The sequence below is a fragment of the Carcharhinus amblyrhynchos genome, chromosome 15, assembly GCF_965287045.1.
Source record: "Carcharhinus amblyrhynchos chromosome 15, sCarAmb.v2.hapA, whole genome shotgun sequence".
Classification (NCBI taxonomy): Eukaryota; Metazoa; Chordata; class Chondrichthyes; order Carcharhiniformes; family Carcharhinidae; genus Carcharhinus; species Carcharhinus amblyrhynchos.
Genome location: NC_137338.1, coordinates 61,401,648 through 61,473,736, shown reverse-complemented (window position 1 = coordinate 61,473,736; position 72,089 = coordinate 61,401,648). Strand labels below are relative to the sequence as shown.

Genomic DNA, 72,089 nt, shown 5'->3' with positions numbered 1-72,089 from the left:
TGGGCAGAAGGGAATAGGGAAACACTAAATGTTTTGCCTGTGGGCTACAGGCTTCTTCACACTGGCTGTGCATTTTTTCGACCAGTAAATGCTAAAGGAGAAGCATTGTCGCAGCTACCTTGCCAGTTGCACATTACTGGAGGTAGAAAAGACTTGCTGCCTCCATATTTGACTGACCCTGAGGCGCAGTACTCTGGTGATATGGACACGCTGTGTACTCATCACGTCCAGAGGCAAAGAAGAAAATAGCCATCTTCATTTATGAATCCTGGGGCAGGTGGCAGTGGTTGGAGGTGGGGGGGGGGGGGGGTGGGGTGTGTGTGTGTGTGTGTGTGTGTGTGTGTGTGTGTGTGTGTGTGTGTGTGTGTGTGTGTGTGTGTGTGTGTGTGTGTGTGTGTGTGTGTGTGGTGCGGGGGGGGAAGTGGGGTGAATGAGGAGGGGGAGTAAATTTAGGGTAACTCTAATCAGTGATTCCATAGTGTTCTCATTGGCGGGGAAGACTATTAACTGCAAGGAAGTAAAGGAAATACAGCATTATAATCAAAGCAATGGCTTTAATTTGCTGGGTTTGTCATATATGCATTGAAATGATGGTAAAATTAGAATGTATTGTGCAATTTAATACTGCTCCAATCCTCATGATGCCTTACTGCCTATTAATGAGCAGTAGCAGCTCAGTATTTCAAATGGAGATATGAGTAACGTTAGCCACGGACTTGATAGAAAGGAGAATGTTCCTAAACTGAAGGACATACTGTGTAGCATGTAAAGCAGGCTGAAACACTCAGAGGTTACTTTCTGCTATGCTTGAAGTTGCCCTTTGCCAAGATGCAACAAAATTATATTATCATTCAAATAAAAAGATGTAACAATTAGATCGCTGCAAGAGATCTAATGAGTAGATTCTAAACTCCAATTCCATTTAAGAAATTATCATCAACTGCAAATTAGTAGAAAAATATCACAGCTGCACTCAGTCAAAATACAATTTACCCTTATGGAGATATGGGCACTTTGAAGGTGTCTCGATTCAGGCACATATCAAATGTCGCTGTACACTGAGCTGATGTATCTAGTTACACTTAGCCTAACTTGTGAGACGTGAGCTAACTCCATTCATCAGAGGAATCTTTCACTGCAGTAAATAGTTCAAAGGCCCATTGGGTACAATGGCCAAGCAGAAAGGTGTCCTGGTATACTAGGGCTGATGTAGATTAAGATATAATTGGGCTTGCAGCATGCATTTTCCAGGCTCCCTGATGGATCTCCCTGATAGAGCTCAACCAAATATTCATAAATAAGATCATCAACAAAGGCTCTTAAACTGTGTATCAGCACTGACAATGTGAAACTGAAGGCTGTTGACAGCTTCACTTATCTCGGCTCCACAATCACCAGCAATCTGTCACTTCACCCTGAAATTAATATAAAAGCTGCAGTTTTGTGATGTGTATGGCCAAGTTAAATAAGAGAGCATGGAACAACAGCAATCTGACTAAAAGCATCAAAATGTGAGTCTACTAAGTCTTTGTCCTCAGTGCACTCCCTTACAGTGGTAAGACCTGGACAACATATACTAGGCAGGAGAAAGGGCTGAACAGTTCCACGTTAATGCTGCCTCTGATATGTCTTCGGCAATTCTTGACAGAACAAGGTCATCAAATCAGAGGTCCTGGAATGTGCTAACACTTATTGTTAAATCAATGACATCTACCCTGGCTTAGCAATGTTTATTGCATCAATAGTGGCTGTATACCCAAAGATCTTTTGTATGGTGAACACGGCACTGAACCCTAACCTCCTGGGTATCCTACCTGTACTACAAGGATAAATGCAAAAAAAAAGAAACAGGCAGACATTGGCATTGAAAGCCCTTGGGAAAATAACTATTTGGTGAGGCATTGGGATAAGCAAACAGGAGCAAACAAAAAGCAAAAGAAATGAAAAGTTGATTTTTGATCATTCTAAGTTAATAGCTCCATGACAAAGACATCTTTCATTGATCCTCTACAGCTTAGTAGCTGTATCAATGAGAGGAGATTGGACAGTCATCCTGGTGCAGAGGAAAATATTGCCAGCTTTCCTATTTGGAAAATGATCTCAGGCAAAACTACGATTTGAATTGAATGTTCTCTGTTTGAAAATTCTCGCAGATGGTGTCTTATCTGAGGGTCTGGTATAACTGCTCCAGTGGTGAACCATTGTATTTTAATTTGGGTGACAACTTGTTGCTAATATAGGTACTATTTTAGATTGACTTCTGGGACACACATTTGTGGCTGCAGTAGCTCCTTCCTATGTTGATCATGAATTGACCACTAATGTAAAATTATGCACCCAGAAGCATCCAGAAGCAGCTTATAGATATCAGTGTTCCACACTCTGAATTAAAACTGGACCAGATGGGGATGGGCTTGTTTCCTTCAAAAGTGATTTTAAACGTTAAAAAAAATTGTAGATCCAAGTGTCAAATATTTTGAACAGGTGCTGATATTTGAAAAGATATTGTTTCAACTCAGCAAGATCCATTTGCAGACTTGCTTGTTGTTTTCAGAAGTTTCATTAACATTAAATAAATGGGTTAGCGTTTAACATCACAAAGTCAGCATAATAAACTATGACCTCTAGGGCAAATATTAATGTTTTTGTTAAATCTCCTGAGGAGTTGCAAACTGACAATTTGCGCCACAATTCTGACTTGTTATTGGAGTTGATATCAAATAACTCAGAATCTGATTTTTAGAGTTGAAGTTTATAATGTTATCACAGCCAGGGTGACAGTTTGGGTGCTCTCGTTATCCTTGTTTCTCCCTGTCAGAGACAAGAATGAAGTATTATCCTCTACTGATCGAGTGGGAAGCGTGCATGTAGAGACTTTGGCTGTGGCATTGGATATAGTATCTTCAGCATCAAGTAATTTGCCCAACTCTCACTCTGAGGCTTCTAACCACATGCCTGAACCCTAAGGATGCCAAGTATCTGTTGAATGTCTCCCACAGAAGGAGGCAACATCTCCACAGGAGGAAGGGGGAGAAAATTAATAAGATAGAAGTGATTTTTAAATACTGACGCACAAGGCAGCTATTTTATGTTAACACCTATGTAAAGTTCAATTGATGATGATGTTAGAGCACTGTGAGAGAGGGATCTGGTTCACTTCCATCTTATTAATGTTCTTCTGTAAAATTTCTAGATGCATAAAGGTAAATGTTTTACTTTTCACTGCTACAAGTTCACTGGAAAAATGACAGTGAGATTGTAAGAACGAACAGTAAAGTGAGTTTACTGCACAGCTTCACATTAGAAGACAATAAAACTGCTAAAAATCAAGTTATCACCCTTAGGTCAAGGCTGGAAAGATTTCTACTGTTTAAAAAAATGCTTTGGTGACAACTAAGTGGTTGGTGGATTGCTTACTGAAATAATGATGCCTTATACACGAGGCAGGATTTTTCATTGAACCCCAAACCCTTCACCGTGGCATGTTTTCTGGTGATGAAACTGAATTGCCATTGGCCACTGGCAGGACTTCTGGAACTGCTGAGCTCTACAGTGTTTTGCATGACTCGCCCATCCTGCTGCCAGGAATCTCACTGGAGTGGGGGTTGCCTTTGGTGGGGCCAGGAGATCCTGCTAAGGAGAAGAAAATCATGGCCATAATTCCTAAATGTGGTTTAGTCAGGAAAAATGCTCCCTGAACAACCTGAGTGGATAAAGTCTCCCACTAAGAGTCCTCTGGTTTCTGCTCCTCCCTCTTCCAACAGATGACCCTGATTTGTACGGCCTCTGCTCATTCTCCCATCCACACTTTATTTAAAGAGGAAGACTACTACAGCATCCATGTCCCACAGCAATTGCTTTGTGCGGCAGCCTTGAAGTTGGACCTGAGTATGTTGGCACCTAATGCACTACTCACAGTAGGCTTGTAACTTCAAGCTGCTATGGAAAGCATAAAAATCCAAGGAATTGTAGCAGTCATCAGAAGAAATCAATCAGCACTAACCTGCAAGTGGTTGAAAATCCCTTTTAAGGTGCAGGGAGAATTTAAGTCTCTGTCTCTAGCAGGGCTTAAAGGGAGACTGAGAGAGCCAACCCCAAACTAAACAACAATCCACCAAACAAGGGAGAGGGACAGAATGAAGTTTGAAGTTCCAAGAAGACATTAAAGTCAAAGGGAATGAATAGGAATCAGGAAAAGGTCCTGTAAAGTAAAGAGGGAGAAGCAGAGGCTCCAAGTTAAAAGATAGGGTTGCAGATGCAGACGTGGAATAACATGGGCTTGAGAGAAGCCAGAGATCCAAGGAAACCAAAAGGTTGGTGACTTCTTACTGTGGGTCTGGGAAGCAATGGTGTTCAGATGGCATGTCTGGTTATCTGAAAAATTGTGTGGAAAGTGAAACTTGAATGCATGTGGTGCTACAGGGCAGAAAAACACCAGAAAGAGAGGTTGAAATCCTGGAAGTAGGTCCTTGATGAAGACATCCAAGAGAAAGCATTTGGGATCATTTCCAAGGCATTTTCTTAAAGGGCAGAGTTTGGAAACCTTTGTGTGAAAGGCAGAGTTCCAGTGAAACCAGTTGGCTCACAGTATAACAAGCATTTGGTGAGCATGGGGGAATTGATGAGAAATCCTTATAAGCTATTTTGAGTATCTAAACAGTTAAGATCTATCAAACCAGGTTCCACCCTGGGATCTGACTTGTCCAGTGGTAACACCAGTTGGGATCACAGTATGATAAATGAAACAGAATTTCTAGGACATCAGGAGGTCAATGCAGAGACAGTGAAGAAGGAGGAGATGGGGAAGTAAAGCTTTGTGTGGGACCGGATATGTGTGGCAGCATTTTGAACGAGCTAATGGGAGACTAAGAAGGAGAGTATTCAAATAATTAAACCTAGAGTGGGAACAGCATGATTTCAGGAATTGACTAAGCTTACAATGAACAAGACTAAAGTAAATAGTGACATTATTTTTAATAAAACTTTATTTCAGATAGATTAAGTAGTAAGTTGTGTTGCTTGTGAATTACCATAATTGTCCTTATTATTTTAAAGGTTAATTTTCAGTGGCTGTTTCCATCTACATCCCTGTTTTATGACAAAGCTTTCAGCATTATAACTGCTACTCTTACTTGCTAGCATTCATATTGCATGGTTAACTTCAGCAGTAAGTGCCTCACAAGACATAAACTGGTTCAGGGTAATAACACTAAATGGCCACTGTAAAGTTTTTTTTAGAAATTTGGCAGCTGAGTCATAACAGCATTTCATTGGTTACTCTTACACCTCCTTGGGCAGAGGTCATGGCCAACACTGAGAAATGCTGATGTATAATCTAACCCCAGCATGACAAATAACTCACTGGAAAATGAATGTTTGGGTTGTGCTGGGTTTTTTTTCTGAGCCTGAAGTGAATATTTGACAGTGAACTATGGGCTAAGACCATGGAACCCTGACCTCTGTTTCAGAAAATGTTTCTTCCTCATCTCTGAAAGATAATTCTGTTCCATGCTTCCAATATTAATACTGATCAATGCTACTTAAGTGGTATGCAAGTTTTGGGGCACTTTTACTGCAGTGATTATTGCATCTGTTTCTTATCTGAGCTGAGAAATTAATTGGTTTAAAATGCATAGATTAGCAATGACTGTTATAAAACAACTAACAGGGGAGTATTAGCCGAACACAATCACCCATTCATTCACCGCACCTTGCAGAGGGACCTCCATTCTCTCACTTCCAATGTACCAGTTTTATGAAAGTTTGAATTATTAGGGCAGATAGCAAAGCTGAAGTCAATAGCATTTTCTAACACACTCTGAGATTGGTAGTTAAGTCTTCAAGCAAACAGAATCATAGAATCTTACAGTGCAGAAGGAGGCCACTTGGCTTACCTAGTCTGCACCAACCATAATCCCACCCAGGGCCTATCCCCATAACCACATGCATTTACCCTAATATTCCCCCGATACCAAGGGGAAATTTAGCATCCACCTCACCTGCACCCGACTGTGGGAGGAAATCGGAGCACTCAGAGGAAACCCACGCAGATACGGGAAGAATGTGCAACTCCAAGCCGGGAATCAAACTCGGATCCCTGGCATTGTGAGGCAACTGTGCAAACCACTGTGCCACTCAGCTGCCATAAATGTTTGGGGCAAGGGATTGGAAATTTGAAACTTGTCTTCATTTCAACTTATGATGTACCTGGCTCATTGAAAGGGGAACAATAAACAATGAAAGAAACAGCGATAAAACTAATTTCGAAGCGATATGCTCTGAAACTCCATAACAGTACTGCCCTCCAATTTTATACAGCATATAAATGACTCTTCTGTTCTTTCTCATTCACATCAATTACATCTTCAGAGCATGAAAATAACCTCAGGATTGCTACTCCCCCACCTCTTGTAGTCCTCCTCTATCTCGTCTAAAACACTTATATTCAGCTGCCAGTCATGTCCTTTTAACCAAATCTCTGTCATTGCAACCACATCCAAGTTCTGCGCATGCATTAAGGCTCTAAGTTTATCTGTTTTGCCTGTTATGCTCCTTACATTGAAGCAGATGCACTCCAGACCTCCAGACCCACTGAGTTCATCCTCCCCTAGATTGCTCTTCCTTTTAGGTGGCCTTGTCTTGGCCCCAGTCACTTCGCTTGCTGACCTATTGTTCAGATCCCCACCCCCCTGCAACATTAGTTTAAACACACCCAAACCACATTAGCAAACCTCCCAGCCAGGATATTGGTTCCCCCTTCAGTGCAGGTGTAACCCATCCTTTTTGTACAGACCCCATCCTCCCTGGAAGACTTCCCGGGTTGTCTATGAATCTGAAACCCTCCCTCCCGCACCAGTTCTTTAGCCACATGTTCAGCTGCACAATCTCCCTGTTCTTAGCCTCACTAGCACATGGCAAGGGGAGCAATCCAGACAGAGCTACCCTAGAGGTCTTACGTTTTAGCCTTCTACCTAACTCCCTAAATTGCTCTTTCAGGACCTCCCTGCTCTTTCTGCCTACATCATTTGTACCAATATGGACAGTGACGTCTGTCTGATTACCCTCCCTTTTTAGGATGCTTTGTACCCGTTCAGAGACATCCAGGACTCTGGCACCAGGGAGGCAGACTACCATCCTGGAGTCTCCTTTGTGCCCACAGAACCATCTGTCATTGCCTGTAACTATTAAGTCCCCCATTACAATTGATCTCCAATTTCCTCCTTTCCCTTCTGAGCCGCAGAGCCCGACTCTGTGCCAGAGACCTGGTCACCATGGCTTACCCGGGGAAGGTCATCCCCCCCACAGTATCCAAAACGCTGTCCTTATTTTGGAGGGGAGCAACCACAGGGGATCTGTGCACTGACTGCCCCTCCCCTCCCCTCTCCTGATTGTCACCCAGCTAGCTTTGTTTTTAGGTGTTACCACTTCTCGATAACTGCTATCTATCAGCCCCTCTGCCTCCTGAATGATCTGGAGTTCATCCAGTTCCAGCTTCAATTCCCTAAGGCGGTCTGTGAGGAGCTGGAGCTGTGTGCACCTCCCACACGTAAAGTCAGCAGGGTCACTAATGGTGATCCTTACCTCCCACGTGCTGCAAGAGGAGCATTGAACTGCCCAACTGCCATCCTCCCCACCCAAACTCCCAACTGTTGCCACTCTGTGTTCCCACAATTTAAACTGTCGACGCTCTGTGTTCCCACTCTTTAAACTGTTGCCGTTCTGTGTTCCCGCTTTTTAAACTGTCGCTGCTCCGTGTTCCTGCTCATTATCTGTGTTCCTGCTCTTTAAACTGTCGCCGCTCTGTGTTCCCACTCTTTAAACTGTGTTCCTGCTCTTTAAACTGTCGCCGCTCTGTGTTCCCACTCTTTAAACTGTGTTCCTGCTCTTTAAACTGTCGCCGCTCTGTGTTCCCACTCTTTAAACTGTGTTCCTGCTCATTAAATTGTCGCCGCTCTGTGTTCCCGCTTTTTAAACTGTCGCTGTTCCGTGTTCCCGCTCTTTACCTGTCTTCCCGCTTTTTAAACTGTTGCCGTTCTGTGTTCCCACTCTTTAAACTGTGTTCCTGCTCATTAAACTGTCGACGCTCTGTGTTCCCACTCTTTCAACTGTGTTCCTGCTCATTAAACTGTCGACGCTCTGTGTTCCCACTCTTTAAACTGTCGATGCTCTGTGTTCCCGCTCTTTAAACTGTCGACGCTCTGTGTTCCCACTCTTTCAACTGTGTTCCTGCTCTTTAAACTGTCGACGCTCTGTGTTCCCACTCTTTCAACTGTGTTCCTGCTCATTAAACTGTCGACGCTCTGTGTTCCCACTCTTTCAACTGTGTTCCTGCTCATTAAACTGTCGACGCTCTGTGTTCCCACTCTTTAAACTGTCGACGCTCTGTGTTCCCACTCTTTCAACTGTGTTCCTGCTCTTTAAACTGTCGACGTTCTGTGTTCCCACTCTTTCAACTGTGTTCCTGCTCATTAAACTGTCGACGCTCTGTGTTCCCACTCTTTCAACTGTGTTCCTGCTCTTTAAACTGTTGCCGCTCTGTGTTCCCACTCTTTAAACTGTCGATGCTCTGTGTTCCCGCTCTTTAAACTGTTGACGCTCTGCGTTCCACTCTTTAAACTGTTGCTGGTCACACACACACACACACACACACACACACACACACACACACACACACACACACACACACACACACACACAGGACATTCTGTCTTCCACCTTTTACCGTTGGGAAAAAGATACAGAAGTCTGAGGTCACATACCAAGCGACTCAAGAACAGCTTCTTCCCTGCTGCTGTCAAATGTTTGAATGGACTTACCTTGCATTAAGTTGATCTTTCTCTACATCCTAGCTAATGACTGTAGCACTACAGTCTGCAATCTCTTGTTTTCTTCTCTATGAATGGTATGCTTTATCTGTATAGCATGCAAAAAACAGTACTTTTCACTGTATGTTAGTACATGACAATAATGAATCAAATCAAATCAAAAGTCCCAGTCTATCTTCTTCCTGTTATTTGAGACATTCACAAGTGCCAAATTCCAAATATTCATGGCCTCAATGGAATAGAACATATACGTGTGGCACCTTATCACCCCTCATCAAAAGGCCTCCTTAAATAGGACAGCTATTACATCCTTCCCTCTTTAAGTTCCTTCTTAAACAATATGTAAATAGTTTATACAATTTTCAAAATATTAACGCTGAGAAACACTTTTATCCCAGAGGCCAGAATTTTACGTCCCCCCACCACGGGAATCGGAGTGGGTCGGGGCAAACAATGAAATGTCTGTTGACTTCAGGCAGGATTTTCTGGTCTCGGGTTGAGCGGGGCTGTAAAATTCCACCCAGTGTATCAGACATTCAGTCTGTCAGAGACTTTCCCTTTCTTTGGGAGCAATGTAGCTCAACAGATTGAGGTTCAGCTGAATTTGTTTGACTAGGACTCACATCTGGAATCCGTGTCTCACTTTCCTCAGTTCCATTGGGAGCAGCACCAGGTCAGCCACTGTCTGATCAGCCCTTCCCAAGGACAAAGAACAACACTTTAGTGGCACAATTGGATCAGACAGTAACACTGGCTCTTTGGATGCCTCCCACCTCCGCAAATGATTTCCATGGTTCTTCATGATATCGTCCTGCACTTTCACCTCAGTGGCTCATCTGGCCACACCAACTCCTGAAACTCAACTTGATCCCCTTCCAAAATATTTCACAAACACTTGATCATCTTATCTCAAATACTCTTTCTTCTTTTGTCAAATCATGGCTCCTTTTCTGACAACTCTGCCTTGCCTCCACCACTACCGCACCCCCTCACCCCCATCAAATTCAGAACCTGCTCAACTTCGTCCGTAAACATTGACCCATTAGCAACTCATATTCCAATAGAAGGGTGAGGGGTGGTTCTATAAGCTAACGGAGGGGGGGGTTGCAGGAATGGGGAGGGGAATGGGAAGGAGAGGAAGAATAGGGAGAAGAGGGAGGATAATGGGGAGGAGGGGGAGCGGGGAGGAGAGTGGAGGAATGGGGAGGGGAGGGGGGAATGGAGAGAGGAATGAAGCTAGTGTTTGCTTCTTTATATGGCCTTGAATGTTTGCACTGTGTATTCAGCGAGCCTATTTGATGAGGGGTGATAAGGTGCTGTATGGATATGCTCTATTCCATTGAAGGCCATGAACATTCGGAATTTGGCACTTGTAAACACCATTTCATTGTCGGAGACAAACGCTTTTGCATTGTTGTGGGTGGCAAAACACTGGCGTAGTTCCTCAACAGTAGCGTATGAAGCTGTGGATTTCATTTCAAATATCTCTATCAATTTCTAGTGGGTGTTCACTAGCAAAAGGAACACCAAGCCCATAAATGTGCCAACATAATCGATATGAACTCTCACTCATGGTTGTCCTGGCCATTGCCAAGGGTGCAAGGAGGCTGTAGCAGATAACTTCTGCTATAATTGGCACTATCCACATTGTTTCACAATCCTTTTAGTATCAGCATTGATGCCAGGCCACCAAACATAGCTTCTCACTAGCGTTTTCATCTTGACACACCCAGATGGACACTATGCAGTTCTTCAAGCAGTATATGGATGACCAGGCACATTGGTTAGCACTGCTGCCTCACAGTACCAAGGGCCGGGGTTCAATTCCAGTAGTAGTATGAGGGCTTGGGTCACTGTCTGTGCGGATTCTGTATGTTCTCCTTGTGTCTGTGTAAACTTAAAAATATTGTTGTATTCTAGCTGAAGCCTAATTGCTTTGCCTTCCCTGACAAGCCTGAAAAGTGGTTTGAGATAATAGTAAAATGGTACACCTTAACGCTGTACAGCAGTTAGCACTGCTACCTCGCAGCACAGACACCCGGGTTCAATTCTGGCCTCGGGTCACTGTCTGTATGGAGTTTGCACATTCTCCCTGTGTCTGTGCAGGTTTCCTCTGCGTGCTCTAGTTTCCTCCCACATTCCAAAGGTGTGCAGGTTACGTTGATTGACCATGCTAAATTTTCCTTTTGTATCAGGGAATTAGCAGGGTAAATAAATGAGATTATGGGGATAGGACCTGGGTGGGATTGGATTGGTGCTGACTCAATGGACCGAATGGCCTCCTTCTGCACTATAGAGATCCTATGATTCTATGATAACAGCTAGGCCTTCTTTTTCTATCAGTGAGTACCCTGTTTCTGCATCTGATAGGGTTCTTGATAAATATCCGATGTGTCTCTCAGACCTGTCATCTATTGTATAGAATAACACAGCTCCAACTCCATACTGTGATGCATTGCATGTAAGTTTTTTTTAAGTTTAAGTTTATTTATTAGTTTCACAAGTAGGCTTGCATTAACACTGCAATGAGGTTACTGTGAAAATCCCCTAGTCACCACAATCAGGCACCTACCTATATGAGTCCACTGAAGGAGAATTTAGCATGGCTGGTGCACCTAACCAGCATGTCTTTCAGACTGTGGGAGGAAACCGGAGCACCCAGAGGAATCAAAATACACTAATAAACTTGAAAAATGAAGTGCCTGCTTAACTTGGCCAGAAGTCTCTTTTTGCAGTGTTTTCCAACCCCAGCTCTAGCGCTTCTATGACAGTGCCAGTAATGTTGATCGATTTGGGAGGAACAGCTTGTAATAGTTGACCATCCCATTAGTTGAGGATAGATCACATTAGATGTCATTTTTTTCATCTTGCTGCATAAAAAAATGCATGCTATTTCAAAAATGCTGTGCGTTGAACAGAATAAAAATCTATAAACCACAGAACAAATATGCTGGGAGAGTAGAGAAACTTGTCAAAACTGTTTCATGTTCTTTAGTGGATAAAAGATTTGTTGAAAAGAAAATAGGGATTTTGATGAGGAGAAAATATTTTTTTCAAGTCTGGAGAGTACTTGAATGTTTTTTCCTCAATGTGCATGCTGTGATACATTGATATTTGCAAAACACGAGTATGGCCATTCTTAAAGTATGCAAACACAGAAACATAGAAAGTAGAAGCAGCAGTAGGCCATTCAGCCCTTTGAGTTTGCTCTGCCATTCATATTGATCATGGTTGTTCGTCAAATTCAATATTCTGATCCTCCCTTCCCTCCCATTTCCCTTCATCCCTTTAACGCCAAGAGCCAGATCTAATTTCTTCCTGAAATCAGGCAATGTTTTGGCTTCAGCTCCAGTCTGTGGTTGTGAGTTCCACACATTCAACACCCCCTGAGTGAAGAAATTTCTCCTCACCTCAGTTCTAAAAGGTTTACCCCTTATCGTCAAACTATGACCCCTCATTCACCTTATTGAGTTTTTTGAGAAGGTGACCAAAGAGGTGGATGGGGGTAAGGCAGTTGACGTGGTATACATGGATTTTAGTAAGGCGTTCGATAAGGTTCACCATGGTAGGCTTCTGCAGAAAATGCAGATGTATGGGATTGTGGGTAATCTAGGAAGTTGGATCAGGAATTGGCTATCAGATAGGAGACAGAGGGTGGTGGTGGATGGTAAATATTCATCATGGAGTGCAGTTACGAGTGGTGTGCCTCAGGGATCTGTTTTGGGGCCACTGTTGTTTGTAATTTTTATTAATGATCTGGATGAGGGTATAGTTGGGTGGATTAGTAAATTTGCTGATGACACCAAAGTTGGAGGTGTGGTAGATTGTGAGGAAGGGTGTCATAGTCTGCAGGGAGACTTAGATAGGTTGCAGAGCTGGGCCGAGAGGTGGCGGATGGAATTTAATGCGGAGAAGTGTGAGGTAATTCACTTTGGTAGGAGCAACAGATGTGTCGAGTATAGGGCTAACGGGAGGACTTTGAATAGTGTGGATGAACAGAGGGATCTAGGTGTGTGTGTACATAGATCCCTGAAAGTTGGGAATCAAGTAGATAAGGTTGTCAAGAAGGCGTACGGTGTCTTGGCGTTTATTGGTAGGGGGATTGAATTTAGGAGTCGCAGTGTAATGTTGCAACTGTACACTACTCTAGTGCGGCCGCACTTGGAGTACTGTGTGCAGTTCTGGTCCCCGCATTACAAGAAGGATGTGGAGGTGTTGGAGAGGGTGCAGAGGAGGTTTACTAGGATGTTGCCTGGTATGGTGGGGAGGTCCTATGAGGAGAGACTGAGGGATCTAGGGTTGTTTTCGTTGGGAAGAAGGCGGCTAAGAGGGGATCTTATTGAAACATATAAGATGATTAGAGGTTTAGATAGGGTGGATAGTGATAGCCTTTTTCCTCGGATGGAGAAAGCTAGCACGAGGGGGCATGACTTTAAATTAAGGGGGGGTAGCTACAGGACGGATGTCAGGGGTAGGTTCTTTACCCAGCGGGTGGTGAGGGATTGGAATGCCCTGCCTGCTGCAGTTGTAGATGCGTCTAGTTTGGGGGCGTTTAAGAGATCTCTGGATAGGTTTATGGACGAAAAGGGATTGGTATAGGCTAGTGGGTCATTGTTTTTGTAACTGGTCGGCGCAACATCGTGGGCCGAAGGGCCTGTTCTGCGCTGTAATGTTCTATGTTCTATGTTCTATGTTCATTCTAGACTCCCCCACCATCGGGAACATTCTTTCTCAATTACCCTGTCTAAACCTGTTAGAATTTTATAAGTTTCTATGAGAGCCCGTCTCACTCTTCTAAACTCCAGTGAATATAATCCTAACTCAATCTCTTCTCATATGACAGACCTGCCATCCCAAGAATCAGTCTGAATTACCTTCACGGTATTCCCTCTATAGCAAGGACATCCTTCCTCAGATAAGGACATTAAAACTCCACACATACTCCAGGTATGGCCTCACCTAAGCCCTGTACAATTGCAGCAAAATATTCCCATCCCTATATCAAACCATCTTGCTATGAAGGTTAATGCACCATTTGTCTTCTTTACTGTCTGCTGTACCTCTGTGCTTACTTTCAGTGACTGATGCACAAGGACTCCAAGGTTTCGTTGTGTATCCACCTCTCTCAATTTACACCCATTCAAGTAATAATCTGTCTTATTATTACTACCAAAGTGGATGGCCTCACATTTATCCACATTATACTACATCTGCCATGCAGATGCCCACATACTCAGCCTGTCCAAATCATGGTGAAGCATCTCTGCATCCTCCTCACAACTCACCCTCCCACCCAACTCTGCATCATCTGCAAATTTGGAGATAATACATTTAGTTCTCTCTTCCAAATGAATAGTTGGGGTCCTCGCACAGATCCCTGCAGAACCCCACTAGTCACTGACTGCCAATCAGAAAAAGGCCTACTAATACCAACTCTTTGCTTCCTACCTATGAACCAGCTCTCTATCCCTCTCAAGGCAGTACCTGCAATCCCATGTGCTTTCACTTTACGTACTAGTCTGTTATGTGAGACCTTGTTGAAAGCCTTCTGAAAGTCTAAATAAATCACATCCACTGGTTCTCCTCAGTCAAATCCACTAGTTCAACCCTCAAAGAATTCCAATAGATTTGAGAAGCATGATTTTCCTGATGTAAATCTGTACTGACTTTGTTTGACTATACCAGTGCATTCCAAATGCCGAGTTACGAAATCCTTGATAATAGACTAGCAATTTCCCCAGTAGCGATGTTGGATTCACCGGCCTATAGTTTCTTGTTTTCTCTCTACCTCCCTTTTTGAATAGTGGGCTTATATTAGCGATCCTCCAATCTGTAGGAACTATTCCAGAGTCCAAAGAATTTTGGAAAATAACCACCATTGGACCTATTATTTCCAAGGCTGCTTCCTTAAGTACTCTGGGATGAAGATTATCAGGACCTGGAGATTTATCTATCTTCAATACCATCAATTTCCTCAAAACCATTTCTCTACTAATGCTGATTTCCTTTAGCTCCTCACTAAAACATGTTTCAGCATTTCTGGTACATTATTCTTGTTTTCCTTTGTGAAGATTGAAGCAAAGTATAAAATTAATTCCTCAGCCATTTCTTTATTCCCGTTATAAATTCTCCTGTTTCTGACTGTAAGGGACCTACATTCGTTTTTGTCAATCTTTTTCTCTTTACATATCTATGTTTCTATGTATCTACATATCTACGAAAAATTCTACAGTCAGTTTTTATGTTCCCTGCTAGCTTACTTTCATGCTCTATTTTTCCCTTCTTAATCAATCCCCTGGCCCTCCTTTGCTGAATTTTAAACTGCTCCCAATCTTCAGGTCTATTGCTTTTTCTTGCAAACTTATATGCTTCTTCCTTGAATCTGATACTATCTCTAATTTTCCTTATCAGCATTGGTTTGGCCAAAGTTCCCTTACCACCCATGTGCCAAACAGAAATAAACAATTTCTGGGGTCCACCTATTCATTGTTTAAATTCCTGCCATTGCCTGTCCACTGTCTTTCCGTTCAGGAATGTTTCCCAGTCCATCATGGCCAATTCATGCCTCATAGTTAGCTTTAATGAGATTCGGGACCCTGGTCTCTGAATCAACTACATCATTATCCAACCTGACAAAGAATTCTGCCAAATCCCCTTGTTCAAGAAGGGGAGTAGAGACCATCCTGGGAATTATAGACCGGTGAGCCTTACTTCTGTTGTGGGCATAGTTTTGGAAAGCATTATAAGAGATAGGATTTATAATCATCTAGAGAGAAATAAATTGATTAGGGATAGTCAACACGGTTTTGTGAAGGGTAGGTTGTGCCTCACAAACCTTATCGAGTTCTTTGAGAAGGTGACCAAAGAGGTGGATAAGGGTAAGGCAGTTGACGTGGTGTATATGGATTTTAGCAAAGCGTTTGATAAGGTTCCCCATGGTAGGCTACTGCAGAGAATGCAGATGCATGGGATTGAGGGTGATTTAGCAGTTTGGATCAGGAATTGGCTAGCTGACAGAAGACAGAGGGTGGTGGTTGATGGGAAATATTCAACCAGGAGTTCAGTTACAAGTGGTGTGCCTCAGGGATCGGTTTTAGGGGTGCTGCTGTTTGTCGTTTTTATAAATGACCTAGATGAGGGTGTAGAAGGATGGATTAGTAAATTTGCTGATGACACCAAAGTCGGAGGAATTGTAGTCAGTGAGGATGGATGTTACAGTTTGCAGAGGGACATAGATAAGCTGCAGAGCTGGGCCGAGAGGTGGCAAATGGAGTTTAATGCGGAAAAGTGTGAGGTTATTCACTTTGGTTGGAGTAACGGGAGTACAGAGTATAGGGCTAATGGAAGGACTCTTGGTAGTGTCGACGAGCAGAGAGATCTCGGGGTACATGTGCATGGATCCCTGAAAGTTGGCACCCAGGTTGATAAGGTTGTTAAGAAGGCGTACGGTGTGTTAGCTTTTATTGGTAGAGGGATTGAATTTCGGAGCCGTGAGATCATGTTGCAACTGTACAAAACTCTGGTGCGGCTGCACTTGGAATATTGCTTACAGTTCTGGTCACTGCATTATAAGAAAGATGTGGAAGCATTGGAAAAGGTGCAGAGGAGGTTTACTAGGATGTTGCCTGGTATGGTGGGAAGGTCTTATAAGAACATAAGAAATAGGAGCAGGAGTAGGCCATCTAGCCCTTCGAGCCTGCCCCGCCATTGAATAAGATCATGGCTGATCTGTCGTGGCTCAGTTCCACTTTCCCGCCCTCTCCCCATAACCCTTAATCCCCTCTCGTATCAAAAACCCATCAACCCGCGTCTTAAAAATATTTAGCGAGGCAGCCTCCACCACTTCAATGGGCAGAGAATTCCAGAGATTCACCACCCTTTGAGTGAAGAAGTTCCTCCTCAACTCCGTTCTAAACCGCCCCCCCCTTTATCTTGAGGCTGTGCCCCCTAGTCCTACTGTCTTTTTTGAGCGGGAAGAGTCTCTCCACCTCTATCCTATCCATTCCATTCATCATTATGAGGAAAGGCTGAGGGACTTGAGGTTATTTTTGTTAGAGAGAAGAAGGTTAAGAGGTGACCTAATTGAGGCATACAAGATGATCAGAGGGTTAGATAGGGTGGGCAGTGAGAGCAATTTTCCTCAGATGGTGATGGCTAACATGAGGGGACATAGCTTTAAATTGAGGTGTGGTACGTATAGGATGGATGTCAGAGGTAGGTTCTTTACTCAGAGGGTAGTAAGGGCGTGGAATGCCCTGCCTGCAGCAGTTGTGGACTCGCCAACTTTAAGGGCGTTCAAATGGTCAGTGGATCGGCATATGGATAACATTGGAATAGTTTAGGTTAGAGGGTTATTAGATTCGTTCCACTGGTTGGCGCAACATCGAGGGCCGAAGGGCCTGTACTGCACTGTAATGTTCTATGTTCTAAATCATGGTCACTTGTCCGCAAGGGTTTTCTCACAATTAGATTGCCAAATAATCCTTCATCATTGCACAACACCCAGTCAAGATGGCCTGCTGTCTTGTTTGTTCCTTAAAGTATTGCTCCAGAAAACCATTCTGTATGCACAATTTATGAGTTTATGAAGATATGAGGCAAAGTCTTTCTTTAACAAATCCATGCTGACCATCCCTATGTTTTTCCACCTAACAGTTAATCCTTTCTCTCAGGATTGATTCGACTAATCTGACCACCACTAATGTAGGATTCACTGGCTTATAATTGTTTGGCGTTTCCTTCGAATGCTTTTTAAAAATGGAACTATATTTGTATTTCCCGATTTCTCCAATACCTCCCCTGTGTCTAGAGAGGATTAGAAAATCAACCTCAGAGCATTTGCTATCTCCTCCCTGACCTCCTTTTCCTTGGAAACAATTCACCTGGCCTTGGCACTACTAAACTTCCAAGGATTCCAACCCTTTGGGTACATCTTCTGTCCTTACGATTATCCCATCCAGTATCTCACAGTGTTCTTCCTGGACTGCTATATGTGCAACATCCCTTTCCTTTGTGACCATGGAAACAAAATATTCATTTAAAACCCTTCCCACAGCCCCTGCATCGACAGACAAGTTCCCTGATAGGTTCTACTCTCTGATAGGTTCTACTTTTTCCTTAATTAACATTTTACCATTAATATATTGGTAAAACCTTTTTGGGTTTTCTTTTACTTTACTTACTGATCTTTTTGCATGCCCTCTCCTTGATTTCCTTGTCTCTTTTTTCACTTCCTCCCTGCAATTCCTATATTCCTCTAGGCTATCCACAGTGCGGCCTTCTTTGTGACCATCATACCTTTCTTTTTGTATTTGATCTTCCCCTATATTCCTCTAGACAACCAGAGGGGTCTAGGTTTGGTGGTACCACTCCTATTTTTGGAGGGGGCATGTCTATTTTGTAAATTTAAGATCTTGCATTTTAGTGTTTCCCACTGATTTTCCACTGATTTATCCTCTAGCAGAGGTGTCCAATGTGCCAATTCCCTTCTCATTCTTATAAAACTTGCCTTGCCTCTGTTCAAGACTTTTACTCCTGCTTTATCTCTGTCCTTTTCAATGATAATGTTAAATCTAACAGAATTGTGATCATTGTATCCAACATGGTCGCTAAATGTCACTTCACTCACTTGTTTCTCTTTGTTCCCCAAGAGTAGGTCTAGAATTGCATCTCTTCTCATTGGGTTTTGTCACTAATTGGTTGAAAAAAAATTTCCTGTACACACTGCATGAACTTATCTCCCTCAATACCCCTCATATTGTTTGAATCCCAGTTGATTTTGGAATAGTTAAAGTCTCCTACTATTATTGCCTTTTTGTTCTTATAGACAGAAATTTGCCTACATATTTGTTCTTCTATCTCCCTGAACTATTTGGACGTCTGTAGTATACTCCCAATAGTTGTGACTGCCCCTTTTTTTATTTTTAAGCTTAATCCATAAAGCCTCGTTTGTTGACCTGTTTAGTATATCATCCCTTCTTATAACTAGAATTGATTCTTTAACCATTAGTGCTACTTCCTCTCCTTTTTTATCTCACACTTTATCATATCTGATATTGAGCTGCCAATTTTGTCCCTCCTTTAGCCAGGTTTCCATTATAGCAATGACTTATAGCAATTTCATAGCGAGGGGGATTGATTCATAGCGAGGGGGATTGAATATAAAAGTAGGGAGGTATTGCTGTGGCTGTATAGGGCATTGGTGAGGCCGCAGCTGGAGTACTGTGTGCAGTTTTGGGCGCCGTACTTACGCAAGGATATTTTGGCCTTGGAGGGAGTGCAGAGGAGGTTTACTAGGCTGATGCCGGAGTTGAGGGGGTTGAGCTATGAGGAGAGGCTGAATAGATTAGGCTTGTACTCATTAGAGTTTAGAAGAATGAGGGGAGATCTCATTGAGACGTATAAGATGATGAATGGGATGGATAGGATAGAGGTGGAGAGACTCTTCCCGCTCAGAAAGGACAGTAGGACTAGGGGGCACAGCCTCAAGATAAAGGGGGGACGGTTTAGAACGGAGTTGAGGAAGAATTTCTTCACTCAAAGGGTGGTGAATCTCTGGAATTCTCTGCCCGTTGAAGCGGTGGAGGCTGCCTCGCTAAATATTTTTAAGACGCAGGTTGATGGGTTTTTGATAAGCGAGGGGATTAAGGGTTATGGGGAGAGGGCGGGAATGTGGAACTGAGCCACGACAGATCAGCCATGATCTTATTGAATGGTGGGGCAGGCTTGAAGGGCTAGATGGCCTACTCCTGCTCCTATTTCTTATGTTCTTATGTTCTTATCCTGCTGCCAAGTATCTACCTGTGCCCTTACCTCATCTACCTTGTTTGTAATACGCCCTGTGTTGAACACCATCAATTTCCCTTGATGAACCTTTTTTAAATTTCACCTCTCCTATAATTCCAAGCCAGTCACTACATCTTCTACATCGCTAGCTAATGTTCTACCTCCATTTTCCTGATCTGAATCTGACCTATTCCGATTCTAGTCTGGGATCCCATCATCCTCCTACACTAGGTTAACTTCTACGATGAATTCCATGGCGTCTCCTTATAGGAATTCACTCAAAAGAAGAGGTGAAAATCTTGGACTATTGAACTTTAAAGTAAGATTCATTGTATTGAGAGAAGCTTCATCACAGAATAAGATTTCATGCTATTTTGGAGCAGGTTCACTTATTGTACAGAAAGTGGACCCACTGTTATTTAATATTTATCGCCCACTCATGTTAATTCCAAGGGCATTAGAGTTTGCATCACCCTGTGCGGATTTCAAAATGCTTTTCATATAATAATAAAAAACAAAGTACATTCTATACCCCGTATTAGTGGATCATTTTACATAGCTTAAACTAGATACCTTTTAGCTGTCCTGCTGCATTTTAATTTCCTGTTCTAATGGAAGACCTCACAGAGTTTTATTACAAAAAAACTGACTGACCTCCCATTTGACTGCCTGTGTGTTAATTCACAGCCAGAAAAGGATCAACAACTTTATGGTACAATAAAGATGAGATGTTCGTCAATTGCCATTGTAACAAATTTGATGTTTATAAGATTGTTATAATTTTGGGACAGTCTCTTAGTTTAAGATATGATGGAATAATGAAGGGAGTCTTGAGACCTGCTTTGAATTTTGCCTTGCAACAAGTCTGGGTGGCTTTGTTGCTATGGGGATAGTGGAACCCAGATTGACCTACTGGCAGAAGATGCAAGATGTTCACACTTGTAGACAATGGTAAGAGCAACTGCATAGACTGTTGGTAGATTGTTCGTTCATTGAGAAATGATAGTAATGTCAAGAAAGAATGGATTTGAGGATCTAGGGGGTAGCTAATTTGCATTTCTGCCTGGATACAAGGCTGATGTGATTCATGTCGCCATGAAGATGGGCTTTCAGAGGGACAAAGCCCATATAAAACCATTGTAGTATCAAGTTACAAAGTTTCTAAGATGTCTCTGAAACTCTCAGACACATATCAGTCTACAACCATTGAAAAGATGGCAGAAACTAGCCCTGCACTCAAAGCAGAGAAAATGTTCACCATGTTGAATGTAGCAGGAGCTCACTCTTAGATTAAGGAGACCAAGTTTGTGAGGATTTTAAAGCAGTTGGAAGTTTCGCCTGGCTTGGGATAGAGGGAAGGAATCTTCAGTGTAACCCTCTCTTGAAAATCAGTCAGAGATAGCCAGCCTGGAAACAGAAAAGGAAACAAACATTGGGAATCTATGAATAACTTTGGACTAGTTCTGGAAGAATGAAGTGACCAGTTAAAGGATGGTATAAAGTATAACTGTGGCTTGGGATTTTTGATTGTGTTAAAGATAAATGGGGAATTTCTTTTCTGTGGTTCAAAGTATGATTTGCCGACTGCACAGTGTTCAAATAATGCTGTTTGTCATTTATTTACTATGGTAAAAGTCATAACACTAGAAAACTTGCAATGTGATCCTTACGGTCAGTCACTGGAGATGTAAATATCTTTAAAAATATTATTGGTCTCCATGGGAATCGTAACATCAGGATAAGTTTAAAAATTGCTTCTTGTTTATAATAGTTTGGGAAGAGAACTTGAATTGGCATATTAGTTAGCTTTCAAGTAGGTGTCTCCTTAAAATGCATTTTATTTTAAAAATACATCAAAAGAAATTAATCTTCCAATAGTTTCTGTGTAAAATACAGATGGAAATTCTGAAACGTGAGGCAAAGATTTCAGGAATTCTAACCATGTAGCCGTTCAGCAGATATTTAATAAAAGGGCAAAAGGGTTTTCAATTTGCAATGTACATAGTAGTTCTCTTAAATCATTCAATTATCATGGTCAATCTGCAACTGAGGGATAATATCAGCGAGGAAATAATCTGGAAGATTGATCTTTGATCCTAATATATGTTCTAATAATGTGGAATGTTTACATTGGCGAAATATGTTTCATTGCTAGAGAGAAAATATGTCCTTCATTGCTAGAGAGATGGAGTTTATAAGCAGCAAGGTCACATTGCAGCTGTATAAGGTGCTGGTGAGGTCACATCTGGAGTACTGTGTACAGTTTTGGTCTCCTTATTTGAGAAAGGATATACTGGCACTGGAGGGGATACAGAGGAGGTTCACTAGGTTGAATGTGAAGTTGAGAGGATTGGCTTGTGAGGAAGGACTGAGTAGACTGGGGCTATGTTCATTGGAATTCTTAAGAATGAGGGAGATCTTATAGAAATATATAACATTATTAAGGGAATAGATAAGATAGAAGCAGGGAACTTGTTTCCACTGGCAGGCGAAACTAGAACTAAGGGCATGGTCTCAAAATAAGGGGAAGCAGCTTTAGGACTGAGTTGAGGAGGAATTTGTTCACACAAAGGGTTGTGAATCTGTGGAATTCTCTGCCCAGTGTAGCAGTTGAGGCTACTTCATTTAATGTTTTTAAGGCAAGGATGGATAAATTTTTGAACAGTAAAGGAATTAAGGGTTATGGTGAGCTAGTGGGTACATGGAGCTGAGCCCATGAAAAGATCAGCCATGATTTTATTGAATGGCGCCACAGATTCGAGGGTTCAGATGGCCTACTCCTACTCCTAGTTCTTATGTTCTTATGTAACCCTACTGGCTCTATGTGACTCCCAAAGTCCAAATTTGGGCAGCAGTCAACAAATTTTGCTATTCATTCACCAAACAACATGCATTCAGCTGGCAAAGGACTCCAGCATTAATGTTACTTAAAGGATAAAACACCCAACTTGCAGATAAGGTAGTTCTGAATAAATCCTCCTTTGTAAAGTTGTTGAACATCGTCTAGAGTATTGCGGTGACTTTATCAATTTGGCGGAGAATGTTGCTGTATCCTCAATAAGAAGTCTCAAAACACCAGGTTAAAGTCCAACAGGTTTATTTGGTAACAAACGCCACTAGCTTTCGGAACACTGCTCCTTTGCCAGGTCCCCTGGCATGGCTGAACATAAGGCGTTTCACTCCAGGTATGATTCAAGTGATCCACTAAGAAGCTTTTATCAAACAAATTTTTTTAAGAAAACAATTAAAAATATAACAAAAAGAATCAGCGTAACTTTTACCAATTACAAGACTTAAACTGATGCAGTATAAATCTTAACAGCGAGCTATCTCTGTTGTTCCAAGTTAAACACCATCCCATAGTTTTACACCCTTCTTCAGACTCAGCACAAAAAGTATGCTCAGGTGATGCTGGGTTTTCAGCTTTGTAAGACTTATGGACAGAAATCCAGGCCAATTGTTTGCAGAGAAGGATATCCTCAAAACAGCAAAATGTCAGAGAGTAAACTTAAACTCAGGCATTTTCCAAAAGTAGCCACACAAAGAACAGAAACTCCAACTCCAGAGAGAGGGAAAGTGCGCTGGTACATCTCTCCACTTCAAATTACTCCTGAAAACAAAACTTAAAACTGCTTTTTTCTGTGAAGAATAGCTGTCCCTAGCCACATGACATGACCTGTCAATCAATGCCACTCAAGTTCCAATCAGCAATCCCAGAAGATTGAGGATTTGTTTGAGGACAAATGGTCTTAAGGTGTGTAAGGGGAGAAATCCTCATAGGTTAATAAAGATTTTGAAACCATTAGACATTAAGACACCGACAGAACTACCAGCATTGAGTTAAATGATTTTAAAACAGAGTTATAAGCTAACAAGAAAGAAGTTTACACACATTGAAATGCAATCAGAGATTTAAACAAACGATTATGATTTTAAACACATATGGTGATTACTTTGAATGTATTAGTGTATTTCTAAGAATCACTGTTCATTTTAGCCAAAGGCAGATTGCCACGAAGCACCATGATAAAGGGCATGAGGACAAAGCCATATTCTCAGAGAATATTGAAACCTTCGGAACATGCAAGTTTTATCAACAGAGTTTCTAATGGCAAGAACATTCAGAACACTGAATCAGACTTCATGAATAGGGATTATTAACTGTCCAGATAAGATGAATGTATGCCCAGATACGAAGTCATGTGTTAATCTGGTTTGGCAGTGACCATTAGGGGGACTTATGGGAACATTCACTTTGAACTCTGTGGCTAGCGTTTGAGGTTACGAGGCAACTCAAAAAGTGGGGTTAGCCAAGAGAGGTTGTTAGCATCCAGATTGATTTAAAGCTAATGAAAGATGGGGGTAATTGATAAGAAAATCTATAATTGATCTGTTTTGCATTGTGTACGTTAGATTTCATTGGCGAGGTCTAGCTGCTCCATCTCAGCAATTGTCCCAGCCTGTTGATGATTTCTCTTTGCAATTGCTGGTCAAAATAAAGGTTACATCTTTAAACTGAGATACTGGCTTCGTGATTCTGGTGTTGTCTGAAATTTCTGATGGTATCGGCCATCTCAAAACACCACAACATGGTCTTATGGAACACATTAAAACCACAGAACACTGCACTAATTCAAATTAAAATCAACACATCGATTATACTGCCTCAGCAACAATAAGGGACACCGGCAACAGACAACATGGTGCCGACAAATTTGCCAAACATCCTTCAGAGAAACACGATTAAAATATATTTGTTAAAGGCACAGGACCATCTCAAATGTTTTGATTTCAATATGTCTCTTCTTTCGAACTTAGTTGCTGACGGTCGTGCTGAGTTTTTCCAGCACTTTCTGTTTTTACTTCAGATCTCCGGTATTTGCAATATTTTGCTTTTCTACGCCCAATAGCTCACCACTTGTATTTGTGACCTCCAGCATGGTTTTCAGGAAACGGAGCAGCTGAAAGGAGTAGAGGACAGCTGTGGGTAAATAGAAGGCACATATCAGACTTCCCTGTTCATGTAACGCCCCTCCCCCATTATTAGGGATTAGATCTCCTCTGGCATCGCACCCCTCTGCCCAAAATTACCCAAGATTGTGGTTCAGACTTATTAGCCTTGAGGCCTGCTCTAAAGTTTTCCTGATTTAAAACCAAACCTATTAATAGAACATAGAACATAGAACATAACAGCGCAGAACAGGCCCTTCGGCCCACGATGTTGCGCTGACCAGTTACAAAACAATGACCCACTAACCTAAACCAATCCCTTTTCGTCCATAAACCTATCCACGGATCTCTTAAACGCCCCCAAACTAGGCGCATTTACAACTGCAGCAGGCAGGGCATCCCAATCCCTCACCACCCTCTGGGTAAAGAACCTACCCCTGACATCCGCCCTATAACTACCTCCCCTTAATTTAAAGCCATTCCCCCTCGTGCTAGCTTTCTCCATCAGAGGAAAAAGGCTATCACTATCCACCCTATCTAAACCTCTAATCATCTTATATGTTTCAATAAGATCCCCTCTTAGCCGCCTTCTTTCCAGCGAAAACAACCCCAAATCCCTCAGCCTCTCCTCATAGGACCTCCCCTCCATACCAGGCAACATCCTGGTAAACCTCCTCTGCACCCTCTCCAAAGCCTCCACATCCTTCCTGTAATGTGGGGACCAGAACTGCACACAATACTCCAAGTGCGGCCGCACCAGAGTTGTGTACAGTTGCAACATAACGCTGCGACACCTAAATTCAATCCCCCTACCAATAAACGCCAAGACACCGTATGCCTTCTTAACAACCTTATCTACTTGATTCCCAACTTTCAGGGATCTATGTACACATACACCTAGATCCCTCTGCTATTAATATTTTAATAATAATAATTTAACTTAAATATTAATAATAATATTAATAATAATTATTAAATATTTAAAATAATTAAATAATAATTTAATAGTTTGAGTTTCCTGCCTCTTCCCTATCTCTACCAAATCTACCCAGCTATAAAACTCTTGCCCACCTCTCTGAGCCTTGCCGGGTTCTTCGCTATCTTCAGCCTGACCCATATCCTTCCTCCCTCGCAGTAAATATTCAAGTTACAGGGTGCTGGGAAGGTGCTTGACAGTTGGCCTGGAGAAGCACAGCTGCCTCAGTCCGGGAAACATCTTTCTGGGCCTGTAGGTCTTGTGGGTTAGATAAAGCCTTCTTTAAGCAGCACTCCTTATCTACTGCTTTCCCAGTTGACGAGTGCCTCCTCCTTGTGGCAGAGCAGCCTTCTACTTTTGCTGCTACTTCCCTCTTCCTGCAACCAAATCAAAGTTGCAAAATGACACCCATGTTGAGTTCCGCTCTTATAGAGGATGGATGATATGGAATATGTGTAACAAAGCCTCCCTTGGGCAACCTGTGCTGTGGAAATCAAAAGAATGCAATGATGAACAAATCCCAATATTCTAATCAAACTGCTTGCAGCCGAGATTCCCCTTCCCCACCCAAATAATGCTTTCAAAATCCATCTGGTTTTACTCAAGGGATTTAGCACCAAGTAGGATCTCTGCTATTTATCTCAAAATTGCTTCAGAAACCAAATAGCACCACATGACCCCATATTGTGTGGGAAAGTTGCCAAGATCCCAGAGGACATAGGCAGCTCTCCTCCTTTTTGAGAGAGAGAGAGAGAGAGACTCCCCTGTAACTTCCCCCAGTCATACAATTCTCTAGGATATCTGTGCTCCTCCAATTCTGGCCTCTTAAAGTTTATTTATTAGTGACAAGTAGGCTTACATTAACACTGCAATGTAGTTACTATGAAAATCACCTAGTTGCCACACTCAGGCGCTTGTTCGGGTACACCGAGGGAGAATTTAGCATGGCCAATACACCTAACCAGCACGTCTTTCAGATTATGTGTTGAAACTGGAGCACCCGAGGAAAACCCATGCAGACACAGGGAGAACTTGGAGACTCCATATAGACAGTGACCCAAGCCAGGTATTGAACATGAGTCCCTGGCGCTATGAGGTAGCAGTGCTAACCGCAATGGCACCATACCACATCCCCAGTTTCCAGCTCCTGCATATTGTCTTTAGTTGCACGGACCCTAAGTTCTGGAATTACTTTCCCAAACTTCTTTGAATCTGCTTCTCTCTCTCTCTCTCTCTCTCTCTCCACCCTTAAGACACTCCTTAAAACCTAGCTCTTTATTGAAACTTTTATTCAGCTGTTCATGCGGTTATGGGGTTGATTTTTTGCTTGATAATGCTCCTGTGAAGCGCCTTGGAATGTTTTACTGTATTAAAGGTGTTGTACACATACAAATTGCAGTCCCATTGCCATTTTGTACTATTGTCTCCTCATCATTTTTTGCTTGGTTGGACTTTGAAGTGGCAACTAAAAGCTGCCACAAAGAAAGAACATGATTGCTACTGGGTGATTTGCACAGACTTTTACAAATTGCAGCGATTAGCTTCGAACAGGAAATAGTGCAACCAGAAAGCAAATCATTTGTTATTGTTTCCTTTGCAGCATGGGTTCTGCAATGTGGTGTTTGTCAAATCCTTTCCACAGCAATGGAAATGTTACATCTGACTGTTCCTCGCAGCATTTCGTCATGTTGGTCTTTTGGCCTTCATCAAAGGGAATTTGAAGACCTCTCGGAACCCTGGGGGTGACATTCATAAAGTGAGGGATTATATTACTGTCTCTTGGATAACCCTGACAAGGTGTCAAGATCTTAGAATAAAATGAAAATTTAAGGACTGAATAAAGTAAAAGTTAAAGAGGTTTTAGGAAAATAAAGACTTGGACAAAAAAAGGAACTGATATAAGTGTAGCTGTCTGGAGGGTTGCTGATGAACAAATTAGCTTAGCAACATGGAAACAAATGTTTACCTGAGTGACATGGGGAACAATGGAGTATAAAATTTTAGGTGCTATAATGATAGTACGGGTGCGTTCAAAGTGGTGATACAAGGATACAATTCACAATTACATACTAAAAGACTGGTCCAAAGCAAGTCATTTAGCTAGAATCATAGAATAGTGGAATCCCTACAGTCCAGAAGGAGGCCATTTGGCTCACCGTGTCTGCACTGACAACAATCCCAGCCAGGCCCTATCCCAGTAACCCCAGATATTTATCCTGTCATCTCCCTGACACTAAGGAGCAATTTGTCATGGCCAACTAGCCATCTTTGGATACAGTAAGAAGTCTCATAACACCAGGTTAAAGTCCAACAGGTTTATTTGGTAGCAAAAGCCACTTGCTTTCAGAGCACTGTTCCTTCATCAGGTAAGTGGGAATTTTCTTCACAAACAGGGCATATAAAGACACAAACTCAATTTACAAAATAATGAATGGAATGCGAGTCTTTACAAGTTATCAAGTCTTAAAGCTACAGATAATGTGAGTGGAGAGAGAGTTAAGCACAGATTAAGCACATTTGTTCCTGTGAATGACCATTCTCCCTTTGGAAAGAACATAAGAACATAAGAAATAGGAGCAGGAATAGGCCATCTAGCCCTTCGAGCCTGCCCCGCCATTCAATAAGATCATGGCTGATCTGTCGTGGCTCAGTTCCACATTCCTGCCCTCTCCCCATAACTCTTAATCCCCTCGCTTACAAAAAACCCACCAACCCGTGTCTTAAAAATATTTAGCGAGGCAGCCTCCACCACTTCAACAGGCAGAGAATTCCAGAGATTCACCACCCTTTGAGTGAAGAAGTTCTTCCTCAACTCCGTTCTAAACCGCGCCCCCCTTTATCTTGAGGCTGTGCCCCCTAGTCCTACTGTCCTTTCTGAGCGGGAAGAGTCTCTCCACCTCTATCCTATCCATCCCATTCATCATCTTATATGTCTCAATGAGATCTCCCCTCATTCTTCTAAACTCTAACGAGTACAAGCCTAGTTTATTCAGCCTCTCCTCATCGCTCAACCCCTTCAACTCCGGCATCAGCCTAGTAAACCTCCTCTGCACTCCCTGCAAGGCCAGCATGGCCTCTGGGTTTAATATTTCACCCTATCATGACCAGGTTATCGGGGCTGATCACACCTGTTCACTTCTGATCTAGTTGCTGATTTCTTTACAACTTAGAAATACAATTCATATTTATTTCAAATATATTAAATACTGGTTTATTGACAGGAACTACAATATTTAGACCAATTATCAGCTTTCATATGCCAGTAATCTATCACCACAACTGTGTTCTCATTGATTAATGGGACTGCCAGTTTTGCCATTTTGGAAGACACAGTTGAATGTCCTGTATTGTTATTTTATTAATGTATAAAAAAGCGCAGTTCACAGAGATTTAATTTATGACAAGAAAAACAAATATGTGGAAAAAGTGAAAGGTTAAATCTCTGTGACAGGGCTCAGTTGTTCATTGATATACTCTGCCTATCAGATGGGAAAGCTGAAAGTCAAGTGTTAATGAAAGTGGTGTTAAAAAGCTGCGTGATGCACTGCAATATTACCTGGTTTCCAATGCATTACTGGGACTTCCTCACAGATCATTAAAATCTGGCCTCTTCTACCATCTGTGGACCTCCATCAGGAATTTCGGCATGGCTGCTCCCAAATTTTGGTTAGGAGGGGTATGTGGGGGTGGCGGGGTGGGGGCAGGAGGTGGTCCCTGAAAAGATAACCTAACAGCCATTCACGTGATTCTGCAAGCTTTCCATCAATAGGAGCTAGGAGGAGAGCTGGGGGTAGATTTTGAGAACTCTGTTTGCCATGAAACATGATGGTAGTGTCCCAAAGGTACTGGGGGGTGATTGACATTCCATTCACGGTATTGCACTGCTGACATCTTGAGCGCCTTCACCCCGATTCGGGCAATAGGCACAATTGGAAAACAAATCAAGGCGCATCGGCCCCCCCACATTGCCTCTTTTAAGAAGATAGCTGGGCTCACGATCAAGCTAGGAACAGTTGACCTGAAGATGAACTCTCTAGTAACCCTGTGTGTACTTATGCAGAGCCAGGAGCGGACAGTCTGAGCTTATCCCACTCCCCAGTCTGCAGGAATCACCTTCGCCACTCCAACTGGACGAAATTCCAGTGGCCCAAAGAGGGAATGCTGTTCCAGAACTCTGACATCTGAAGCCAGTTGGTTCGATTCAAATGAAGCTTGAGACTGCAAAAAGAATGCAATGGTTCTTCCGCTGCTGGTTAAAACCCTACTCTCTGCTGGTTAAACCCTAATCTCCTGCTTGTTAAACCATAATTCTCTATTGCTGGTTAAACCCTTACCCTCTGCTACTGGTTAAATGCTGATCCTCTGCTGGTTAAACTCTTACCCCTGCTGCTGGTTAAACCTTTGCTCTCTGCTGGTTAAACTCTTATCTTCTGCTGGTTAAACCCTTACCCTCTGCTGCTGGTTAAACCCTTACCCTCTGCTGCTGGTTAAACCCTTACCCTCTGCTACTGGTTAAATGCTGATCCTCTGCTGGTTAAACTCTTACCCCTGCTGCTGGTTAAACCTTTGCTCTCTGCTGGTTAAACTCTTATCATCTGCTGGTTAAACCCTTACCCTCTGCTGGTTAAACCCTTACCCTCTGCTACTGGTTAAATGCTGATCCTCTGCTGGTTAAACTCTTACCCCTGCTGCTGGTTAATCCCTTACCCTCTGCTGGTTAAACCCTTACCCTCTGCTGGTTAAACCCTTACCCTCTGCTGGTTAATCCCTTACCCTCTGCTGGTTAAACCCTTACCCTCTGCTGGTTAAACCCTTCCCTCTGCTGCTGGTTAAACCCTTACCCTCTGTGCTGGTTAAACCCTTACCCTCTGCTGGTTAAACCCTTACCTCTGCTGGTGCTGTTAAAGTGACAGAAGTAATTCAAACTGAAGGCCTGTGACCAGTGGTGTGCCTCAGGGATCAGTGTTGGGTCCACTGTTATTTGTCATTTATATTAGTAATTTGGATGAGAGTATAGGAGGCATGGTTAGTTTGCAGATGATACCAAGACTGGTGGCATACTGAAGAAAGTTATCTCTGATTGCGACAGGATCTTGATCAGTTGGACCAGTGGGCTGATGAACGGCAAATGGAATTTAATTTAGATAAATGCGAGGTGATGCATTTTGGTAGATTGAACCAGAGCAGTACTTACTTAGTTAATGGTAGGGCACTGGGGGGAGTTACAGAACAAAGAGATCTAGGGATATATGTTCATAGCTCCTTGAAAGTGGAGTCACAGGTGGACAGAGTGGTGAAAAGGTATTCAGCATGCTCGGTTTCATCGGTCAGAACATTGAATACAGGAGTTGGGACGTCTTGTTGAAGTTGTACAAGACATTGGTAAGGCCACCCTCGGAATACTGTGTCCAGTTCTGATTACCCTATTATAGAAATGATATTATTAAACTAGGAAGAGTGCAGAAAAGATTTACTAGGATGCTATCTGGACTTGATGGGTTGAGTTATAAGGAGACACTGGATAGACTGGGACTTTTTTCTTTGGAACATAGAAGGCTGAGGGGTGATTTTATAGAGGTCTATAAAATAATGAGGGGCACAGATCAGTTAGATAGTCAATAACTTTTCCAAAGGTAGGGGAGTTTAAAATTAGAGGGCGAAGGTTTAAGGTGAGAGGGGAGAGATACAAAAGTGTCCAGAGGGGCAATTTTTTTACACAGAGGGTGGTGAGTGTGTGGAATAAGCTGCCAGATCTAGTGGTAGAGGCGGGTTGTAATATTTCCAATTCTGGTCTTAAAAAGCATTAAGACAGTTACATGGGTAAGATGGGTATAGAGGGATATGGACTAAATGTGGGCAATTGGGATTAAGTTAGGGGTTTAAAAAAAAGGGCGGCTTGACTCTATGACTGTTCAGAGATGATGAATCTAAGTAACCCACACATTTCTCAGCAATCAGATAACGAAAACGATAAATGTGAAAAACTTTTAATACTCTTAGTTGGCTGCGAGTTTGCTTTCATTGGTAGCAATATGTAAATTTCTTTAAATAGTGAGTGTGAATTGTATTACCTGAGGCGCAATTTGTGAGTTGTTACTGGCCTGACATTGAGGGGGTTGGCTAAGAAGAGAAATGCCATCATTTATAAATGATAAAATTAACTATTGTCAGAACAGAAACCCTCTCATGTGACTTTTAGCTTCTTGCGTCTTGAGACATCACTGGGTGGAATTTGCATAACATTTTTCCAATCTCCCACGGTAGATTGATGGGAATTGACGGGATGGCTGGAGAATCACATGATTGTTTATTTGCCATTTCTTTCGGCTTCCCCCATCCAAGCCAGAGTTTGTGAGAACCACGTTGAAATGCCTGGCGATGGCCACAGCTCAAACAATGGACTAGATTTGAAACTGCTGGAGCAAGAGGAGGTGCCTGGTAATACATCAGAAGCCAAGTCCTACTCCAGCACATCACACCTCACATCAACATACCGCGCTGGTGTACCCAAACTTCTCTGTCTACGGACTTCCTCAAGCCACCAGGTCTTGCTCTGGAAGGTTGCAAATATCTGCCTTCACCCGATTAGACCCCAGAGCATCCTAAGAAATGCTCTCAATTTCCTTCACCAGAAGCTATGCATCCTCTCACATAAATGCTGCTGTGTGTCAGCCAACACACTTAGTAAAAAGGCATGTGTGTAGTTCAGAGTGCTGCATTAAAGTTATTCACTCAGTGCTTGAGTGCAAGTCTCTGTTTAGCAAATTTAAATTATAGCAACCATAATTGCATGATAAAGTTAGACTTTCAGAAAAGTCACTCTTATTAATTCAGCACCTCTTTACACCCTTTCACCAAAAAAACCCTGTTTCGTCTCACTAATTTGATGGAATTTTTTGAACAAGGCTAGAGAAAGAAGGCACTTGAATTATTAGAAAGCATTTGGTACGATGCCTCATGATTACTTATTCCACAAATTCAGTGGCGGACTTGTACTTTGTGGGGCCCCGCATTCATGTTCATTTCTGGGTCTATGCACCCGCAGTGGGCTCATTCCCTGCCACCCCCCGGTGAGGTTACACCCTATCCCCAGTGGAGCCATGCTCCCCCCACCCCCCCATTCAACTTCCCTCCCAGGTATCTATAGAAGCAGAAGTTACACAGATTAAATAAAATTCTTTCGGCATTGTGAGGTGAAGTCAGTTGGGCTCCAGGTAGATTAGTTACCTGGTTTGGAATATAAAGCGTTCATCTGTAAAACAGGCGCCAACATTTACTGCTCCCCAAGAGCAAACTGGTTGCCAAGTTCCAGCTGAATGGAATGACTTTTAGATCAATCCTCTCCGGCTGTTTTTGTATTTCATCATCTCAAAGATCTGTTCCATTTCTTTATCTTTTCTGGTTTCTACATGCTTTGCACAAGCTTGTAAGGATGGAAAGTGTGGTTTATTGTAAATCTCTGGTGGTGCTTGTGATTGTGTTCTTCTCAGATTACCCCATCTGGTTGCAGATTTATAAATGCCAGGTAGCTTTAATTCTGGGAATTCTGGAACCACAGCGATAGGTGCTGGTGCTGGAGTTATCTTGTTCCAGGGCGCCACCTGTCCTGTCTCCTTCTCTATACAAGATTGTCTTCACCTTGATCTTCTTTAATCCTTCTCATCGTCTTCTTCCTCTCCTCCATCACTGATTTGTAAGGCATGTATTTAACTTCCGAGCAGCTCTGGCTGACTCCCAGTCCTTCCTGCTCCATCCTGTCCCTGTCAGTCACCAGGCTGGGATGGCCACGAGTGTCAGGCTCCAATCCAGTCATGACTCCATGTCTGAGCTGCTCCAGGTCAACTTCCTTTTGCTCAAGTTACCCTCATTCCATTCTTCATCCTCCTTGACCTGCTCCTGTTGGAGATCCTCACTCTCGCTCTTCGACACCCACTGTTTCTCCTTCAGTTTCTTGGGTATTCCAGGGATCGATACTGGCACAAAATCAGCAGGAGCCGCTGCTGTTAATGTGTGGGAGATGGCAATGGCAGTGGCAGCGGGCAGGGATGGGTCTGCATGAGGGTCGGGGGCCTCGGTCAACACCATCACACTGGCCAGCCGAGTGGGAAGTGCTACCTTGGGCACTTTGGTTTTGTCTTTCTTCTTCTTGACTCTTTTTTGGCCAAGAGATCATTGAGGCTATTGTCATCCCGCTTGGCATGCTGGGTTGGGAGTCGGGACTGGGCTGAAGCCAGACACTCACTGCCATCCCGGCTTAGTGACTTTGCGACAGGGCAGCGCAGGAGGAGCTGGCCAGAGCTGTCTGGAGAAGGCCGGACAGAGGCATGGAAGCCAGAGACAGCATTGGCAGTGGATGGTCGAACCCCTTTTTGCCACCTAGGTTACTGGAATTGCCTGTCTGAAATCTTGCTGGGAGGTTGCAGCATCCACAACTTCCTGTCTGTGCCATTCTTTTTAGCAAATCAAATAAACTAAATCAAATAAACTGGTAGAGACAACCCTGGTAATTATAGACCAGTGAGCTTTACTTCTGTTGTGGGCAAAGTTTTGGAAAGGATTATAAGAGATAGGGTTTATAATAATCTAGAAAGGAACAATTTGATTAGGATGGTTTTGTGAAGGGTAGGTCATGCCTCACAAACCTTATTGAGTTCTTTGAGAAGATGACCGAAGAGGTGGATGAGGGGAAGGCAGTTGATGTCGTGTACATGATGTTGTAGGTAAAGATAATACCTCGAAATCTGATAGTGAGTCAAAATACAGTGGTTTTTATTCCAAAGCTTTGGGGAGAAGCTGGCTCCAATTAAGGCTTACCCGACTTCTCATAGAACACAAACACAAGTGGGTATTTATACATTATGAGTCCAGAAGGAATCACGATTCAAAGTTCCAATTCCTGCCAGACCTCCAGTTCTTCCTTCCTGGGTGGTGATGCAGCCCCAGAGTTAATCAGAAATTACAGTCCTGCAGTCAGGATACAGGAACCTCTTCTGCGGCACTACTGGCATCCCTTCTTGTGCGATTGTGGCTGTCCCAGCAGGACCCTTCCTGTTAAAAGCTGGTATTGTAAACTACCATCTGGGTAACGATATCCCACTAATACAAACAGGTAGGATTTGCAAAGTCTACAAAGTAATAGTCACATTTAACTATCAGCTGTTATAAAAACGAGAGTTAAAGTATGTGAAACATGAACAAATGACAAATTATTGCCAGGAACAGTATAAGCAGTATAAGCTTGAGAAGATCAGTCATGGGAAAGGGTTATGTTTGTGACATATTCTAGGTACAAAATCCATTAACCCTTTCCCTTCAGGAACAAAATGCATTCAGCTTTTCCCTACTTCAATGAATTTTTGTAAAGCGTTTGATAAGGTTCCCCGTGCTAAGCTATTGCAGAAGATATGGAGGCATGGGATTGAGGGTGATTTAGCAGTTTCGATCAGAAATTGGCTAGCTGCAATAGGGCAGAGAGTGGTGTTTGATGGGAAATGTTCATCCTGGAGTTCAGTTACTTGTGGTGTGCCACAAGGATCTGTTTTGGGGCCATTGCTGTTTGTCATTTTTATAAATGACCTGGATGAGGGCGTAGAAGAATGGGTTAGTAAATTTGCAGATGACGCTAAAGTTGGTGGAGTTGTGGACAGTGTGGAAGGATGTTGCAGGTTACAGAGGGACATAGATGAGCTGCAGAGCTGGGCTGAGAGGTGGCAAATGGCATTTATTGTGGAAAAGTGTGAAGTGATTCACTTTGGAAGGAGTAACAGGAATACAGAGTACTGGGCTAATGGTAAGTTACTTGGTAATGTGGTTGAGCAGAGAAATCACGGTGTCCATATCCGTGAAAGTTGGCATCCAGGTTGAAAGGGGTGTTAAGAAGGCGTACGGTGTGTTAGCTTTTATTGGTAGAGGGATTGAGTTTAGGAGCCATGAGGTCATGTTGCAGCGGTACGAAACTCTGGCATGGCTGCACTTGGAGTCTTGCATTCCAAGTTCTGGTTGCCGCATTATAGGAAGGATGTGGAAGCATTGGAAAGGGTGCAGAGGAGATTTACCAGGCCTGGTATGGTGGGAAGGTCTTATGAGGGAAGATTGAGGGATTTGAGCTGTTTTTGTCAGAAAGAAAAAGGTTGAGAGGTGACTTAATAGAAACATATAAGATGATCAGAGGATGATAGGGTAAACAGTGGGAAGTTTTTTCCCAAGTCGGAGGTGTTGAACACAAGGGGTCACAAGTTCAAGGTGAGGGGGGCAAGGTTCAACACAGATGTCAGGGGAACGTATTTTACACAGAGGGTGGTGGGGGCCTGGAATGCACTGCCAAGCAAGGTGGTTGAGGCTGACACGCTGGGATCATTTAAAGCTTATCTAGATAGCCACATGAACAGTCTGGGAGTAGAGGGACACAAATGAATTGTCCAGTTGGGCTCATGAGCGGTGCGGACTTGGAGGACTGAAGAGCCTGTTCCTGTGCTGTATTGTTCTTTGTTTTTTTTTTGTTTTGTTGTTGATTGGATAAGGTGAACCTTTTGCCTCGGATGGAGATGGGTAGCACGAGGGGACATAGCTTTAAATTGAAGGGTGATAGATGTAGGACAGATGTCAGAGGTAGGGTCTTTACTCAGAGAGTAGTAAGGGCGTGGAATGCCCTGTTTGCAACAGAAGTGGATTCGCCAAAAGTAAGGATATTTAAATGGTCATTGAATAAACATATGGATGATTTTGGAATAGTGTAGGTTAGATGGCCTTTAGATAGGTTTCACAGGATGGCACAACATGGCGGGCCGAAGGGCCTGTACTGCGCTGTAATGTTCTATGTTCTAAACTGAGGGACAAAGTAGAAGAGGCAGCCATTAAAGGACCAGTGGGAGGATCTCCTAAAACAAAAAACAAAATGTAAAGGAAATTTAAAATATCAAACCAAAATGTGATTAAAGGAATAAATAAAACATCCCAGTCCCTGCAGGCTCCCATTTGTTGCCAATGCACACTACAACTTAAGCCCCAGGGATTGAGAAAAATGTGACTTTAATTTGAGCCCTGTGCTCTATGGGGACTCAGCCAATCAGAATCTGATGCTGCTAATACAGAGCTATTAGGCTCTGATTAGTGCTTCCACAGCCACCAGCTAGTGTGGGGCTTTTCTACTGGTTGGGTTCTGTGCCTAGTCATGGTGTGTTTTATTGCAAGTTTGCCTGTGTACAAGTTACAGTCTAATGAAATTCAGGAAAAGCTGCTACAATGGTGAATGAGTTAGGTGTAGACAATACTTTGAGGTATGAGTGTTAACCTGGGAATTTCTCTGCTAAGATTTTCTTGAGCTATAGTTTATAGAGTAATAGTCAGACTCTGTTTATGCAGAACTTTCAAGTTCTAAGACAAACAGTTTTGGCCACCACAAAGTGCTAACTTGAGAATTTTCTGCTTCTTATACCATTTTTCAGCTCCTGGTAGCTGATAATTGTTCAAAAGCATTAATTGATGGGTATAAAAGATTTTATCCCTCTCAATGGGGACAATGGTTTTAGGAAGGGTAAATATTTTGTTAAATATGTAGTTGAATTAGTGAAACTATTTAATACAAGTACAGATAACAGTTGTGATATTTTTATACCTAAAATTGAATAAGTTAATTACAATGCAGATGACACAGATGACGTATTACAGCTGTAGCATATGGGTGCTAGTGAGTAATCTGTTGTAAATACAGGAGGAGACGATAGTGTAATGGTAGTGTTTGGGCTAGTAATTCAGAGATTCAAGATAATGTTCTGGTGGCCCAGTGTTCAAATAGCAGCTGGTGGAATTTTAATTCAATTAATAAACTGGTGATGGAATTATCATCAAGCCATCTGGTTTTTGGGAAAGGGAACCTAACATTCCTTACATGTGACTCCAGGCCCATACTAATGTAACACTTAGGGGTGACACGGTGGTATAGTGGTTAGCACTGTTGCCTCAATGCCAGGGACTTGGGTACAATTCCAGCCTCTGGTGACTGTGTAACATTTGCACATTCTCCCCATGTCTGTGTGGGTTTCATCTGGGTACTCCAGTTTCCTCCCACAGTCCAAAGATGTTTGGGTTAGATTGATTGGCCATGCCAACATTGACCTTGGTGTCTGGGCAATTAGCAGGGCAAATATATGGGGTTACGGGAATAGGGCCAGGGTGGGATTGTGGCTGGTGCAGTCTCAATGGGGCCAAGTGGCCTCATTCTGCATGGCAGGGATTCTATGATTCTCTCAAGGGGCAAATAGGGCTGGGTAACAATGGCCTATCTAGCAATGCCCATATCCCATAAAGGATTAATTTAAAAATGTGTGTAGCTTGAAAAACACTTGGTTTTGATGAGTTGGAGTCTGAGTTTTGGATACTGAAAGGCATACTGAGCACTTTGTCACACCCTTAGATGAGATACTCCTGACTTGATCTGTGATCAAGAACAAAAGGGTGTGATTGCAAGGGATGTAAGCATGGAGATTCAGAAGATGCTGATGGATTGTCCAACAGGTTTGGCGTTCTTGAAGTTTGTGTGGATGAGAGCAGCGATTGCATCAAGGATGAGCAAACTGACAATGGTATCGTGTTGCAAGGATCTGTTCAAATGGTGGGAAATGTAGTTGTATTAGGGGACAGTATAGTTAGGGTATTGGATACTATTCTCTGTAGCTGAGAACACAAGCCCTGAAAACTGGGTATTGCCTGCCCAGGATTAAGGACATCTTTTGTCATCTTGAAAGGAAGCGGGCATGGGAGGCAGAAAGATCGAGTTGTGATCCATATAATTTAAAGTGAAAAGGCAGGGAAGGGATGAAGGTAATGACAAGCTGTGATTATACCTTTTGGACAGGGCATCGGACAAGAAGGCAATGTAATTGTTGTGGGAGACTTTAATCTTCATGTGAACTGGACCAATCAAATTAACAAAGGTGGTCTGAAAGATGAGTTTTTGGAATATTTTTGAAGTAATTTCATAGAAATCATAGAAAATGGAGCAACATGTTGGGGAACCAATTAATGATAAAGTTATTTTAGCATATTGTGCACTATTAGATCCAATGAGGGTTGGTTAATTAGTTACCTCATAATAAAAGGTCCACTGGAAAATATTTATCAAAATACACTTGAGTTCCCCATTTAAAAGTTTGAAAAATAAATGTTCCAATCACAAGCAAGAATCTTAAACAGAAACTAAGCCTATGAAGGGCAAGCTAGCTAAAGTTGGGTGGGAACATAGACTGAAAGATTATGGCAGTAAATAAACAGTGGGAAATATTTAAACCATTCAAAATGTTCAATAGAAATACATTCCATTGAACATAAACTCAGTGAGAAAGATCCATCTTTGGCTTATTTAGGAAGTTAGGGATAGCATTAAATTAAAAAGATGCTGCGGGCGTAAGGTTGTGAGATTGCCTGGGATTGGAGGGCTGGCCTATGAAGGCTGTGGAATTGGTATGACCTAAGACAGAAGGAAGTTATCAGTGGCTATGGTTCTACTTGGAGACCAGTCATTAGTGATGTCCCACAACAATTTATGTTGGGGTCTATATTCAATGTGTACTGTATATTGAAACTTGTATAATTCTTGGGATGGTGAATTGAAGAATACAAGTAAAATCTGTCATGGGAATATAAACCTCTTGTGGTTGTTTATAGTTTTCCAAAATATCTCCTGTGATGGTATTTACTTATGGATAATTTCTGATTTTTTTTCCACTGCCACCCCCCCCCCCACCCCACCCCACCCCACCCCACCCACCCATCTCTCTCTCTCTATCTTTTTCTGTGCTGTATAATCTAGTACATTGTTTATTGCAAATATTACTACTTGATTCTGTTGAGCAGATACCAAAACTTTTGTGAAAGATTTTTGAAACAATGATGATAGCTGATGAAGAGAAATTTACTAGTGTTCATTATTCTATCTCTGCTTCTTTCAACTCTCTCTTCCCTGCTTGCTGTTTCCTTTATCTGTCTCTTGAGTGTTTCATCTCCCTCTTAAGTAAGTATGTGCCTTTATCTGTCTCCCCACTTTTGTGCCAGTTTATCTGACTGACTTTATCTATTTGCACTGTGTATGTTACACTTCCATTTTCCTCTCTCTATCATTTGAGTCTGTCATCCTTTTTCAATAGGCACACTAAACTGTTGGGAGAACAGTTAGTTAGCAGAATTGAATTGCAGTGAATACCCACAGAAGTGGAAAGGATCATATCCATGCAGGGACACTGAACAATATAAGCTGAAATGACCTACTGTGGTCAAATAAAGTTTGTGGTAGGAATGTATTGCAACCATGTATGGAAATGCTACTGAGGGTCTAATAAAGAAGGGGACTTGGCTCTCTAGTTGCTCTCTACAGAAGTGTGGAAGGTATCAGCATCTTGGGCTTTGCCTAAAGATCCAATCTTGGGGAGTACTGTAGAAGATGAGATATAATGACAAGGGTGTAAATTAAATTTGAGGACAGAGATGTAGTGTAGCTATGTAAGGATTGGGATGATGGACAAGCGCATCATAGTGTGGGATAGGATAATATAGCTGGATTTAGGAAAATTAGAGTCAGAGAGGTTTACAGCGTGGAAGTTGAAGTTTATGATGAATAGGGAGGGAGGACAGCAAAGAGGATATTTATTGTTTATGGAATGCGGGCATTGCTGACTAGATCAGCGTTCACTGTCCATCCCTAATTGCCCTTGAGAAGGTGGTGGTGAGCTGCTGCCTTGAACTGCTACAGTCTATGTGGTGTAGATATCAGCATTGTAGGTGTTAGGAAGGGAGTTCCAGGATTTTTGATCCAGGGAAAATGCAGGAATGATGATCTATTTTCAAGTTAACATAGTGAGTGATTTGAGAGGGAACTGAGGTGGAATTTGAGGTGGTGGTGTTCTCATCTATCTGCTGAACATGCAAGAAATAAAGGTAGATAACATACGGATAAAAAGGGTGCAATAGCAGTGAGACTGAAGTAAAGACAGAGATGAGCAGCCAAAATGTAGGAGTGCTTTTGGTGCTGGATAGGATGGAAGATTTAAAGGTCAACTCTGGATTAAACATGACATTGTGGTGCTTCATTAATACATAATTATATTGATAATTAATGTGCTACAAATTGAGAACATATAACAATGTTATTCTATCCCCATTTTCTTGAGCTGGATTTAATAGAAGCGAGGGGAGGGTGAGGTCTCACCTACCAGTTGAAGAACCAGTGGGAGCTCCATGTTGCCTCTTTTCATGTGAGGCCCACCAAATTGCCACTTAAGCACTTAACTAAAGCGCAGGGCCCCCAGGGAGCAAGTCCCAACTACTGAGGAGTTGCTTATCAATCAGAGACTGACAGCTTTATTGAACAGCAGTTCTGTTGGGCAAGTTAAAGCTGCCATTTCAACACCCAGCCAAGGCCTAGGTTTATGGCTGGATCCCAGACCACAAGTGAGCGATGGCAGCAATGAGGGTTGTGTGATGGGATATGCAGGGGAGGATAAAGGCAGGGATGTGGCTCCCAGCAGGCTCCCCCCACCTTCCCAGAGTCAGGTTGCTTGATCAGGCACTCATTGCACTCACTGCATGGTGAGTCCCCCACTCGCTGTAGGATTCGGGGACAGGATGAGGCCATTCATTGCCACTGCAGTCTTAATCAAAGTGGAGGTAGAAAGATGATAGGTTTCTCTGCCTATCACACACCTGCCTGACCAAATACTCTGTCAATTAGATGCAATTACAGTCAATTATTTCTGACACCATTACTTTTACATATTTATGTTTGACGTGGGCTTCCACCTTCACAGCTAGACCTAACCAGACTGCACTTGCATCAAAAGTCCAGCTGAAGCTATGAATTGAATTATTTGGTCACTTTGAAAGATCACTGGAACCTGAGTGTTGCCAGTTGACTTGGCCAATTACCAAGCCTGCTTGTATGAAGATTTTTGCCTGAATTTCCAAACCAACTCTTTATAAAGTTGGCTATTTGATGCATGCATAGTTCCATTGTGGATTTTCCACCAATTCAGCAATTATGTCATTTGAGGAGTTCCAGGTACTCACTTAAATCTGTCAGAAAGATGTTCACTCTGACATATTAGTCATGAAAGCAATAAGTTTTGGGTTCTATTTTAATGCAATAGTGACTTTGCTTATACATGTAGCTCACATGAGTAATGTTTTCCTATTACAGCAACTGATAGTGAAATGATAAAACTTTCAGAAACATTGTTTACCTGAGAACTTGCCTCAGTCGCCTGTTCTTTCATTCCAAGTTAAATGAATCCATTTATCATATTAACTCAGGAACAGATCTGTTGACATCCATCACAGATTGGTGCTCATGAAATTAAGTCAATTTAATCCAATGTGTCAGAGAATCCCACCAAAAATGAAGTATTTGAATTTTGGGCAATGTTCTCATGAGACAAAGGATGAACCATGGAATTATTATCTGACATTTCTTAATTCTCCCCCATCATTAAGTGGAATACAAAATTAGACTGTTGGCAGGGTTTCCATCTTTTTGGTTTGAATTTTGTTTAAGGATAACAAATTATCCATCTAGTGCATTTTATATTGGAAATAGAACCACTTAGTAAACTAAATGCAAAGGAAGTGCAATTACTGGAGCCAAAAAAGTTAGTCTGAATCATGTGAATAAGGAGCAGCAGTAGACTATTCAGCCTCTTTAGCCTGCTCTGTTAGTCAATAATATTATAACTGATCTGATAGTAACCTCAAATCTGCATCTCACCTACTCCCAATAATGTACCATCCACTTGCTTGCCAAGAATCTATCCACCTTTGCCTTAAGAATATTCAAAGACTTTGCTTCTTTTCAGGAAGAGAATTCCAAAGACCATTACCCATCAAAGTGAAAAATCTTTGCCTCATCTCCATTTTAAATGTGCAACTGCTTATTTTTAATAAGTGACACCTAGTTTTAGGTCCTCCCACAAGGGGAAACATACTCTCCTCATCCACCCTGTCAAGACCCCTCGGGAATTTGTATGTTTCAATTATTTTGCTGCTTACCCTTCTACACTTTGGTAGATAAAATCCCAGTCTATTCAATCTTTCCTTCTAAGACAATGTGCCCATTTCAATTATTATTCTGGTAAACCTTCTGAACTGTTTCCAATGCATTTACATCCCTCCTTAAATAAGACGACCACTACTGTATTCAATACCCCAAATGTGGTCTCACTAGTGCTCAGTATAAATGAAGCATAACCTCCAGACTTTAGTATTCAATTCCATTCACAATAAATATTCTGTAAGCTTTCCTAATTACTTGCTTTACCTTCATGTTAGCCTTTTGTGATTCATGCACAAGAAAACCCAGATCCCTCTGCACCTTGGAGCTCTGCAATCTCATGCCATTTAGACAACATGCTTTTTCATTCTTATTGCCAAACTGGACAATTTCACATTTTACCACATTATACTCCATTTGCCAGACCTTTGCCCACTTAATTATCTGTATATTTATGTAGTCTCCTTATGTCATCTTCACAACTTAATTTCCAATCTATCTATGGCATTCAACCCTTCAAACCCTTCATCCAAGTAATTCATCTAAATTGCAAACAGTTGAGGACCCAGCACTGATCTCGGTGGTACACAATTTGTTACGTCTTGACAATGTGGAAAAGACCCATTTATGCATACTCACTGTTTCCTGGTAACCAACCAATCTTTTACCACTATATACATTATTCCATATAACATGCACTTTCATTTTCTAAAGATGCGAACTTTAGAGTCATAGAATCACACAGCTGCAGCTGTGACCATCACTTGTTCTGCTGTCTTTAATGCGTTCTAATAAACTGTTCAATTATATATTTTATCAAACTTGCCACCAGTTGCTAGACTATTTCAAACCTCAGGAGTAGACTGTTTTTATCACTTACAAGATACCCACCAAATAACTACCTGCTTCTCCTTTAGTAAAGTAAGATCACTTCCTGAAGGCAAAAAAAAAGCATCTTTCCCTTCTTTCTTGAACTCTCCTAATTATCCAGCTCCCGGCACTCAAAGATGCACTTTTTGTAGTAAACCTTACCAAAGGCACCTCTTTTCCCTATGCACCAAATTTCCAAATATGCTCATTCTGTCTCTGTCTCATTCAATCCAAAGTCTCCACTCACTGACCTTGCATTTCCTCACACCAGTGCATGAATAGATTTGATGATGTGGTCTGGATGTTTTTGTTGATAATTGTTGCCCTTCATCTTCCATAGACATCAACATGCAGTCTTTTTCTAACACCTTAAACATTCATTTGGGGATATTATTAATTCAACTTTCCCAGAAGAAAAACAACCTTTTAAATGACACATTTCAAAATTTGAGTGGCCAAAGCAATTGCCATTTCACCTGTAGAAGAATTCTTGAAATTGTATTTCCTGTGATTGCTTCCTTCTTATTATTCTTGTTCCCTTTTGCTGCATGAAGGGTTTTTCAATTTATTTGGAGTCTTTGCCCAGTTCTATACGTTCCTGTTTATATTTGCAGAGAGCTAAGAGTGCCAGGTGAACTTTTGAATGATCTTGAGGTGTCCTTGCTTTCATAGAATCCCTGTAGTGGAGAAGGAGATCATTTGGCTCATCAAGTCTACGTCGACCACAATCCCATCCAGGTCCTATTCCCATAGTCCCACATATTTACCCTGCTAATCCCCTGACACTAGGGTCAATTTAGCATGGCCAATCAATCTAACCTGCACATCTTTGGACAGTGGAAGGAAACTGGAGCACTTGGAGGAAACCCACACAGACACAAGGAGAATGTACAGAATTTGCACAGACAGGGACCTGAGGCCAGAATTGAACCTGGGTCCAGCAATGCTAACCACCATACCACAGTGCCACCCTAATCAATTACATATACCTTGAAATTGTAAAGCGATTCATTTCTAAGAAAGATTCTGTTTCTTATTGAGGTTTATTCACCCTATATGGTGACTGTAGGAATGATTACTGTTGCATAAGGGAGAGATGATAGCGATGGCTCCCAATTTCACCGCTTTGTTGACCAGTAGGTTTCTCAGTCCTCCGGGATTGGCTGGAAGCCTTCAGGAATTGAAGGGGAAGGGAGTGCTGTGTGAAGCCCTGGAGAAATATCATAGGGAAATCAAAAACTCTTTTTGCCATTTTCACTAATAATTTCTCTTTGCCCGATTTATAAAAATATTGAAAATATTTGTGAAGAGTGATGTTTGGCTAGCAGTCAGGCATCATCCAATTGGATAATGAGCCTTTTTGCTTTGAAAAGGCAATGCACCACAGGAATGGATGTGTTGGCCAACTAATGGGTGGAGCATGGGGGTAAGTTAATGTGGTGGAACCTTTTAGGAATACAGTTAATTGTGGTTGGCAACCTTCGTGTTTCTTTTTGAAGGTTGTGCTTGTCAGGGAAGATAAATAAAGGGTTTTCTCATTCAATGTTTATTATTCGACAGTCAAATATATGCGTGACTGCACCAAATCTTGCAATCGTACAGATGCATAGAAATTCGAGGAAAGGTTGTGGTTATATAATTAATGTATGGCGTTTTAAGAATTCACTGTCACACTTCCTTTCCCCTGGGATGAAGAATTGTAATGATTCAGGCCCATAATTCTCTTTATCCGTAGAGAAAATGTCTGGAGGTTTAGGGAGATGGTTTCATGGTTATTTTATGTCTGAAATTGCAAACTTATTTGGTTCCAACCAAGCAAGATGCAAAAGCGAAGCCCTAGTATGATTTCTTGGGTAGTGAGGTCAAGGCCAACCCAAGTCCCTGCTTAAGATTGTTACTCCAGCAAGGTATCTTCCCTTGCTGGTCTTGATTCTTCTGTTTTGCCTGCTCCAAAAATGTGCCTCATTAAATCTCTGCATCAGAGATGATTGGCCTTGACACTCAATAGCTAGCCCCACCAAGAGCTCCCTCTCTACAAATGGAGAGTTCCCCCTTTCCATAAGACCATAAAACATAGATGTCTGCCCATCAAATCTGCTCCGCCATTCAATCATTGCTGATATTATTCCCATCCCCGTTATCCTGTCTTTTCCCCATTACCTTTGATCCCCCTATTAATCAAGAACCTATCTGTGTTGATCTTCAAGACACTCAATGACCTGGCCTCCACAGCCTCCTGCAACAAAGAATTCCACAGATTCACCACTCTCTCCTCCATCTGTTTTAAAGGATCACTGCTGTAGCCTCAGGTTAGGCCCTCTGGTTCCAATTTTTGCTACTAGTGGAAACATCCTCTCCACATCCACTCTATCCTGCAAGTTTCAGTAAGATCTGTCCCTTGCCCTTCTAAACCCCGAGTGCAGACCCAAAGTCCTCAAACATTCCTTGTATGACAAACTCTTCACTCCAGGGATTGTTCTTGTGAAGCTCCTCTGGATCTCTTCCAAGGCCAGCACATCCATTCTCAGAAATGGGGCCCAAAACTGCTCACAGTACTCCAAATGGGGTCTGACTAGAGCCTCATACAGCCTCAGAAGTACGTTCCTGCGCTTGTATTCTCGGCCTTTTGACATGAGTGCTAACATTGCATTTGCCAACTGCTGACTGAACCTACACGTTAACCTTAAGAGAATCTTGAACAAGGACTTTGTGTTTCTGATTTCCTAAGCGTCTTCCTATACCTCCATTCCTCCTCCCAATTTGCATAACCTCACTCTTTTCCACACTGTATTCCATCTGGCACTTCCTTGCCCACTCACCTAACCTGTCCAATTCCTTCTGCAGCTCACTTGCTTCCTCAATACCACCTGTCTCTCTACATATCTTTGTATCATCTGAAAACTTAGCAACAGCGCCTTCAGTTCCTTCCTCCAAATTGTTAATGTATATTGTGAAAAGTTGTGGTCCAGCACTGACACCTGAGGGACACCACTAGTCACCAGCTGCCACCCTGAAAAAGACCCCTTCATCCCCACTCTATGCCTTCTGCCAGTCAGCCAATCCTTTAACCATGCCACGATCTTGCCCTTAAGACCATGAGCACTTATTTAACAGTTTTCTATGTGGCATCTTGCAAAAGGCCTTCTAGAAATCTAAATAAATCACATCCACTGGTTCTCCTTTATCTACCTTTCTCATTACCTTGTCAAAGAACCCTAACAGATTTGCAATCTCACCTTTAATAATGGACTCTAAAATCTTGCCAATGACCAAAGGCCAGTTAGTCTGACTATCACTTCCCGTCTGCTGCCTCCCTCCCTTCTTAAACAGCAGTGTTACGTTTGTCCTCTGGTACCCTCCCTGCCTCCAGTGTTTCCTGAAAGCTCACCTGAAATGCTTCCCCAATTTCCTCAACTATCTCTTTTAGAATCCTGGGGTGTAGTCCAGCCAGTCTGGGTGACTTATCCACCTTCAGACTTTTCAGTTTCCCCAGAACCTTCTCCTTAATGATGGCCACTACACTCGCCTGTGCCCCTTGATTTTCCTGGAGCTCTGGCATCCCACTGGTGTCTTGCACCGTGAAGACTGATGCAAAGTAACTATCCAGTTCCTCTGTCATTGTTTTGTTTCCTATTATTACTTCTCCAGCCTCGTTTTCCAGTGGTCCAATGGCTATTTTGGTCTCTTACCTTTATATTGAAAGAAAAATGCTTCCTATCTTTTATATTACTGGCTGGCTTACACTCATATTTCATCATCTCCCTGCCCCCCTCCCATTGCTTTTTTGTTGTCTCTGGCTTTTCATTAATCCTTGCCACTTTAGCTTTTATGCTGTCCTTGACTTCCCTTGTCAGCCATGGATGCCTCGTCCTCCCCTTAGCATGTTCCCTCTTCCTTGGAATGAATTTCTGTTGTGCCTCCTGAGTAACACTCAAAACTCCTCACCATTGCTGTTCCACAGTCTTCCCTGCTAGGCTTCCTTTCCTATCAATTCCTCCCTCGTGTCTTTGTAGTTACCTTTCTATTTCGTTGTAACACCATTACATCTGATTCCAGCTTCTCCCCCTCAAACTGCAGGATAAATTCTGTCATTATTGTGGTCACTGCTCCTTAAGGGTTCCTTCATAAGTTTTCTAATCAAGTCTGCCTCATTACACATCATCAAATCCCAAATTGCCTGTTCCCTAGTAGGCTCTATCGCAAGTAACTCCAATAAAACAACTCTTAAACATTCCACAAATTCCTTTTCTTGGGATCCACTACCTACCTGATTTTCCCAGTCCACCTGCATATTGAAGTCCCCCATGATTATTGTAATATTGCCTTTTTTAGGTGCCTTTCCTATCTCCTGATTTATTTTTCTGTCCCACATCCTGATTACTGTTAGAGAATCTACAGAACTCCCATCAGAGTCTTTTTACCTTTTGTGATTCCTCAACTCTACCCACAGAGGTTCTGTGCCTTCAGATCCTATATCATTTCTTGCTATTGATTTAACTTCATTCCTCACTAACAATGCAACTCAGCCCCCTTTATCCATCTGTCTGCCCTTTTATCTCAATCTTATTGTCCCTGTGCTAATAAGCTCGTAGCTCAGATAAGGTAATAATCTCTGGATTATTACCTTTTTTGGTTCTGCTTTTTAATTTCGCTCCTAGTTGTTCGTACTCCCTTAGAACCCCTCTTCCTGTTCTACCTATGTCATTGATACCTACATGGACTATGATAACTAGACCGATACCCTCTCTCTCCAAGTTCTTCTGCAGCCCAGATGAGAGATCCTGAACCTGAGCACCAGGTAGGCAATACAACCTTTGGGATTCTCGATCCTGGACACAGAGAACAGTGTCAATGCCCCGAACTAGACTATCCCCAATTTCCTTTTTTCTCCCTCCACTTGAATGGCTCTCTATACCATGGTGCTGTGGTCAGTTTGCTCATCCTCCCTACAGTACCATACCTATCCACACAGGGAGCAAGAATCTCAAACATGTTGGACAATTTCAGGGGCTGAGGCTCCAGCAACCCTACCTCCTGGATCCCTCCGCCTGCCTCACTCGCACCCCCCTGTCCCTGTCCACTGGCCAAATTCATCGTACTTAATCTAAAGGGTGTGACTGCCTCTTGGAACACAGCGTCGAGGTATATCTCCCCCTACTTGAAATGTCTCAGCGTCTGAACCTCAGAACCCAGCTCATCCACTCTGACCCGGAATTCCTCAAGTAACCAACATTATTACAGACATGCTGACTGGGAACCACAATGGGGTCCACTAGTATCAAGCATGAAGAACACATCAGCTGACCCTCCATCTCTATTTTATTTAATTAGTTTTTAAATTTTTTATTTATATAAAAAATATTATATCTCCTTATTACCTCAGTCTCATGCAATATCTAACTGGCAATTTAAATGTGTCTTCAAATTGGCGCACTCCCTTGCTGCCTCTGTTGCCTTTTTCAGCTAACTCCGTTTTCATCCAACTCCAAAAGCACTCCTCAATCAGGCAGCACTCACTGTGCAGTCTTTCCCTCCCTCCCTACTGATCGTCCATCCCTTTGCACTGCCTAGTGGGCAGTGCCAGTGTCCCAGTATGGCACTGCACCCGCTATCTCCAACCATCTGGGGGCAGAGTGGTGGAGGGGGCTCAATGGCGAGGCATCACATCTGTAATCCTTGCCAGAGAGGACGTCCACCGATGAGGTTGGAAAGCTAAGTGAGGCTGGACAATTGCGTCCCAGCTCACTAATAGCATTTAAATGTGGATACATATATTTAAATCAGCCGTGCATATTTTCCAGCCATGGGGCTGATTACATCAGGAAAAATGGTCTGGCGTGTGTGATTCCTGTTTTATGCTACTCGAGCAGCAGGCACCTTTTCAAAAAAAAATTATTTCATGAGATGTGGGTGCTGTTGAATTTATTGCCCTTGAGGAGGCATTTAAGTCAACCACATTGCTATGGATCTAGCGAAGTAGGCCAGACCATGTAAGGATGGCAGATTCCCTTCCCTAAATCAGAGAACAACAGATCGATTTTTACGACAATTGTCAGTAGTTTCATGGTCATTGTTAGATTATTAATTCCAGATTTTTATTCCGAATTCAACATCTGCCATAGTGGGATTCAAGCCTGGATCCCCAGAGCATTACTCTCTGGGTCTCTGAATTACTAATCCAGTGACAATACCACTACACCAATGTCTTCCCATCTTGTTAATCATTAAGACTGTTTTCTTGAACATCCCTTTGTATTCCTACCTCACCCACCACCCAACACCACCCCCCCTCCATCCACACTAAAACTGTTATCCAGATATCTCAATCCCACTTCTAATACTGCTTTTTCAGCGCCAACCATCCCCTCCCTCCATCACCGCATGTGGAGGATGTCATCGTTGTGTAGGAAATTTCTTTGGGTTATCGGGGTTAGTGGAGGAGGATTGGGGCTGAAGGCTGCATGCTCCAAAGATGAGGCGGCAAGCAAAGAAGGCCAATAGGCCAGTGCCTATCTGTTTTGACCCTCCTGATTTTAATTGCCTATCCAAGGGTGCTTGCATGTTCAGTTGATATCTCCCTGCTGTGCCAGTCTCCCATTGGGACTGCAAACCACCAGAGCTGCCCTCCCTATGGGGAAATTAGCATTATCTTCATTAGATAGCAAACGCAGGAGTGATCAATTCGGAGACCACCTCTGGAAAAGCATCTGGCAAGTACAGGATGGGGACTTCCTTTGGTGCTGACATCAGGATCCTAAAGCCCATGTTAAAATCCTGCCTACCACTGCAGGTCACTGACCTTTCATCAGAGTTGATGGTGCATCTCTCTTTCTTTCTTTCTTATAGTTTGTCAGCAAGACCACAGCATTGATTATATCCTGAATGGCCAATAGGAAATATAAATCCTTCCTGACTTTGTTTCTTGAATGTACTGATAAATGGTTGGATAAATGATATGTTGGGAATCATTGAATTCAAGTATAGCAAGAGTTAAACCATTGGCAATTTTATTGCCACTTTATCTTGGCTGATTTACGATCTTCATCAATCTATCCCATTATCTTTGAAAATTAGAAATATTTAACAACTCTAATTTGGCTCATACATTTGGAGTGATTTTTTAAAAAAAGTGTAATTATGACAATTAGAGAGAAAAGCTTTCACTCCACCATTAAGTAGACTGTTGAAGCAAATTAGAGAAATTGCTTTGCAGCAAATAAGTGAATTTATAACTTGCGAGAGATGCTGGTAAGAACAGAAACTTGTAGCTTAGTTTTAACATGTAAGAATTTGTTTTTTATTTCTAACTTTACGAAACAGCATGTATTTAATTTTTGTTTTTATTTTCACCTAATTTCTTATCTAGGATGTACTGATTCATGGTGAAAGTATTACTTTTTCATTCATTCATGGCCATCCTTTATTGCCTATCCCTAGTTGCCCTTGAGGAAATGGCAATGAGCTGTCTTAGCAATTGATACGACTGAGTGGCTTGCTAGACCATTTCAGAGGGTGTTTGAGAGTCAACCACATTGCTGTAGCCCTGGAGTCACATGTAGGACAGACCAGGTAAGGATGGCACAGATTTTATTCCATAAAGGATATTAGTGAACCAGGAGGATTTTTCTGACAATCGACAATGGTTTCACGTTCATCAGTAGATTCTTAATTCCAGATATTTTTTAATTGAATTCAAATTCCATCACCTGCTGTGGCAGGATTCGAACCCAGGTCCTCAGAACATTAGCTGAATTTCTGGATTCAAAGTCTGAATTGTTGCAGCCACCTTCTAATATCCTACAGGCTCTATTTGATCCTAGCAATGGCTAAGAGATTCCTCTATGGTAATCTTTTTCTGACAATTGCTGCTTCACTTCAGTTATTACAGTTAATTTAACCACATTGCAACAAGCAATATGAAACATGTGGCATTAAATTCCAGGTGGAAACAACTTGCTGGAAGTTTGCCATCTTTTTGGTGATGTTAGATTTTCCTTCAGTAACAGATTAGATCCTGCATTACATCTCACGTTTATTGAATCAGATGATTGCTTTTGCATTATATTTTGTACATTATTTATTGTTGCCTCAGATGAATAATCAAATTCTGTTTTGCTTCAGTCAGGGAGGAAAGGCAGATTTGATCTTAAATTGTTCATTTATTTCTATTTCTAGTGTGGTCTTTAGCTGCATTCCATTCATCTCCTCTCCTCTCCAAACTAGCCACTGGAACGATTATTTGGGATATCTTCCACTATCTATACTTATTTTGTTATGACATATATTCTATTTTTACAATGTTTATACAAATATTTTACTTCGGGTGCTTGATCATTGAGTTAATGAGCTCCTTTTGTAATCATCACTGCCATGATGTTTTTCCATGAAGGGGTTGCATACTGTTCTGGAGATGTCTCCAGTCAGGTTTGTTACAGATGGGAGATGATGTGGGGTAACTTTTCTCACCTAGTCTGACTGCAACAAGTTGCATTTTATAAGAAGCATTTTAACCTCTTGAATGTTGTAATTTTAAAGAATAGAAGTGAACAATTTTATAAGCTTTAAAAAAGCATAACGTTTGTTTTTAAGAACATCTAAAATGTAATCTTGAGGCTCAATCCTCATACTGATATACACACAAAATAGAAAGACGTGCTAGTTAGGTGCATTGGCCATGCTAAGTTCTCCCTCAGTGTACCCGAACAGCGTTGGAATGGGGCAACTGGGGGATTTTAACAGTAACTTCATTGCAGTGTTAATCTAAGCCTACATTTATTTATTAATAAATAAATCTAAACTTAGGTCAGATAAATATAAATTCAAGCTCATGAGAGAATGAAGTGAAAGAGAATAGGGAATGAGAAGTAAAGTCCCTATTTCAAACATATTTTATCAAAATATTAATGTATAATATTAATATGGTAATAAAACATCACTAATGTAACATTACTGTATTAATGTTATAAGCAGGCTGAAACTTTAGTTGCTGCAGGGGGCCTTAAATTTCCTAGACTTACCACCCACAAGAAGACTCTATCTAATGTGCCATGCTGTGCCCAAAAGATTCCATTATTTTAATGGTGCCATCTTTTAATAATTTGCTTAACAGCTTACTGTATGTGTTATTATGTTAGTAGTATGCATGTTGAAGATTGGGGTAATTACATCAAAAAAAAAGTGATGCCAAAATAGTTCTTCAAAATTTAACGGATTTAAGAATTCCCATGTTTTTTTTTAAAAGGGCAATTAATTTGTGGCATTGTCCCTTTTTATATTTGCATCTTGGTCAGAACTATTATACGGAAATACCTTGTGCCCTGGATTTTCAGCATGATGGAAAACCTCGCTACTGTGCCTCCATTGTGATTTATTGGAAAATCGCTGGCACCGTTCCACGATTTTCTGATGTTGTGTAAAGTTATGGTTGTCAATGAGATGTGGCAGAGATAATTTTAGGCAAGATTATCCTCAATGTTCTACTCATTAAAATGATGACAGTAAATAAATTGGAAGTGCCTCATATTAAACATGTAAAGATACAATTACCATGACATTTGAGATGCAGATCCTGGGACCAGAGTCTCAGACACTTGAGATTTTATTAATGTTGTTTTTCATGTCAACTAGTTGCCATGAATAATATTTTTTTAATCTTGGTAACTTTTTTATATTGCGTTTGTCGGGTGACATACAGTCTGACTTCAGTGAATAATTATATCTCAGCATAGTAGAGTTGAGATGAAAGTAAAGTCTTACTGACCTTAATCTCAAATTTAACAGATATAGGAAACCTAATTTTTTTTAACCAAAATGCAAGGCCACAATGTTGAAATACATTCAATAATTATATATCCATCCTTTTGAGTTTGATGTTGCATTTCTCTTAGGTGTTGACTCTCTCTTTTTTGTCATCTTCAAATTTAAAAATTGTTTTCATTCTAAATCTAGACTTGCTGAGTTATAAACTGCAGCCTGCTCTCCTTGGGACCCCAACTTCCACCTCTGTAAAGTCGAATCAGTACCCTTTCTCCCAACTCCTTGATTTCTGTCTTGCAACCAGACAATCCTCATGGTCTGGTTTTAAGACTTTTATTCTATAAGACCAAAAGACAGCAGAATTAGGCCACTGGCCTATCGAGTCTGCTCCACCATTCAATCATGGCTGATACTTTTCTCATCCCCATTCTCCTGCCTTTTCCCCATAACCTCGATCCCCTTATTAAAGCCCTTTGAGGAATCTAGGCACATTACATCTACCTTTTTGAAAAATTTCAGCAAGCCTGGCTTAATAGCTTTTTGATTTGAAATTATGTCGTCTATTCATCACTTAGTTCCGTATTTCTGGATTCTAGACATTTTTCTATTTTCTCCTTTTAGTAAAGATTCCCTTTATTCTTCGTTAATGAGGTTAAATGACTGGACATGTTCTGTTGCCATCCTTGAATATAGATTAACTATTCAATAGTCTTCATTGATTTTTAATTAATTTACCTGTAGAATATTTTAATATTTTGTATTGTGTTCTTTGATCATTTAATGTCATAGTTCCTTTTTACCCTCCTATTTTTGAATTCTCCCTTTGTCACGGTCCTACCTGCCGTCCATGTACTTAGTATATTTTTTTCCTTCTCCTGAATTTTCCCTTATCTCATTCCTATATTTCTCATTGGGTTGCAGTGTGTTTTTGTTGCCTGGTGGAATATGCCTTTTCCACGGTTTTGTTGAACACTTAAACAGCACAACAGATGTTGGGAATCTGAACTGATAACAGAAAATGTAGGAAATACACAGCAGGTCAGGCAGCATCTGTGGACAGAGTTAATGGGATGGATTTTAGGAAGGATTCCAGAACCATTTAAAAATGGTGGGCAAGACCTAATTATCGTCCCTATTCGTGGCAACCCTAATTTTAACTAGACTAAGATAAGAGTGTGAGTAGCAAGCCTGCGCCTGACTCATGACCTGCCACTTTCATTATGGGGATAGACATCACCTAGCACCATGCTATCCCAGCTATCTTCACAGCAACAAAACCCCAGGATGATATTCAGACTGACTGCTAAGTGGCCAGGAACATTTGAACCACACAAATGCAAAGTCGTAAACATTGTCAATGCAGGAGACTTTAATCACTTCGTCTTGACATTCAATGAGAAAAACCATTGCTCAGCAATGCACAAGCAACATTCTAAGGGTTCCATTGATCAAAAGGCTAACTAGACCAGACAAATAAATACTGTGGCCAGAAGAACAATTCAAAGGTGCAGTAAACAACTTGCCTCCTGACGACTCAGACTTTCCACCCCCTACAAGGCACATGTCTCTTATAGTGCAGAGGCTATCTTCAGAACACCACCTCTACTTTGCCAGGATGAATACAGCTCTAATAAAACTCAAAGCTTGAAACCATCCAGGACAAAGCAGCCTGTAGATTAACATCCCGTTGCTACCTTTAAATGCTTGCTGCTTCCACCACTGGTGTACTGTGACAGCAGTGTCTTACACAAGTCACGTCAAATTGCCAAGGCTTCTTTGACAGCAACACAAACTCCATCACCTAGAAGAATAAGGTGGTGAGTGACTGGAATCGGCTGCTGTCGGTGGTGGTAGAGGCAAACTCGCTGGGGTCTTTTAACAGATTCTGGATGACTACCTGGGATTGAGAGTTATAGATAAGCCTGGTAGGTATGGATATGATCGGCGCAACTTGTGGGCCGAAGGGCCTGATTGTGCTGTCGTGTTCCATGTTAACAAGAGCAGTGGGCCAATGGGAACACCACTATCTGCAAATTCCCTTCCAAGTTCCTTCCCGTTGGGAATGTATAGCCTGCTGTTCCTTTATGATGTTGTATCAAAGTTCTGGAAAACTCTAGCTAACAGCTAGAGTTTTGCCACCACCATCTCTCAGGCAGTCTGGAATGGACAATTAATGCTGGCTCCAAATTGACGTGAATGAATAAGCATTCACGTGCTGCAAAATTGCATGGCAGGTTATATAGAGGGCATATGAGAAACTTGGGGAAAAATTCATAATTTGTAAAGACTTGGAATACTGAGTTCCTGCTTGAATCCACAATCAGCCCATTGGGTACAGTTGCAAATATAAGTATATGTTTAAGGAGTACTACGTGGACTATCTGTTTAATAAACCTGTGACACCTGACTTCAATGTTTAATAAACTTGATTTGAGAAGGCAAAAACTAAGACTTTCTCTAGTATGTAGAAATATAAAATTGTTGCACAAACTTGTATTGATTGAATAAGGTTGTTGATGGACAATACTATTTTAAAATTCAGAATGAGTTATATGGCTTGGGTTAATTAGATTCCTCCCCTTACACCTCCAACTGCCAGATAATAGGCTTAATTGGTGTTTAAAACAGTTACTGCTGTGCTAACGTACTTGTAAACTGGAATCATTGCAACAAAAGCAGCCATTTAACTATGATTGCTTCTTGCTGCACGGCATAAAAATTTGCAACAGTGTGATAATAACTCCTTGAGACAGAAGCAACTCAAAGGTTCATTAATGTCAGGAATTGAAATTAATTCCTAAAGAGAACTACTTAGAAAATTGGGTTTTGAAGTGTAAAACATGGGGAAAGCTATAGAGATGGGAAGATTTAGGGAAGTGAACGCAGGCTTTAAAAAGGGTAGCATAGTGATTAGTACTGCTGGCTCATAGCACCAAGGATGTGAGTTCAATTCCAGCCTTGGATGACTGTGGACTTTGCACATTCTCCCCATGTCTGCATGGGTTTCCTCTCTAGGTCCTCCAGTTTCCTCCACATTTCAAAGATGTGCAGGTTAGGTGGGTTAGTCATGCTAAATTGCACCCCCCCCCCCTTTGGTGTCAGGGAGATTAGCAGGATGTGTGGGGTTATAGGGATAGAGCCTCAGTTGGATTGTTGGCAGTGCTGGGCCAATAGGCTGAATGGCTTCCTTCTGCACTATATGGAATCTCTTTTCATAGAGATCATATAATCTTTACGGAGTCCAGGTACAGGTACTGGTACTTCTGCAGTGTTACATGAAATTAAAATGTGAACTTCTGACAGAATTGGAATACGTAACTTTGTCGAGTTAGTTTTCGCAAAACCAATGAAGAATGTTGGAAATGTTGTCAACGACACTGTTCAAAGAACAGCACAGCACGGGAAACAGGCCGTTCGGCCCAATGAACCCACGCTGCCATTTTAACATTGTGAGTTCCCCATTCTACCCATGACCCTTGTCGACGCTTATGGCACTCCACATTGGAAACCAGATTGAGGGGAGACTAATTTAGGGACAATTTGTTACACCAATCAGCCTAAGACCACATCTTTGGGGTGTGGGAGGAAACTGGAGCACTCGGAGAAAACCCACGCAAGCACAGGAAGAATGCGCAAACTCCCACAGACACCGGCCCAAATCCATGTATCTGCACAGCAAACAGTGATAGGCACTGAGCTGTCGTGTTGCCCATCAGCTGGTCCAGTTCACAGATAGATAGATGCTCGTTAAAATTGTACTCTTGTTTAAGGATTATGATGAGGCACTTTGTGGAATTTTGCAATGTTGAAGGCAATATACGAGAGCTCTATCCTACTGCTACAGAGTGAGAGGGAGGAAGGGATGTGACCCCCTCTTTTTAAGGCAATAGGTTGGTGAGGTGGCAGCTGATTGAGGTGGGGTAGTCGGGTCTGGCCATGGATGGGGTGTTTGGGAGTTTTAGGTCTGGTCGGAAGGGTGAAGTAATTTTATGATTGGGCAGAGGATGTCAATTGTAAAGTTTCCAACGTTGGATCAAGATTTTCAGTCCAATGTTTGCTGGGTAACTGTTCAGGAAGCAACGTGATCTGTCTAAAATCTCTAATTCTAGCTCAAGAGTTGAAGATATTCACAGAGGGTTCCAGAAAACAGAGGAAATTGTCTTTCGGAAGTTGAAATTTCCTTGGTAATTATGGTGGTCCATGCATCAGGATGGGATCTGAGGCACATCTTCTGTCATACATCTGGAGACGAGAAGATTTGAACTGTCTCTGGAGCGAGATTGGAACCCATAACCTTCTGAATTAGAGGTGAGACAGCACTTAGTAAACTATGCTTGGCACATAAGAACATAAGAAATAGGAGCAGGAGTAGGCCAACTAGCCCTTCGAGCCTGCCCCGCCATTCAATAAGATCATGGCTGATCTGTCGTGGCTCAGTTCCACATTCCTGCCCTCTCCCCATAACCCTTAATCCCCTCGCTTATCAAAAACCCATCAACTCGTGTCTTAAAAATATTTAGCGAGGTAGCCTCCACCACTTCAACGGGCAGAGAATTCCACAGATTCACCACCCTTTGAGTGAAGAAGTTCCTCCTCAACTCTGTTCTAAACCGCACCCCCCCTTTATCTTGAGGCTGTGCCCCCTAGTCCTACTATCCTTTCTGAGCGGGAAGAGTCTCTCCACCTCTATCCTATCCATCCCATTCATCATCTTATACGTCTCAATGAGATTTCTCCTCATTCTTCTAAACTCTAACGAGTACAAGCCTAATTTATTCAGCCTCTCCTCATAGCTCAACCCCCTCAACTCCGGTATCAGCCTAGTAAACCTCCTCTGCACTCCCTCCAAGGCCAAAATATCCTTGCGTAAGTACGGCGCCCAAAACTGCACACAGTACTCCAGCTGCGGCCTCACCAATGCCCTATACAGCTGCAGCAAGACCTCCCTACTTTTATATTCAATGCCCCTCGCTATGAAGGCCAGCATCCCATTCGCCTTCCTGACCACCTGCTGCACCTGCAAGCTGGGTTTTTGCGACTCATGCACAAGGACTCCGAGGTCCCTCTGCACCGTCGCCTGCTGCAGTTTTTCTCCACGTAAGTAATAATCCTTCCTACCATTATTCCTACCAAAGTGGACCACCTCGCACTTGCCAACATTAAATTCCATTTGCCATTTCCTGGCCCATTCGCCCAGCCTATCTAGATCCTTCTGTAGACTCTCCCCACCCTCTGCACAATTTGCCTTTCCACCAATTTTGGTGTCATCAGCAAATTTCGACACCCTACACTCGGCTCCCTCCTCCAGATCATCTATATAAATGGTAAAAAAGCTGAGGCCCCAGCACCGACCCCTGGGGCACTCCACTAGTCACCATCCGCCAATCCGAATAGCACCCATTGACCCCCACTCTCTGCCTCCTATCTGACAACCAATCCTCTATCCACGCTAACACCCTACCCCCAACTCCATGCCCCCTGACCTTCTGCAATAACCTCTTGTGAGGTACCTTGTCAAACGCCTTCTGAAAATCCAGAAAGACCACATCCACTGGCTCTCCTCTATCCACCGCCCAAGACACATCCTCCTAGAACTCCAGTAAATTTGTCAGACACGACTTCCCTTTAAGGAAACCGTGCTGCGTCTGCTCTATCAAGCAGTTCCCCTCAAGATGCCTCGCTATTTCCTCCTTGATGACAGATTCTAACATTTTACCTACAACAGACGTTAAACTAACCGGCCTATAATTCCCCGCCTTTTGCCTGGCACCCTTCTTAAACAACGGCGTAACATTAGCCGTTTTCCAATCTTCCGGCACTTCCCCGGAATCCAGCGACGTCTGGAAAATAACCACCAAGGCATCCACTATCACCTCCGCCATTTCTTTCAGAACCCTCGGATGCATTCCATCCGGTCCTGGGGACTTGTCCACAATCAGCCCCTCCAGTCTGTCGAGCACCACCTCTCTAGTAACAGTAATGTCATTGAGACCCTCCAGTCCTACCACCTTTCCATCTCTAACACCCGGCAAATTATTCACGTTCTCCTCTGTGAAGACCGAAACAAAAAAGTTATTCAAGTCCTCAGCCATTTCCCCATCCCCGACCACTAAGTCCCCCTTCTCAACCTCTAAGGGACCAATGTTCACCCTAGCCAGCCTCTTCCTTTTTATATATTTATAAAAACTGTTATCGTTTGTTCTCCAGCTTATTCCAGATCTGTGACCAAAATTGATTTGAAGTAGATAATTTACCAAGAAGTCTGGTACCATGGAAGTTCAAACTATCAATGAATAATATGTTTTGATCTGTTATTTGATCCAGGCTCTGGTGACTAACGATTTGCAGTGTGTCATTTAGTTTTTCAAGGAAACATCTACACTGCTATACATACATTCAGTACCATTTTATACAAGCATATTTTAATATAATGAGCCTTGCATATTATGGCCAAAGGGAAAGAATCTAGGAATCCAACTGTTTTATTCGAGTCTTGATATGATTACATTATTGGTCTTTCTATATACAAATTTAACTCTGTTGACTGAAAACTATTTAACCATTTCTCATGTCAGAGATTCTCCAAAAACAAGTCGTAAATGTCCATTTCTTGAGGGGAAAAAAAAACAAAAAAAAGACTTCTTGTGGAAAACTCATAAAAATGCCTGTCAGGAATGCAATGTTAAAACTGAGTGCTTATGATTTGAAAATACAATGTAAGGAGATGAACAGAAGGCTCAAATCCAGTAATCATTGATGCAAATTTAAAGGAGCATCTTCTGCCGTTTCCACCATCTCCGGCATTATGCCACTGCTCAACACATCGTCGTCGTCGTCCTCCTCCAACCCTCCCCTGCCTCGTCAGCATTTTGCAGGGATTATTCTCTCCAGGATATCCTATGCCTCTCCCCTATTCCACCCAACACCTCACCCCCTGCCCACTACACCTTCTCATGCAATTGTAGAAGGTTCAACGCCTGCCCTTTTACCTTCTCCCTGCTCACAATCCAAGATCTTAAACACCCTTTCAGGTGAAGCAACACTTCACGTGCACCCCCTTCAACCTGGGAGCAGCAAATGCAATAGACCAATATGGTCTATTCTTACATCAGAGAGACCAAACGCAGACTGGGTGACCGCTCTGCTGAATACTTTTGGTCTGTCCACAGACAGGACCTAGATCTTCCTGTCATTTGCCACTACAACATATTACCCTGCTCTCCTGTCTACATGTCTGTCCTTGGCCTTTTGCAATGTTCTAGTGACCTCCAACGCAAACTGGAGGAACAGCACCTCATCTTCTGATTGAGCACTTCACAGCCTTCCAGAATGAACATTGAGTTCAACCATTTCGGAGCATGAACTCTTTGCCCCTCCACCCAGCTCCCTATCCTCACTTCCATTTATTTCATTCTGCTGCTTCTTTCCATCTCCTTCATCCACTTCTATCATCCTTCTTTCTCTCTTCTGTTTTTGCACTTCTCCATTCCTGTTTTCCTTCAGGGCAACTGCCTTAACCATCTGTACCTCTGTTTGCCATTCACACGTTCTAATCACTCAATGGCCACTTTTAACACCTCTCTCAATCTTCTTTATCCTTATTTACATTCCCTTCGTCCCATTACAGAATTCCCTGCCTCATTGTATAAATATTTTCTGATTTTCTTTGCTCTTAGCCCTGATGAAGGGTCATCTAGATTAGAAACATTGACTCTATTCTCTCTCAGTAAGAAGTCTCAACACCAGGTTAAAGTCCAACAGGTTTACTTGGTAGCAGAATCCACTAGCTTTGGGAGCGCTGTCCCTTGGTCAGGTGAGTGGGATTTCTGTTCACAAACAGGGTATATAAAGACACGCATTCCAATCATTATTTTGTAAATTGAATTTGTGTCTTTATATATCCTGTTTGTGAACAGAAATCCCACTCACCTGACAGAGGGACAGCACTCCCAAAGCTAGTGGATTCTGCTACTAAATAAACCTGTTGGACTTCAACCTGCTGTTGTGAGACTTCTGACTGTGTTTACCCCAGTCCAATGCCAGCAGCTCTACATCATGTCTATTCTCTCTCCACAGATGCTGTCAGATCTGCTGAGACTTTCCAGCAATTTCTATTTTTGCTTTGGATTCCAGTATCCACAGTATTTTGCTTTTATTATAATGGAAAACAAGCTATTTGGCCCAACTGATTTGTTCTAGTAGATATAAGCTGAACAAATATCCTATCAGCATAACCATTCACTTATTTCTTGCATGCATGGCTGCTCTATAATTGAAAATGGTTGTTGGATAAGAGTAGTGCCCTTTTATGGTGCCTCTGGGCTTGCCTGTTGTCAGACAGGCACTGTGGAAAGTCTGGGCTATGGGATTGTAGCGCTATCTTTGCATGCTTTTTCCACAGCAGTTTCTCTGCTAGAGTACAGGATTTTGGAGTCATGTCTGAAGAATAGTTACACAAATCTACTGGCAACTGTGTTAATTGGACCAGGATGAGTCATCTACAGATCAAGAGGGGAGATTAGAGGAGAACATTAGAAAACAACTGGAAAAATAAGAATGCTTTAAGGATTTTCTCCACAAAGCTGCCAGTGCTAAAAAGATTAAATTATGAAGATAAGTATTAGCCCAGTCTATGCAACTTAAGTAGAAGAGTGATCTAATTGAGGAATTGAAGATTACTAAAATGTTTGAAGAAGATAGAAACTATTTAGAGAAGTTTAGAATGATCAGAAATAGTACGGCTTTGTCAAGGGCAGGTCGTGCCTTATGAGCCTAGTTGAGTTCTTTGAAAATGTGACTGAACACATTGACGAAGGAAGAGCGGTGGATGTGGTTTACATGGACTTCAGCAAGGCGTTTGATAAGGCCCCCCATGCAAGACTTCTTGAGAAGGTGAGAGGGTATGGGATCCAAGGGGCTTTGGTCTTGTGGATCCAGAACTAGCTTGCCTGCAGAAGGCAGAGTGTGGTTGTGGATGGGTCTTTTTCTGCATGGAGGTCGGTCACCAGTGGAGTGCCCCAGGGATCTGTTCTAGGACCCTTGCTGTTTGTCATTTTCATAAATGACCTGGATGAGGAAGTGGAGGGATGGGTTAGTAAGTTCGCCGATGATATGAAGGTTGGTGGTGTTGTGGATGGTCTGGAGGGATGTCAGAAGTTGCAGCGTGACATGGATAGGACGCAAGACTGGGCGGAGAAGTGGCAGATGGACTTCAACGTGGATAAATATGTAGTGGTCCATTTTGGCAGGACCTATGGGATGAAGGAGTACAATATCAAGGGTAGGAGTCTTAGCTGTGTTGAAGAGCAGAAGGATCTTGGGGTCTGGGTCCATAGGACTCTTAAATCAGTCTCGCAGGTGGAGGATGTGGTCAAGAAGGCGTATGGTGTTCTGGCCTTCATTAATCGAGGGATTGAGTTTAGGAGTCAGGAGGTAATGCTGCAACTTTATAAGACCCTTGTCAGACCCCACTTGGAATGCTGTGTGCAGTTCTGGTCGCCTCACTACAGGAAGGATGTGGAAGCTATTGAGAGGGTGCAGAGGAGATTTACAAGGATGTTGCCTGGATTGGGAGACATGCCTTAGGTTGAGGGAGCTAGGTCTCTTCTGCCTGGAGAGATGAAGGTTGAGAGGCGACCTGATAGAGGTTTATAAAATGTTGAGAGGTATAGATAGGGTGGATTCTCGGAGGCTATTTCCCAGGGCTAAAATGGTCGCTACGAGAGGACACAAGTTTAAGGTGCAGGGAAGCAAGTACAGAGGAGATGTTAGGGGAAAGTTTTTCATTCAAAGGGTGGTGAGTGGAATCGGCTGCCGTTGGTGGTGGTAGAGGTGAATTCGCTGGCGTCTTTTAAAAGACTTCTGGATGAGTATATGGGAGTTACAGATAGTTCTATGGCTTGGTAGGTATAGATGTGATCGTCGCAACTTGTGGGCCGAAGGGCCTGTTTGTGCTGTAGTGTTCTATGTTCTATTACCTCTGTTGTTCATTCATAGGCTGTGTTATGGAAAGAAATACAATGCACTTGACTCTCACTCTTCAGAAAACCAGAGGAAGACTCTTGGAGTTTCAGGGAAGGCCTTTATTATAAACTATTGTACAGGCTGGCCCCAGTGCTCCAACGACTGGCACACTAGGGAGATCCCTAATTCAAGGATTATATAGACAGTAATAGTTGAGATCCAATTACAAAAAATTAACACATACCAATCAAAAATGTACATATTCACTCAACTATTGATTAGGTTTCCATCATGCATAACATAAAGGTATAGTTGTCCAACTACAACTTGTGCACATCTACTTTATTGTAATATCACCTAGCATGTATTTCTTTCTACTTGTCTATTAACTTCCAGGCATGATAGTGATAGCTATAAATCAACTCTCCTGTCCCCTTGTCCCTTGTTAGAATAGACAATGATCAGCTGCAGCTGTGCATAACTCAAAAGAGGTCCGTGTGCATGTTACGTGACCAAGGTCTCCCTTCTAATGGAGTTTTATGGTCCTTGACTCTTACCTGCATTCAGTCTTGAGTTTTCTCATAATTTTCCCTGTGAGTTTAGCAGCTTATGTGATTTTTAAACCTCACCCTTTTGAGGATGTGGGCTTTGCTGGTTAGCCCAGCATTCATTGCCCATCCCTAATTGCCCTTAAGGTGGTGGGATGTTGCCTTGAACCTCTGCAGCCCAGAGAGGGTAGGTCCAACCACAGTGCTGTTAGGTGGGGGAAGAGTCCAGACCAAAGTTACAGCTGATCTATTCCGGGATAAAGCATAATCACTTCAACACGTGAGGGCAGTGTGTTGTGATCCCAGTTGCTGTTATTACTGGACAAGTCCCAGAATGAACTTGCCCTGATCGATCCTAATTCTGATGTTCCATGGAAGAAAGTTACTGAACAAATTTTCAGGAGCTTTTCTGATGAACTTTTAAAACAAGAATAAAATCTTTATTAAAATAAGAAAGATGAACTAAATTACACTAAGATCTCAAGACTAACACAATGCGATTCAAATTCTGTTATTCTTTTACCCTAACAATATTAGAACACATCAGCACAGAAACAAGTCTTTTGGCCCCTCTTGGCTGTGCCGAACCATTTGTCTGCCTAGTCCCACTGACCTGCACCTGGACTATATCCCTCTACACCCTTCTCATCCATGTACCTATCCCAGTGTTTCTTAAATGTTAGAAGTGAGCCCGCATTTACTGCATATTGTTATGGATACATAAAAAACTAGTGAAGAGTTATAATAACCTTGATTTAAAGACTTCTTGCTTGGGGCAGGCACAATTGCGAATGGTTCCCTTGTGAATTCCTGAGTATTTGCTTAATGCTTCTTGCCCAACTTGTATCTCTGCCCAAGGCACCCAAAATTCTCGCTGTAAATACGTGGGCCAACAACCTTTGCCCTTGTTCGTTGCTGGCATTGTCCAGTGCTGCTGAAAGTGGATGGCGTTTTGGTGGGAAAACTAAATTCTCTATTATCACTTGCTGTGGGGTAGTGTGCGAAAGTGAGAGGTTGATGTATTAAATTTGACATGTTCTGCCAACCAACTGAATCAGAAACATGAACACACCCGTACTGTGGCAAATAAGAACCAATTTAAAAAGTAGCAAAAGTCACAAAGAGATAATAGTGGAATGTACCCAGCAGAGACTGTGATTTAGTTGCATAGGAATCATAATGGTTAATCTCACTTATTGAGAGACAAATAAAGAAGCAATTATGCTGCCAACTTCCTGCTTTTTAGAAGTCTGTATTCAACAAAAGGCACGGGCAAGATTGGAGAATCTGGCCCACTGTTTCTTCAACTACAAACAAATGAGTTCCCTAAATTCAGTCTTCCGATAGCCTCACTCCTGAACTGACCATTTCACTGAGGTCTATTATTGATTATACAATTAGCCTTGTAGTTTATCTTGCGGTGTTTAAAATTCCTACCTTTTTTTTCTCTCTCACACACATGGAACTCTAACCCCTCAACTCCTGTCTTTTTCTGTGTCTCTGTCACAGGATCACTGTCACTAGGCAACAGTTAAATTTTTCTATTTTTTTTCCCCAAGAAATGCTTAACTTTCAGCTCTTTTAATCCATTCCTTTCATGACAGCAGTTACAAAACCTCATAAAAATGCATAAGTGCAAACAAAATACCTGAAACATTTAGTCACAATCCAGACTCCCAGATGCCAAGGTTCATAAAACCTACATGAAACTGAAACCATTTTTTTCCTAACACCAGTATATATGCATATAAATTCAACTTAAAAATTTATGGATTGTGCTTAAACAAATGGAAATCTGGAACTGAATCCACCTAAAAGCTTTTGAGGCTATTCAGTTAAAAATGTGAAGACGAGACTGCTTTATCAAGTACAAGAGCTGGCTTGAAAACGTGAATGGCAGCCTTCTGTTACTATTGGTGGAATTTATTGCCTTATACTATGGAAAATTTGGTGGGGAGGGGGGCATTTAATTGGCTGGTGGGTGGGGATTAAGCAATCCTTCATCTCCACCTTGATCATGGCAGGAATGCCAGAGGAAAACCAATGCTCACTTGAGTGTTGGGAATTTGCCATATGGGAGGCATGAAAAGTAAAAGTAAACCCTGTTGAGGTTGCCTGCGAGGTGCTGGGGTCGAGAGGGTGGTGAGGAGGTGCAGTGGAAGAGATCTCTCGTTCAAAGGCTGATTGGGGGAGCTTGCACTGTGAAGAGGGGAGTCGGGCAGATCAGAGCCACCCTTCCTGCTGTGCTGTGTTTCAGCCCATAGGCAAATCCCCATCACCATATTTGCCTATGTTTCACAACAAGAATAATGTGTGATTTGATGATATCCTTAGTTACGTGTCTACAGACCATTGTACAAAAGGTTGGTTCATTATAGTCTAAAATTATTAGCATTATTTATCATGTTTGATTACGTAGTATTTACAGCATAGAAACATACACTTCAGCCCAAATCACCCATACTTATTATGCTCCATCTTTGCATCCACATTCTTCATATAACTTCATTATCATGCACCGTTAATAGCATCTCTTCTCTTTACCTCATCTGCTCCTTTATGATAGTGAGTTCCAGATTCCAACCATTCTCTGGCTAAACGGGTTTCTCCTGAATTCCCTGTTAGATTTATTGATGTCCCTTTTATGGGATGTTATTTTTATGGTCCCTTACTTGAATCTTGAATGCAAGAAGAAACACTGTCTCAATATCTGTCCTATCATCCCCTTACACTACAGGTAGATCAATAGACTATGTATGCTTTTAATTTTCATTTCAGTTTTGCCTTTATTTCTTTATTCATTACTGGCTTGTTTATCCTTGCTTTCTGGTGGGATGTATTTGTCCTGAATTCCATTGATCACCATTTGAAATCTTTTCCAAGACTGCTCTACTCTTTTTTTGTAGACTTTTGAAGTTTATTTTCACTAGTTTCATTCTCAACCCCAAAAATCGATCTGGTTTCCAATTTATCACTTTAATCTTTGTCTTACTTATGTCCTTCTCGATCTTTATTTTGAACTTTTAAGTTGTGATTGCTATAGCCTAGATGTTCCCTTGCATTTACTTCCCTTATCAGTTCTGGTTCATTTCCCATTACTAGATCCTGCATGAGTCCATCTTTGGTTGGACTTTTTACAAACTGGGCAAGAAAGTAATCTTGTGCATGTTGTAGAACCTCCATTCCTGGTATCCACTTTTGCTACCTTTTTCCTGCCAATTTATTTGAGGTAGTTAAAATCATTGACAGAATTTCTACACTGTAGGAATTCTGTCAATCAGTCCATTGAGCCTACATTGACAATAGTCCCACCCAGGCCCGATCCCCTTAACACCATGTATTTACCCTGCTTGTCCCCCTGACATTTAGGATCCAATCAACCTAAGCCACACATCTTGGTATCCATGATTATTATTCTATCTTCTATTCATCTCACATGCTTATTTACATATCTCTTCATCTACCTCCTTTTCAATATTAGTCGATCTGTAGAATCCCCTATTTGTGATGGATCCCTTTTTTATTTTAATCCATACACATTCTGTTTCTATCCTTCCATAACACTGTTATATCATATCTAATTAGTACGGCTAACTCACCCTCTTATCTCTTCTTTATCCTTTACTCATGTTATAGAATTCCTACAGTACATAAGGATACTATTCGACCCATCGAGCATGCACTGCCTCTCCAACAGAAGATTTACCCAGACCCTATCCCTGTAACCCCACTTGTTTACACCACTAATCCCCCAAACCTACACATCTTGGGACGAAAGGGGCAATTTAGCATGGCCAATCCACCTAAGCTGCACGTCTTTCGGACTGTGGGAGGAAACCGGAGCACCTGGAGGAAACGCACTCTGAGAAGATGCAAACTCCACACAGACAGTCATGCAAGGCTGGAATTGACACCAGATCCCTGGTGCTGTGAGGCAGCAGTGCTAACCACTGTGCCGCCAACATAAGAACAAAGAACAACCCAGCACGGGAAACAGGCCCTTCGGCCCAACAAGCCCGCGCCGCTGCATCACCCTACACCTATTCTACCCTGCGTGTCTACGAATAGAACCCCTGACTTAGCCAGATTCAGGGGAGAATAGTGTCAATTTGGTAAAACCAATCAGCCTAAGAGCACATCTTTGGGGTGTGGGAGGAAACCGGAGCGCCCGGAGAAAACCCACGCAACCACAGGGAGAATGCGCAAACTCCCACAGACACAGGCCCAAATCCATGTATCTGCACAGCTAGCAGTGCTAGTCACCGAGCTGTTGCGGCGCCCGTCTACCGGTCCAGGATCAAGCACACACACCGACACAAAGTACTAGGCCACTCCCGGAACTTCCAAGAGCAGCCCACGCACGACCCACCGTGTGCATGCCCCTCGTTTGACACGAGGTGGACCTCCACCTGCGGAATAAAAAGACAAAAACGTTAATCTTACAAGCCTGCTTTTCCGGTGTCTCCCGAGGTTCCAACCTTATTTAATAGCCCCTACCATAACCCTCCATCCTCGTTTCACTCGTGTCTATCTAACTGCATCTTAAACGAGTCCAACGTTCCTGCCTCCACCACCCTACTCGGTAGCGCGTTCCATACCCCCACAACTCTCTGCGTAAAGAACCTTCCTCTCACTTCCAAATTATATCTCTCCCCCGTCACCCTTAAATCATGACCTCTCGTGTTTGTACCCAGTCTAGGGAGCAGTCTCTCACTATTAACTCTATCTATTCCCTTCAGTATCTTATATACCTCTATCATGTCCCCCCTCAATCTCCGTCTTTCCAAGGAGAATAGTCCCAGTTTCTCCAACCTTTCCTCGTAACCCAGCCCCTCCATGCCAGGCAACATCCTGGTAAACCTCCTCTGCACCCTTTCCAGAGACTCCACGTCCTTCCGGTAGTAAGGTGACCAGAACTGGACGCAGTACTCCAAATGCGGTCTAACCAACGTTCTGTACAACTGAAGCATTAGACGGCAGCTTTTACACTCTATACCCCTTCCTATAAAGGCTAACATTCCATAAGCCTTCCTAACAACCTTCTCCACTTGTGACGCAATAAGCTGCAATATGTAGTGCCCATTCTGTTCTTTGTAGATGGGCTTCAATTATTGCTACTAAATTGGATATTTCACAATGGATAATTACCCCCCAGTTCTCCTGCTTTACTTAGTATGATATGGATCTTGCTATATAGCTAGTTTAATATGTCTTTTGTAGTTCTTTTTTACTTCTAATAGTTTTTTATACTTCTGTTTTATAACTGTATTAGTTCCCTGAGTATTATGTTGCTGCACAGCCAGTTTAATTTGCCTTTGGTAATTCTTTTTATGTTTAAACAGTCTTCTATTTTATAGCTGCACTTGTCCCTGGGTGATTATGATAACTTGTTCCTCACCATGGTCTAACCATGATGCTAATTTCTTCTGTATTTAGGCTTGCACTTTTTTTTTTGCCAGAAACAACAATCCCAATCTTATTAGTAACATGTATTAGTGATAACTACATAGACAGCTTTATCAGGAGCTACACTGAGGTATCAGCATAAGAACAAAGAAAAGTATAGCACATGAACAGGCTCTTTGGCACTCTAAGCCATGCCAATCATAATGCCCTGACTAAATCAAACAAAAAACCTTTTACCCTTAGCCTGTATCCCTCTATTCCCTCTCTATTTATGTACCCCTCCAGATGCCTCTTAATGTCGCTAATGTGCCTGCTTCTACCACAACCTCTGGCAGCAGGTTCCAGGCATCCACAACTGAGGAAAAACTCCCCCTGCACATCACCTTTAAACTTTCCCCCTTTCACCCTTGAACTTACGCCCCCTTGTAATTGACACTTCCACCCTGGGGAAAAAGCATGTCATTATCTACTCTGTCTATGCCTTTTGGAGAGGTCTACAAAATTATTAGATCTCCCCCCTTAGTCTTCACCTTCCCATGAAAACAATCCTAGTTTATTCAACCCTCCTCGTGGTCAACACCTTCGAGATCAGGTAACATCCTAGTGAATCTTTTTTTTTGCACTTTCTCAAGTTTCCACATCATCCTTCTGGTAGTGTGGTGACCAGAACTGCATGCGATATCCAAATGAAGTATGAAATAATTAAAGGGTAGGGTTGGAATTGAATCTATTTGAGAGTTCAGTGAATTTAGTTCATGTTCCACTTTGATTCCAGTTGACATCAGCCTAGTATTTAAAAGGCAATCTTTTTGTCACCTACAGCCTTATCATGTCACATTAAAATTGAAATTAGCATGACAGCTCTTTTCCCACATTAGGCTTTGGCCCTTCATCTTTGCATCTGGCCGCTGAATTTATAAGGTCACTGTATAGTTTCTATTTCTTCCTTGTCAGCATTGATTGCGTTAATTAAGTGAGCACAAAAAGCACCAATGCAAATCCACAGACCCTAGTTTAGTCGCAGCTACAAAAAGATACATCTGGATGGTTTAATGTGCAGTTAACTTGTGCAGGGTAATTTAAATTAGCACAAGTTGGAAGAATGTATCATGAGTTATCTCTGCCATCCCAGTCCCAGAACCAAACTACATGGGGCCCTTGAATTATTTAAGAAGGGAAATATTTTATGTGACTGGCAGTGTGTAACCTATTTGGAATACATTGAACTTGTAGCATTAAAGCAGGAGGTTCACTTGGATAACAAGGACACCTATGTCAGACTCCAATTTATTGATTACAGTTCAATCTATAACACCATTATTCCCATGAAACTCATCTCCAAATTCCATGGCCTGGGCCTTGGCATCTCACCTCTGTGACTGGATCCTGAACTTTCTGACTCACAGACCACAATCAGTAAAGATTGGCAACAATACCTACTCCACAATTATCCTTAACACCGGTGCCCTGCAAAGCTGTGTGTTCTCAGCCCCCTACTATACTCCTTATACACCTATGACGAGACAGATTCCCCTCCAATTTGATTTTCAAGTTTGCGGATGACACCACTGTAGTGGGTTGCATCTCAAACAATGATGAGACAGAGAATCTGATAAAGTAGTGCGGCAACAATAATCTCTGCTTCAATGTCAACAAAACAAAGATTGTCATCAATTTAAGGAAGTGTAAAGGAGAACATGCTCCTTTCTACATCAATGAGGATGAAGTAGAAAAGATTGAGAGCTTGAGTTTTTCATTGTCCAGATACCAACAACCTGTCCTGGTTTCCCCCCTGCAAACTGACACTATAGTTACAGATCACCAAGGCCTCTACTTTCTCAGAAGACTAAGGCAATTTGGCATGTCAGCTACGCCTCTCACCAACTTTTACAGATGCACCATAGAAAGCATTCTTTCTGATTGTATCACAGCTTGGTATGGCTCCTGCTCTGCCCAAGATTGCAAGAATCTACAAAAGGTCATGAATGTGGCCCAATCCATCACGCAAACCAGCCTCCACTTTGTCTACACCTCCCGCTGCCTCGGCAAAGCAGCCAACAGAATTAAGGACTCCATGCACTCCGGACATTCTCTCTTCCACCTTCTTCCTTCAAGAAAAAGATACAAAAGTCTGAGGTCACATACCAACCAACTCAAGAACAGCTTCTTCCCTGCTGCTGTCAGACTTTGAATGGACTTACCTTGCATTAAGTTGATCTTTCTCTACATCCTAGTTATGATTGTAACATTACATTCTGCACTCTTTCCTTCTCAATACAGTGGTGTAGTAACCCAGAAAGTATGCATCTAGGTTGTCCTCTGCATTGCAGAGCAAAAAAAATTGTGCGTTCAAATGAACAGGCTGCAACTAATATAAAGGACCGAAAGAGGACATAAACTTCAACCACTCCGTGAGGTAGGAAGTAGTTTTGTGGGGAGAAGATAGCATGGTGATAATGTTACTAAACCTGTAATCCAGAGGCCCAGGCTAAAGCTCTGGGAGCACTGGTTCAAATCTCACTGCAGCAGCCAGTGGAATTTAAATTCAGTTAATAAAGCTAGTCTCAATAATTGTGTCATGCAGCCAGAATTGTTGTAAAAACCCATCTGATTCATTAACGTCCCTTCTGTTTAAATTTATTTATTTATTGTCACAAGTAGATTTACATTAACACTGCAATGAAGTTACTGAGAAAATCTTCTAGTTGCCACACTCTGGCATCTGTTGAGGTACACAGGAAAGGAAATCTGCCATCCTTGTCTGGTTTGGCTGACAAATGACTTGAAAATGGCCTAGCAAGCCATTTGGCTCAAGGGCAATTAGGGATGGGCAACAAATGCTGGCCTATTGCCAGTGACATCCACGTCCAATGAAAAAACAAACATTTGGACTCCCGAACAAGCACAAACATCTTTGATGCACTGACCCCGTCAGTGGCAAGCACAAACAGGTACAACGAACTGCCAATCATTGATGC

The 72,089-nt window shown here is 42.2% G+C and overlaps 1 pseudogene; it reads right to left on the bottom strand.

Annotated features, from left to right (window-relative positions):
* Positions 1 to 32,809: 32,809 nt before the first annotated feature.
* Positions 32,810 to 60,715, bottom strand: LOC145352880 (protein CDV3 homolog; annotated as a pseudogene).
* Positions 60,716 to 72,089: the final 11,374 nt, after the last annotated feature.